The 72089-nt window shown below is 36.8% G+C and overlaps 1 protein-coding gene across 1 annotated transcript; it reads right to left on the reverse strand.

Annotated features, from left to right (window-relative positions):
* Positions 1-16348: 16348 nt before the first annotated feature.
* Positions 16349-37114, reverse strand: LOC140236205 (uncharacterized). Its single transcript, XM_072316173.1, has 4 exons — positions 37041-37114; positions 34485-34586; positions 18827-18952; positions 16349-17374 (listed from the first exon to the last, which is right to left on the reverse strand). The coding sequence occupies exons 1-4, from the start codon at positions 37112-37114 to the stop codon at positions 17254-17256; spliced, it is 423 nt and encodes a 140-aa protein (XP_072172274.1). The 3' UTR covers positions 16349-17253.
* Between the last annotated feature and the right edge of the window lie 34975 nt (positions 37115-72089).

Here is a 72089-nt window from a genome sequence, read left to right on the forward strand (position 1 = left end):
ATTTTTCACTTATTCTTGCATCAGTGGTTCAGGGGATGTTTTAAGCTCCTACTTCATTTTTCTTCATTCTTGTTATTCTACGTCACGTCCAAGATCGCCACTACCCCTCCCCTTTTAATCATCCTTAGGCATGACCGATGGTCTTCGCGTCGTGTTGTGTGTGTGTGTGTTGTGTATTTGTCTTGTGTGTGTGCGTTTTCGTGTGCGTGTGTCCGCGCGCACGCGTTATTTTTTTTTCCAACTCCCTCTCATTATTGCACCCACTAAAACACTATCCCTAAATTAAGATCTAAAATCACCAATGAACCTGTCACGGATAATTCACCTCATACAGGACAGGACAGGACGCCGCGCACATGGTGTTATTGTCGCCAGCGTGTAATTGACCAGTAGCTGGCGGTGTAAATAGATGCGGAGTTTAAACAGTGATGACACCCTCCTCTGATCTTTATTGCAAATTTCGGAGAGCCAGCGATGTGCTAATGAAATCAAAATGAAGTTTGACCGTTGGTGTTTTTTTTTTCCATATCTATTTTTGAGGGTGATGAAGCGGAGTTACCATGCTACTGCCTGGCCGTGATGGATAACAGAAAAGAAAGTAATGATTGTTGTTTCCATCCCTGAAGATAGCGAAAATTGTTTCAAGCAAGCGACAACAGTCCCGGCGACAGAGAGTTTAGACAATCCTATTACATTAACTGAACCCCGGACTGAAGCATTACAAGTTATGGAAAGCGGATGGTAATTTATGCGTAACATCAATGGGTATTTACTTCATCTAAGATGGGAAAGGATTTGATTGGTTCGAAAACAAAATCGCATCAACATTCAAATCCACCAAAGCGACACTCATACGCGCATAAAAAGCGCTCTCTCAAATATCTGTCGGAAGAACATCATCATGTGAAAAACACTTTATCAATGTTTTTGCAAGTTTTGCCCGTTCCCAATTATCTTACTTACAACCTCTTTTTATGTTTTGTTCAGTGCAATTCACACTAGAGTCACTTTTTTAATTTGTTTGATAAAATCCTCGTTCGCAGAAAGAGAGAAAAAGGGGTATGGAAAAGTATGACCTAGTATAAAATCCATGAAAGATCGCAAGACCACTGTTAATCTAATTTTCACTTCCAAAATATTGGATAGCCAATGTTTTACAGTATAAACTTATGTCAGTTAAGTAGCCTTACTATAATATAAATATTATATAAATATTATATTTACAGTATATATATATATATATAATATTTGACAGAAAACAAATTGACATACCAGGGAAAGTTGATCAATCATTGTAAAGACGGGAGACGGAGAGGGATATGACGTCATTCGGATGTCTTTCGAGAGATGTCGCTGTTGCAAAAACCTCTAATGGAAAACTGACTCCACTTACGAATATCAGCGTATCTCTTGGATGTGTGGATGTGGGTGTCTGTGATGGGTAATTCCTTCGGTACGTGTTGCAATGCTGCTTTTGAAGCTAGTTAAGCCGACGTTTTAGTTTATATAAATAGTATTATCTATGTGTGCTTGCAAGGCACGACATTGCCGGTGGCATGATTGCTCGGGACCTTTAAGTTTAATGATGTCGAATCACCAAACTTCCACAAAACAAAGAAAGAAAATCTCACTATAACATTCAAAATAATTGACTTCTATGTTTCCTTTATTTCGAGCCACCAGTATTTCACATCCACCCATTTTAGTAGTCCCAAAAAGAAAAATGTTAATATCATCATGTTATAGACATGCATGTTTTATTTATGGGTGTAAGAATGTATGTATATATATGTATATATATATATATATATATATATATATATATATATATATATCAATCACATATGAAGAGTTTGTTTGCAAAAACCGATATTACAGTCCATATTTGCCAAATGGAGATATTCGCGATTAAAGGTCAAGAAAAATAAAGAGAGTAATAAGAAAAATTTGGCTTCTTTTAACCATAACTTCAAAAATGTACCTCTATATATAGTGACCAATATATCATTTAAAAGGTATTATTTTGTACTTTATGACAGAGACCGTAGTTCAAAATCTTCAAAAATGGACTTATCGGTTTTTCCAAACAAACTCTTCATTGTAATATATATATATATATATATATATATATATATATATATATATATATATATATATATATATATATATATGTATGAGCGTTTATATACGTATGTATGATACATGGTCTAACAAAATATGTATGGTACATTGTACCTACTTAAATATACAATCGATGTAATCATACCTCTCCTAGACACAGACACACTTTCTCTATTTTTCCCCCTTAAAGTGAATGCATGAGGTATTTAAGCTTGCTTGTTTGTTTGTTCGTTTATTTACTTGTTTGTTTGTCTTTCTTTCCATTCTTTGTTTTTGTTTTTGTTTTTGTTTTGTTCGTTTGTTTACTTGTTTGTTTGTCTTTCTTTCTATTCTTTGGTTCTGTTTTTTGTTTTTGTTTTTTGTTTTTGTTTTGTTCGTTTTGTTTTTGTTTTTGTTTTTGTTTTTGTGTTTGTTTGTTTGTTTTGTTTTGTTTTGTTTTGTTTTGTTGTTTTTGTTTTTTTTTGGGGGGGGGGGGCTTTGATATAAAACATTGCCTAAATGTTGTTACAAGAGGGTGGGGTAGGGCAGCTAAAGTGAAGCTTGAAGGATTTGTGACCAAATGAAATGTGACCACTGGTACCGCTAGAGGGCGGAGTAGGGATAGTAAATGGATACTTGGAAGCAGAGTAACCGTTGATTCATGTCGAAAATCATACCGACAAGACTTTATCTACTAGTATGTAGTCAATTCCATAAAGTTTTGTTGAACCCATGACTGTAGATTCACCTTTTATCTTAAAGGTTACACATAGAATTTCTGGTCTTCTGCTTTTCAGCTCTTGTTATGGCAATCGTGGCCATGAATATTGCATGGGCTAAGAAAGATTTCAATCAGTCTTTTCCCTCTACACAAATGCATTTATGAGATCGCAACTGCTGATCTATATTATTTTCTAAAAGACATGTCGGAAAAAAAAAAACACAAACAAGTTGGAGTCGACCCTGTCATTCACTTTCAGGGTTGACATGTTTGATTCCCACTTGTTCCTTTTTTGATATGTTTGTTAAGATATAGATCAGCAGTTGCGATCTTACAAATACATTTGGGAGACAACTACTGATTGAAATCTTTTCAGAGTACATCTACATCCTTTTCTTTAGTAATCTCTTGTTATCATGAATATTGGAATTTTAGAAGATAATAATTATGGAATGATAGGGTGACACGCCTTTGGCGTAATCATGACCACTGTATTGATTTGTTTGTTTATTCTGAATGCGGGAAATCTTACAGGGTAAACCGTTTTTATAGAAAAAAAGGTACATAACTGGATTTCAAGCTTACATTTTCAGAGTAAACTTGTGTCCTTGAAACAAATCATTTTGCATGAATTATGCAAATTAGGGGTTATATGCATATATACAGATTGTCTCTTTAGATGGAAAAAATTCCTGTTGTACCAAGGAACATGTGTGCCAAATGGGACATTAATACAAATTTTGTACACGTTATAAAATGCAGCAATCGCCCCCCCCCCTTTTTTTACCCTTAGCAAGCCTGCTATGAGTCAAGGAAATGGATGATGCATACACCTTTTTATTATCGCTAAAACATTTTTGCTGTTGTTGTTGTTCAATTCAATTCAATTCAAATCAATCATAGTTATTTCCAATCAACGAAAATCAAAACATAGTAAAAAGTATATATTATGTCATGAAATGATATTGTTCAACCTTTGCAAAAGATTCATGTAGTATACCAGATAAATTATATAACAATATATATATATATAAACAATGGAATGCATATATACTTTGTGGGCGTGTGGAAAGTAAATTCGATTATGGAAAATAGTGATCCACTATAAAGCAAAGCTTGTGGGACGTGGATCACTAGATAAATAATGACTAAACAATATATTATTCATTTTTTTTTTTTTTATAGCTAATGTATAATAATATACTAGTAGATTATTTAAGTCATTTGTAGAGATATGTAGTTATTTTGAGATACGCAGGTCGGAAAAATATAAAAAATAAAAATAGAGTATCAATGCTAATGCCTAGACACTGTTCACTGAACCGCGTGTACCGGGAAAATATGACAAGGACAACACACTCATACTCACATTGTTGTTGTATTGTTTATACTGATCTGATGACGTAAACATGTCATGGGTCAACAAGTCTTAAATTTCTCTGCTCTCCCGATGTTGACATTCCATAGATGTCTGCGTCAGCAAACAAACGGCTACACATTACACCGAATCACTGACACATACACACACGCACACACTCACACACACGCCGCATGCACACACAACGCAATTTATCGTCCAGACATGCACACAACTCGGACCCCGTTTACAGTGCGAGGCTCGGCCGCGGCCGAGCCGCGGCCGAGCCCAGCCCCGCTTCAGTGTAAACGCGCAAAAGGCCAAATGCGAGGCCAAAATTGGCCTCGCATTTGGCCTCGCTCTGGAGGTGGTCTCGGCCGTGGCCGAGCCGCGGCCGAGCCCTGCCTCTTCTTGGTGTAAACGCAAACTGGGCCAAATGCGCGGCCAATTGCGCGGCCAATTTTAGTCTGGCTTCCAAACCCTCTGCCTGTATCTTTCGCTATTCAGGATATTAACCCCCTCGACATCGAAAACTAGTATAGTTTAAGGTGGTTTTGCCTGCAAAGGATTTTTTCCTTCGGCAAAGGCCTTTGCCCGAACGGCGACTTCGTCGCCACGGAATTCATATGGCAAAGGGTCTGAAAACTAGACAATACCAAATTGCGTTTGTTTGCAAGCAGAGCGCCACTACGACAAAATATTGAAAGGTTTGAATCAAAAGCGCGGCCGAGCCCAGCAGTGTAAACGGACAAAATTGCGAGGCTCGGCCGCGCAATTGAGGCCGGACTCGGCCGCGGCCGAGCCGCGGCCGAGCCCGGCCCCGCACTGTAAACGGGGTCCGCATGTTCAACTGTAGCCTACAAGTGTTTTTTTTTTTTTTTTTTTTTTATCGTCATGCATCAAGCACAACTTATGCTTTGATTAGTTAGACTGTACTATTATGGAAATGACCTGGAAAAATAACGTAAACACTTTTTTTAATGATTTTTTTTTTTTGGGGGGGGGGGGCGGAATTTTCTGCTTTGAATACATATTACAAATGAAATAAGTCATTTCTTATTGTTTTCAAGACAATAGAACATACAGTGTGTACATCCGAACATGACTGAGATATACGTGTACAGATAAAAGAAAAGAATAAGAGAACACATCAATTGGGAACCACTCGGGATATAGTGAATCAAGATCTGACTGAATTATGGCACATGTATTGGGAGCGTGAATGCAGAAGACTGTCGTCTGATAAGCATATAACTTGAAGATACGACAGCCTTGAAAGAGAGGGAAAAAAAGAAAATAGGCAAAACATACATCATGTATACTTATCGAAAAGAAAAGAAGAGAGAGAAAAAAGAGAGCCAGTCTGTCATCACACAGCGACAACCAAAATTGTACAGACATTATGTACAGAGAATGAGGTGAGGTGAGGTGAGGTGAGGTGAGGTGAGTGCTGGTGCAAGTGAAAGAGCCCAGCAGGCGCGCGGTATTAAGGGCCTTTTAAGATAAGAAAACTTAAATATGTTTATTGAATAGTGTGATGTAAGAAGACTGGGGAGGGGAGGTATCAAAACATAAAATTTAATTTATTTTGTTTTTGGTTACAATGGTCAGATATCAGCTAATTCCCACAATTTGATATAGTGTGCTTTTTCATGTTTGCTTTAAAGGAAGAAAGTGATGTCCATGCTTTAATTTGTTCGGGCAGAGAATTCTATACATCCGGTTCGTGGTGTCGAATAGATCTCAGAGCGACAAGTAGCTTCGTGTTATTGAGATGAATGTCATTGCAATGACGAGTGGGATAGTAATGTACTTTGCTATTTGAGATGAAAGTATTATGGAAGAACAGTAGTAAATTGTGATGTATTTGAACATAAAATTAGCAGATTGATAAATATGAAAATCATTTACTTTTGATATTTTCAGTCGTTTAAATAGAAGATAGGTATGGACTAAATAAGGTGATTGTGTACAAATTCGGACGGCCTTTTTTCTGCAAATGAAATAACAAAGCAATTTTGGATTTATTACAGTTGCCCCATACAATATTACAATAATTGATATGCGGTAGAACAAATGAATTGTACAAAATTAAAAGAACGTTCTTTGTCAAAATTGGTTTCAACCTAGTATACCAATCGCTTTCGAAATCGAAGTACATATCTTTTTAATATGTTCAATCCAAGTCAAAGTTGAATCCAGAATAACACCTAAGAATTTGGTGGATTTCTTTTCACTAATAAGTACACTGTCAATAAAAATAATAACCTAGTTTGTGATTGATATGGGATTGAGGGCTCTTAAAGTGCATAAAACAGGTCTTGTCCACATTCAATGACAACTTATTGCACTTGGACACAAAAAGAAAGAAAAAGTATGTGCCGATAGATTCTGAAGAAAAAGACAGTACGAATGACATAGTAGGCTTATAATGTCTCTTTGCATATTGCTACAGTTGTATTGTCTTTTTTTTTTTCATATGGAGAGGCACTCTTCATGTGTTTTTCATGTGTAATTGAATGTTTAAATGCAAGAATAGCCCAGATAGGTCAATGATTTTTCGAAAATATAGATAATCATTGAAATTACGTCTTTGCATTTCAGTTTGTTAATATAACCTTCCGATAACAGAGAAATCGGAAATATTGGGATGTTATTAATTTGTTTTTTTTTTTCTTTTCATTCATTCTTTCCTATGGAATTATATTCAGGGTTTGACATTCTGTACCGCCTTGTATGAAAATGAATTAAGTGCAGCAATGAAACACTGACAGAGATCTTCCTTTGCCCCCCCCCCCCCCCCCCCACACACACACACACATGCACGCATAGAAAGAAAATTGTTAGGCATAAACCCAGCCAGAAATTCTCTAAGTAAAGTTTCAAAATGTCGCCAGAGAGGGCGCTAATGTCATGCGTGCGTCGGGAGAATGGAAGTGTGACCACTGATTTATCTTAATAGAGAGAGATCAGTGAACGTGACCAATGCCTTACTTCATAAAATTTGAGATCAAAATTAAAAAATTTCACAATTTGAAATCAGACCTAAGTCGCTGATTGCATACTTCTGATCGCCTGATACCTGATTTAAATTTGATTTTTTTTTTATTTCAGTCATATTTGAGCGCATATTTTTTTTTTCTTTCAATGCAACGGGGCCAAGATGACATTGGCTACACAACACAGTGATGATAATCAAAATCAAACACAACATCATGGCGGTCAGATACACGAACGTGTGATCGCCCCCGGAAACGATGACGTGGTCTTTTACTGGGTTCGAACGATAAGTGTACTCCCCTGCGCAGACGACACCAAATCCAGTTATTTGTTAACCTCCTCATGTGCGCTGAGGACAGTCCAGGTGGTTTCGTAGTTGTCAACAGCTCAAATCTGATGTGTCCTGTAAGCAATTTATATGATTCTAAACGTCCACAGAGAGAGAGAGAACTAATGTAAGCAAAATATTCTTAAGATGATTATTATGTATTACTTTTGCTAACTGAAATAAAATAGAATAGAATAGAATTGAATTTTTAATTGAAATTTTACCGAATTTTCATAATGTCATGTTGTGATCAGAAGTAATCTTCCTTTTGACATTTAATCTTATCACCCTGTCAAGCATTTAAAGGCACATGATTTTTATTATAAGTTACTTTTAATATGCTACAAAAAGAAAATGATTATTTGGAAATCTGTTTGCAATTCCATTTCACTGTTGTGTCCTACTTAGTGTACTTGTATTCATTGAATCAACACATGATTATACTCACAAGTCACATAAACATCATTAATCTACACATTACGCTTATACTGCTAGTTTGTTTTCTACATTGTATATTCGTTTATATGGGACGTTTCAGAATTTTTTACGTTGGCAAAATGAGTTATTTAAAGACATACACCACTTCCAACATATCCCACGGTATACAAAATGCTCGTTATTCGATAGTGAAAGAATCACATTTAGACTGTTCAAAAGTCATGGAAAATCGACAATTTCAACATCTGACCTAATAATGTGCATTACGCGTTGTAGAAAGTGGTGACTTGACTTAAATTTCGCTGAAGGCATTTTGGATGATAACTAGAACCACACAAGCAAGTAATAAACTGCAATGGATGTAATATATACACAAGCAATATAGCTGGCTGCAGACGAGTAGATGTGCATAGTATGTAGTATCGGACACCAGTATACTAACGCCTGGTGAAAAGTGAATGCTGTCTTTCATTGTCCTTTCTATAGGCAAAATAAAAGACTGGTCATGTGGTCATTCTCAGCAAATCATTCGAGTGTGATCCATATCACAATTTTATGATATCAAAAACACAATCATCTCTATCGCTTTTTCTTTCTTTCTCTCTCTCTCTCCTCTCTGTATTAATGATAAAAAAAAATGTCATAAGTCTGAAACGCCTCTTCCCTTCAAACATTCGTAAGAGCATACATCTCTCACAGCTTATAGGGTATAATTCGATCATTTTGATATCGCTGTATTATGTAAAGGGTATCATCTTTTTTTTTTAAATAATGTGAATTTGTGTGTATATCATAAAAGACTTATTTCGCACTTAACACACAACATTGACATTGTTTTGATACAGCGATGTATAATGGGATGTCCTTGATTTGTTACTTGGTGTATGTTTGATTTATTATTGTACTTTGATATTCTGTTGCAGGGCCCACAATAATAACAGTAGGGAGTTTTCGCAAGTACGACGCAGCCGGTAGTTGAGCTTGCCGTGCGCAAAATTTCCTTTTGCGCATGATCAAATTCGAGAAACGTCCCGTCCTGGGGAAAACGAGTACGGTATTCGGCCAAAATAGCGTTCGATCTCGATGCTGGGCAGGAGTGAGCCAGCCAGCCAGCTAACCAATCAACGATCTTGTACCCACGCCTCCACCATAACAGGAAAGCGAAACTGCTTAGATATGGGGACGGGAGTCCGAGTACGGGGACTGTCACAGCTGATTGCTTCCGCGTATTCTCGGACGGTCTTCCCGTCGTGCAGCGAAAACTCCCTAGTGTATAAAAAATGACGGGGCTACCCTGTGTAAAGAATAGTAAATAAATGAACAAATATATAACAAAGAATGATTGCAGGGGCGGATCCAGGAATTCAGTAAAGGGGAGGCGCCTTTTCATTTTTTTCTTTTTTATTTCTTTTGTTTTAACGAAAGGTAAAGAGGGGGAGCGCGTTCGGTACGCCCCCCTGGATCCCCAATTGTGATTATAATGATCCCTCTTCCTCCACCCCCCCCCCCCCATGGCCAGCAACAACACAAACAACACAACCAAAGCAATACACACGTCTGTCGAGCAAGTGATTACACTCCACTATTACATGTTTATTAATTTCTGCTTGCAATGATTCACTTCTTCCACATAGTGTTATGTTCGACGTAGGCCCTATATGCCAACCATAATATTCATGCCAACAGAAACTATATCCTCCGTCGTTTTATGTTTTGTAATCGCCAATTTTGTTTAAAGACATATTATGTTAAAATCACGTCCAATCCAATATATATATGTATATATATATATATATATATATATATAATTATATATATATATATTGTACTGAAATTATGTCACTGCACAGGTGTATGTGTAATGAAAATTGTTGAAATTGTAGAAACCAGCAATAGTGAGTACGATATAATTATTATGTATATTTTTATGTTTTATTGTATTGCTAAAAAAAGAATTGTAAATGACGCCATACAGGGAATAATAATAATAATAATAGTCAGTTCTTAGAAACGCATAATACCATACAAATAGTCTCTAAGCGTGTACAAAATAATGAAACAAAATCTATCACATATTTCTCTAATTCAAACATGTAATCAACAATTGTCAAAAAGGTGAGTTTTTAACACAGATTTGAATTTATCATAATCTGTAATGCATCTAACACTGAGAGGGAGATTATTCCATAATGAGGGTGCCATTTTTCCAAAAGACCTATCACCATATGTCTTAGATTTGACACTTATTTCAGAGAGGAGATTTTTTGATTTTGAGCGCAGATTACGACCAGGATGATATGGCTTGATGAGTTCACTGAGATATGCAGGGGCATTTCCATGAAAACATTTGAATGCAAGGGTCAAAATCGTAAACCTGATACGAGCTCTTATAGGCAACCAATGAAGACTACGAAGTATGGGAGTTATATGATCAAATTTCCGCTTGCGTGTCACAAGCCTTGCGGCTGAATTTTGTATCCGTTGGAGTCCTTTCAGGTGAGAGTCTGGAACTCCAATGAGCAAACCATTATTATTATCCAAATGACTAAAAATAAACGCATGAACCAGTTTTTCTGTGGTTACTTTATCGAGAAAGTGTCTCAATTTTCCAATCCTGTGTAGACCTATGGCTGCAGATTTGCATATGTTATTGATGTGAGTTTTCATACTAAGATCATCTTGGATAATGACACCAAGGTCACGTGCCTTAGAAATCGGCAGCACAGGAGTATCGCAAACATTGACGGACAAAATTGTTGAGGACTTGTTACGAGATCTTACATGCACAACTTCAGTTTTCTCAAGATTCAATTTCAAACCATTTTGCAAAGACCAATCTTGAATTTTACCTAAGCATGATTCAATCTGACCAACTGCTACATCAGAATTAGTGCTTTTTGGCAATGAAAGATAAATCTGAGTATCATCAGCATATGTAATTTTACTTATGCCACACTTGTCAATTACATCCTCTAGGGGAGCTGTGTACATTATGAAACACAGTGGTCCTAAGACAGAACCCTGAGGAACCCCTTGTTTGAGAACATAAGGGGCAGATGCAATACCATTGATTGAGACACTCTGTGTTCGGTTGCTAAAATAAGACTGAAACCAATCAAATGCAGTACCAACAATTCCATAAGTCGATGACAGACGGCGGAGCATGATGTTATGGTCAATAGTGTCAAATGCAGACGAGTAGTCTAGCATCACCAACAGTGTCTCCTGGCCCCTGTCTGCGGCAAGAAGTAGGTCATTAAAAACACGTATCATAGCTGTCTCAACACTGTGATTTCTCCTGTATGCTGATTGTGCTCTTCCATACATTTCATTTGATTCCAGATATGCATGTATCTGATTAGCACATGCTCGCTCTACCAACTTTGCAACAAATTTAAGTTTTGCTATTGGTCTGTAATTTCCCAATACTTCTGAATCTAAACCTGGTTTCTTAATAAGAGGATCAACTTGTGCATGCTTGAAGGAATCTGGAAAACAGCCGCTCATCAGAGAAAGGTTGATAATGCGTGTGAGTACTGGAGTCAGCTCATTAACACATTTCTTCAACAGCCATGTGGGTATTGGATCCTGGTTGCAAGACGAAGATGGTGAAGCCAACACCAGTTTCCTTACCGCTGTCTCGGTGACGGGTTGAAATTCTGCAAAGGTTGGTCCATAGGCTGTCGCATGGATGCTATTTGGACGTGGTGATATACAAGGAAATGAAAGTGATGACTGGTTGTTTGACACTTTTGCCAATTCATTCCTTATGTTTTGAATTTTCTCAGAGAAGAATTGCACAAACTGGTTAGCCAAGTGAAGTAAATCACCACCATACTTGGATGGAAGAACCTTGTCGGACGATGACGAGGAAAGTTTGCTGAACTTTTGAAACATTTGCCGAGTGTTGCAATCCTCGAAGGATTTCTTGTGATATTCACGTCTTCTCTTGTTCAACAAAGCCTTGTATCTAGCTCGCTGATCTCGAAAAACTTGTTTGTATACTTCAAGATTCTGAGAATTTCTAAGCCTTTCCCAGCGCCGAAGTTCCTTCTTTGCTGCACGGAGAGAATCATCATACCAAGGAGCATGTGGACGAGCTGTGATTGTTTGTATTATCTCAGGTGAATGCTTGTTCAGCAGATCACTAAGGACATCCTCATACTGTTTTACTAATTCGGCTAGATCAGAGGATGGAGCAAGAAACAGTGCAGATTTTGCAATGTCGCAGCGAAATGCCTCCAAATCTATGTCACGGAGCTTACGCGTCTTATGACAATCTTCCCTGCCGGAGGCCTGGATATGTTCAGCTTACATTCAACCAAAGCATGATCTGAAGGCAAGGGATTAGAGACGGTGACACTGTCATCCACAACAAAATCATCCAAAGAACGTATCGGGATCAGATCCAATGTATGGCCTGCATCATGGGTTGGAGATCTAACAAGTTGGTTGAGGTTGAATGACGTAGCAAGATCATCAAGAAGTATAGTGCTGCGACTTGTGACGTCATCAACATGAATGTTAAAATCCCCACACACCATAACGTGACCAGGTAAGTAGCCAGCTCTTCAAGGAGTGTTGAAAACTCATGAAAAAAGTTAGTAATTGTGGAGCATTTGTTTGCTGTCATTTGCGGCCTATAAATCACTACCAGACGCACAGATGAACACTTTAACGAACAGGTAAATGTCAAATCCATAATTTCAAAAGACTCAAATACTTTGGATTTGTTAAAAACAACTTTGAAGGACTTACGGAGGCAAATACCAAGGCCACCTCCTTTCCTGGTTTTTCTTGGCACTTGGTGCAGCCTATAATCGGGTAGTGCATTCAGTATTCCTGCAATGGTGTGGTCATCTCGATGATCCCCTGACATCCATGTTTCTGTGATGACAATAATATCAAGTTTTCTCTCCATCACCACATCACAGAACATGTCCACTTTGTTGTTCAGCGACCGTGCATTCCACAAGCCAAAGTGACAGGGATTTTGGGCTGACATGCAAGTTGAGGGTGTCATGGATGCTGGGGGTGGTTTTACCTTGTGGCAGCATGGCAAATATGGTAGAGGCATAGATTGTGTAGTTGAAATGCTGCTCTCTTCAGACGCTACATGTACGACAGAAGATTGAGTAATGGGTGTTGCTGCTTTCCGCTTTTTTTTTTTAGGGAATAAATCAAATCAAATCAAATCAAATCAATTCAAATCAAATCAAAATTCAAATAGTTCATTATTTCTTCTCATGTTCATTACCAGTCCCATGTGTGCACGTCAATGTACATTTATTTCTTTATCACTGCATGTTTCATACCTTCAAACCTAAACTAAAGATTTATCTTTTCCAGCAACTTTGTGAATAGTGAGTTTCATTATGTGCCAGCCGAGCACCTTGGGATGTTTTTTTTACAGACAAAATGGCGCTAAATGAATGCTGTTCTTCATCATCCTACAGACATTCAAACCGAGGAAGACTAAGAAATTTGAAAGCTTCTACCAACCTGGCATCATGCGACATCTCTTTTCATTATTTATATATCTTTTTTTTAATGTTAATAAAATATAACATATTATACATAGAATATGATATTATATTCATTTCGTAAACATATATATATATATATATATATATATATATATATATATATATTATATATATATTGCGTATAATTTATTTTGTTAGTGAGTACGCAAAGGCAAATCAATTCGAATTTTCACGTACAGTGTGCAGGTATTATGAAGAGAGAGAAAAAAATGTTATCATTGCAGGTGAGTGCCAGACATCTCGAGATGTGAAAATTCAATCGTGTTGCAACAACAAATTTATATATATTTTTTTTTTTTTGCCTTGTGTGTGTGTTTGTGTGTGGTAGTGTGTACGTATAAAATCTTCGAGTTGATGTCCTTGTGCCGAGTATTATGTGTATGGTCCAGCATTAATATTAATTATGATGTAATTAGTTCGACGTGGTACCTTAATAACGACACACAACGTATGGATGAGCCCCTGAAGTTAAAAAAAAAATGCTATCAACTGCAATCAAACACACAAACTCTTACACGCACACACACACACACACACACGAACAAGGACAAGTCAGACAGGCAGAATAGCACGCACATTCACATCCACACACTACACAACACACAGATTGCAAATGACCCTCTTCGTAAAATTCTGCTACACACTCTGATGGCCCTCACGTTTGTTTGTTTGGGTTTTTTTTTTATCAAACTAGATTGACTTAGGCCGCATATAAAGGTAGTTCTTTTTTTTCCTTCTAGCATTCTACCGTCCAGGTGTTTTTCATAAAGCGGTTGCTATATCATAGACATGTACAAAGTATTATCATTTACACACACGTATCAATGGGCGAGGCTGATAAATGTATTTCAGAAACACATGTATAAACAGGAGATAAATGACAACCAACAGAGAAAATCTTTGTCTGCTCAATCGATTTTTTTTCCAGTAATTACAAAATATTTTCAAAACATTGTTTTCGAAGGATTAAGTTGTCTTTATTCAATAGATTTAACACAATCAAGTAAACAGAGACACATTAGAATTTACAAATTAAAACGTAAGAACAATTACGACCTCAAAAACCTTTTATACCTTTGATCCGATCCAAATATTATTCGCAGCAATTACATGTTTTTATGAATAGAATTGATATATTGAAAACATCGAGTTTGATAGAGTTTTTTGTTTTTTATTATGAATCATAATAGCATAAAAAAGGTCCAAGGAAGCAAACAGCGAGAAAAGATTCTAACTGATGAATGAAAAGAAAAGACTAGCAATAGAAGAAATGTAGAAAAAAGAAAAACGCTAAAAACATATGTCTACTTCTACATTGGAGTCTATGACGCCTGTCATAAAAATAGGGCTTATCTATTAGTATTCGCGAAAAAGTCTACTGATCTTCTGCCTAATTGCCTGATTATCAATAAATAACATAGAAACGTCTTCAGTATTCTGCGTTGATTTTTACAAAGAAGGGACGTGATTATGCTTACGACTGCTCTCAAACATTTCTGCCGGAACATGCATAAAATATTTCATAGTGGACCTTACTGAAATGTTATGATGCCATTTTGAGAGTATTGGAAAATGATACAAGTTAGATATATCTTCAAATTTTGGAATACTAAATCTTGAAGGACTAACAGCAGGGCTTTTACAACGATACACGTATTTGAGGGCCTGGTAACACAAAATTAATGGATAATTAATTGGATATAAACTAATTAACTCCAAGCAGGTTAGATGAAAATATAATTATCATGGCATGTTTATACAAGTAAAAGAGAAATCTCAACTACTATGAAAGTAACTATTGTTTACTACCTCAACTCATATTGCCAACACTGAGCAACTAACAGATAAAGATAATGATTATTTAATTAAGAAGGACGGTATATCAAATGCAGCGAACGGTCGATGAAAGGAAAGGGAGAAGAAAGATGAAAAATATAACTAAATAAGACAACAGGGAAAAAATGCAATCGTATGTACCCCAACCTATGGAGAGTCACCATCCAACTCAAGTATTTTGTCATAATAAACTAGAGATATACATTACGTAGAAGCAAACGAATAACCTACACGGTTCCGCGATTCGCTTCATTTTGGGCCATCTGTGAAAATCATAACCAAGCTAATACAAGAACCACAGCGGAACTCACTCACGTCTAGAAGCCGTAGCCAGAGGCATGATGGGGTGTAGGTCGGGGGGCGGGGGGGGGGGGGGGCGCGAAGGGTTAAGTGGATATTGCCTTTTCGAAAATTTCTACAGTATTTGTTTTCTTTTTCTTTTTTCTTTTTAACAGGAAACAACTGAGATGGAATAGTTAGACCATCTTTTTGGTCGAGAAATATTGGCCATAACCTTTGTGCCATATGTTTTTAATGCGGAAGTGCAATAGCAGCAGCAAGAACGTTTATTCCATGAGCTTTTATAAACTATAATGGACCCTGGACCCCGCCCTTGCTAAGAGGGTACGCTTTTATACTCTATTTTTGATTTGTTGTTTTCTGCTTTTTCTTCTTTTTTGTGTGTGAAAACAATAGCTCGTACTTATGCTGAAATTGGGCGACAACAGGCAAACATTTGGGGTTATGGTCAGTCATGGTGAACCCCAAAATCATAAATCTGTTCCGTGCTTGCTAACTACACTTGTCTCGCACTCCTAAACATCGGCCCTCTTTCGTTCTCAGATAATTTTGACATAGTATTATAAATGCACAGATATATGATTGTTTTCACAGCGCTGCGATTCATATTTCAAATTCTCCCAATAAAAATAGGCAATCATGAATCAGACCGTGACATAATAACGACACCAATCTTTGGTGATTTCTTGATATACATACGTGGATATATTTCATTTGCTGTGGTAAGGTTTTCACTTCAAGGTTCAAAATGTATTGAAAAATATAACTTCAGCTGTGGCCAGATAAAGACATTGTTTGTACCCGAATAACAAAAACAAAGAGTGTCTTCAACATTACGATTTTGTCGATAGAAATATGTTTAAAGAAGTTTAAAGAATAATTTCAGAGCGCTCTTTAACTGAGAACTTTAGCATTATCATGGAAGAAGCTACCTCCCTCCCTGTCCTGCTTCTGTTTCTGTAGTATAATTGATTGTGACACAAAAGGTAGCATATTCGCTTGAGTATGACACACTTTATTCACAGAAATATCATGAAGACATGATATATTGTTTTCTTTACAAAAAGAAAGCCACGACGAAAGTAATGCATGTTTGAGTCCACCCTATACCGTTTAAAAGGAACCAACAAACAAAAACACCAGAAAGCTAAAAAGGAAATCAGGCAGACAGCACACTGGGGTTGGAAATAGAGAAATTTAACAATCTAGATATTGAAAATCTTGCTTTGAATATTCATTAACTACGAAGATCCTTAATTATGCAAAATATCGACGACTATTCTAAAATCAGCTAGACTTGTATGAAATAACATTTTCTCTTTGAGCAATGGGTTTCAGACAGGGAAGTTTGTTGTTTTAAGAACTTTGTGTGTGTGTGCGTGTTTGTGTGTCATGAGTGTATGTGTGTTCCCTCTTTCTCCGTCTGTTTTTTTTTTTCTTAATAGGAGGGACGTGTTGAAAGGCGCATAAATGTTTTGTTGCTGCTGCTGTTGTTGTTGTTGTGGTAACTGAAATTATTATTATTATTATTATGACTATTTTTGCTGTCATTTCCCCTGCTGCTGTGGCTGTGTTGCTGCTGATACTGCTGCTGGCATTGGGTACGGGGTTCCCAGTTCTCATGCGATTAGCGCGTGCTCTCTCCGCCTAGCAGCTGGTCTAGGAGGGCCCTGTACAGGCGACCGCTTTCAAGCTCCTGTCTCAATGCTGCGTAGTCGTGGTGTGTGAAAGATCGTTTTTGTGCCGGGCTATAAAGACAGAAATCAACAAACCCAAGCAAAATAAGATTGTTAAGGATATATACTCTTTAAAAAAACTGAAGGAGTGAATAACAGAAAAGAGTGGATTTAGAGTGAAACTGAAGTGAATTTTGAGTGAAAATGTTCATTTCCACTAATTTTGGAGTGACCTCAGGGGTGACTCCAAAATCTTCGAGTGATCCCTGAGGTCACTCTAAAGTGAGTGGAAATGAACATTTTCACTCAAAATTAACTCAAATTTCACTCTAAATTCACTATTTTCTGTCATTCACTCCTTCAAGTTGAAAATTTTCACTCATTTTTTTAGAGAGTATAATATTATATATTACATCATCTTTACAGGCTGAAAAACATTTTAAATGATACTTCTCAGAAATTCGTAGACTGTAAGTTCAATATAGGTATTTGTTTGTTTATTTGTTTTTTCATTATTTTTCGTATGATGAAGATGGGCTTTCTAGATGTACTTTCTACAACTTCACTCCATTATCAAATGTATTTTATTACTAGAGTACAATCAAAGCTTTTAGAATCATGGGGATTTAAGTGAAAAGGGGAGAAACGTTTATAAACTTATGTAATGCCACATTTCCTGTTTAAGCCGTATTACAGTGGCGTCCAGGATCCAATATACTTTAACAGGCCTAAGTGATTGATCGCGTTCTTGTGTGGTATTATCTAGCAAAACCGATTTTCACAAAAGTATGCTATGTGGGCACCATTTAGTTTCTTAGGTATAAGTGGTTATATTTTTATGAACACAAATATGAAAATAATAATATATACGAATATAATTATTGCAAAAATTGACAGTCATGTATTTGTAAGGATCACATTCTTATATATATCTGCTTAGCGCATCTGCCGGATTTTATGATTACATAAATACATTCTTTTTCTCTCTCTCTTTCTAAAATGGGCACACCCACAAACCCCTATTAGGAATATAAACAAAAAAATATGAATAAAAACATAGATCTGAATACAAATGTATTTATATATTCATGAACTGTGTTTGCATATACTTCTGTGTATTTGCCGGATTTTATGTTTACAATCAATATTTTCTACACTCTCTTTCCTGATGAAAAGGGCACACCCACAAACCCCCTTCTTATCTTCCACTTGCTCTCTAAATCCTTGGACTATCATATTTAAATCTCCCCTCCATCTATACACCTCTATTTGTCTGTAAGTATCTCTCTTTCTCTCTCTCTCTCTCTCTCTCTCTCTCTCTCCTCTTTGTCATCTGCGTGGCCCCATTTCATTAAAAAAAATGATAATAATTATGATAGCAACACATAATTTGTAAGGACAAGAATCCAACATCCTGATTGGCTGTTGCGATAAAGCGAAGTTGCCATTCCAGCAAGACTTGCTATCTTACAACATCTTGTATGAAATGAAGCCTGGGAGTATCAGTAGTCATATTATACGTACGATGATCGTTTTCCCGCCCTGGCCATCATGTCGTTCATAGCCTGGAGGAGGAGACTACGTCGGAGACTGTCTTCCCTCTCCTGATGTCTGAGGGCGGCAAAATCGTTGTCTGCTATTCTCTTGGCGCTGGTCATAAATAAGAAAGAAGAAACAACAACAAAAAAAGTGGAATAAGCCAGATCGGGGTTCTACTTTGCGCATGAGCAGAAAATGTCTTTTGTAGCAACTGGGGATGTTGATTTTTTTTTATTATTGAGATAAACATCTGTGATGTAATGATAATTTAAATAGTGCACAATAAACTCCGAACTGACTTATTACTAGTTATAATAGCAGACCAGAGATTCAACATAAAATTTGCCAACTATATTGCAATATCCATTTTCGTTTTAAAGGACAATAATAATGATGACGAAATAAAAAGTAACAACTGTGATAATTTCGATGTTTCTGTTGATAACAGCATGATTTTTATCATTATTGTGATATAAATATTACGATAATGTGATTTCAGAAATTAAAAAAAAAAATGTTTGGGACCATACTGATTACCTTAATCACTGTTGTCTTTATTATTTACACTCCCTCATAATTTCGCTTGTAGGTTTTTCTTTTTTATATCACTTTTTATCAAAACCAGCGTGATTCCCCTCAAAGTCCATGTAGTCAGTATTTCAACACACAAACAAAATTACCAAACATAACGAACAAAGCGATTTCGTAGAATTGTAGTGACATTTCATTGATAAGAGATTAAAAAGAAAAGCCGGAGAACGAGAATAAACCTTTAACACGCATTTATGCCGACCCCTTGTGAATGCCAATTGTACTGAAAATTCTATCGCTGAGGGGCATCGTACAAACTAAATGAGTGATTAATGAATAAAAGAAAAAAAAAATAAAAAGATCGCACACATTTCAAATCACAACCGTCCATCTAGCGTAATGACATTATTAAGTTACAGACTCCGGGTATAGAGTTCGCCAATTTGTTCAAGTCTGACCATGAACACTGACCTTCATTAACAGTAACAAGACACGCGGTGGAGGCGCGACTGAGCGCAGACCTTGTCACGATTAATCACAGATCAGATGGCTGCTTCGAAGAAAAAATGATACCCAGGAAAACGTTTTCGCAAATAAATTGTTAAATTGTGGTCCATAAAAGCTAAACGTGGATGATATGTGTGACATTAACGACTGCTAATGAGTCCAATTAGTAATACAGGTGTCTGGGTGTAAGTTGAGTAATCAGTGTTATTGCGCCAGAGTAATGGTGCAAGAAGAATAACGGATGGTTGCATGTAACGTCTTATTGACCGCCCAAAGGTTGGCGCTCAAAGTAAAACGATACCCTTTTCGACCCGAACAAAACAGCGGAGTGGCGCGAGTCCGGTTCCCCCCTCGTTTCTGTTCATTTATTATACTGTACACTAACATCCAATTATTTCGTGGAGGTCGTAATGAGTAACATTGGTTTTTCCCAGCATTATTCCTAGAAAGTCGCGTCTGTTCTTACATTTAAGTGGTTATGACTCATTACCGGTGAAACTGATAATAGATCAAGGTTTCGCTTGATAAAATAACCCAAGTGATAGATACTAATGGACGGAGCGAATGAGGGAGATAAGGATAGTAACGTCACAGTTACGCATAATGCAGCTGTCATTTGTATGACGCACCTCTTGACCCCCGGGATAGGTGCGTCAAAGTACCAATGTGCGTCATACCTTTTAGGTACCATGACGTACCCTCCGTCACAAAAAGTGACCCACCTCTATGAGACATTGACGCATTAACCAGTCAAAATGGTGACGCACCTCTTCGTGAAAATGACTGACCCTTGACGCACATGTTATTCGCAGTACGTGCCAGACTGGAATGCTATGCTGCAGAGCTCTGTGTGCGCTCACGCAATTCGCTGCCTGCGAACTGTGTACACCGAACGGAACTTCGCCCGCGTGAATCCCTGTCGCCTACGGACCCTGGATGTTTACTTCGATCGCCGTGGTACTGTATCCCCATGTTGTGGGCGGCTGGGGAGCGTTAGTATAGTAGCTTAGCTGCACACTGTAGCCAGCTGCCACTGCACTCCAGTACCTTTTTTCGATTCGAATCGGGGTAGAAGCGTTCCGTTGTGCAATGTCTGCTTCTTTTTCTCTTCTTCTTCATCCGCTTGTCCCTTGCCTCCCAAGTATGAAATGATTTTTAGAGTGTTGTGTGTGTTTTTTGTAACGTTATTGCATCATTTTTCTGCAAGGAAGAGGTGAGTTTCTGTTCGTGTATTGATGTGCACTGCAGTATGTGCAGGTGAAAAGCGTTCGAACTGTCTTTCCCGAGTATCATGGAAGCTCGATGTATTTCTCGGCCTATCAAAGGAGATCTCATACAACAGAATACTTATAACAAACTACTTTCCGGTCAAAATGAATCGATTTCCTTTGTTTTGTATCGTTTATTGACTTGATCCTAAGGATCTTGTCGCAATACCGAGTTTCCAATGTGTATTTATTTTCACCTTATTTTCGCGTAGCTTTCGGTGCTGTAAACTGTTGCTAGGGCCTAAGCCTACTACCAAGCTTACCGTTCTCCACTGTCGTTTCTCACACATCGTTTGGTACGATTTCTTCCATTTTATATCACTTTATCCGTTCCCTTTATACTTTGAAGTATTTGACGTAATTCTTTCAAGTGTCTCGCACTGCTATTTTCGTAACGGCGATTTCTCCGCTTTGCTGCAATATTTTTTCGAATCGAAGCGACGAAGTTTGATACCAGCCGCTGTAGTGTGCCGTGTGTTGTCTTTTCTAAATATTTGTGTTGTTGGGAGGTGTTGATACTTTGTATTTGTTATATATTTTTCTTAATGTTGATAGGAAAAGGCTAAAATGGTCTGAGTGATGTCTGATGGTGATGATGATAACTATGCTGGTGTAAAAAGACGGCTTACTGTGAATGCTGAGCGTACGTGCCGTTCGTTCCATTTTACTTTCCCTCTTAATATTCTTCTTTCCCCCTTACTGTTCTTTTCCTTTCCAAGAATGATAAAAAAAAAGAAATTACATACACCTCACAACAAAATAGAACCACGTGCTACCAACCTTCGTAAAGTTAAATCTAAATGTTCAATATCAGCAAAGAATAAGGGGAAAGCACGAATGACAATAAATTATAGCGAAGAGATTGTTTTACATGCAGTCTCTTCGGCTCGAAGAAACTTGACACCCCACCCCTCTCCCCTTGTGGAAATTTCCACAAAAGCAGGTGCCACACCCAGATGCGTGCCAGACGGAAGAATGCGCGCACTGGAATAAACAGCGTGTAAATATCATGGAAATATCGATCGAAGAACCAGCTCATTAGTTGAATTAAAGGAATCATTGCAAAGATATCGTGATTCTATAGCCTTTCTTTTGGCGCATAGTAGGAAACATCAAACAGTCGAATATAATGTACTTGATCGAATATCTTATGTTCCCTGAACAATAAAAAAAAAGATCGATTAATCAGTCAATTAAAAATGCAACTGAGCCAGAAATACTTAAAAGGTCTCGTATGCCCAGAGAAATTCACTACGAGTAGGTTCAATGAGATGCAGTCATCACCTGGTTAGACAACAAAATCATGACAATTAATTTCAGTTCACGCTCATGATAACTGCTTATTACTTATCAAAGTTTTGGCTATCAACATTCGTTCGTAGGTGTTTTTTGTTTGTTTTGTATGTTTTTCCTCGTGAAAGACGTAATGATTTCTTCGTATCGAACGTAGACTGCATGTTTACCGTTTATCCAAACAGTAGGCGCCTAGGCGTACTTTCTGAATATATTCAGAAATTTCTATCAACATTTTAAATATATTACAAGACTCCCAAATACCAGTTGAAAAAAATTAAGAAATCGAATTTTTTAGATATGAACAACAACAACAACAACAACAACAAAAAATGCGTAGGAAAAAACCACTTCAACCTCGAATGACTTCGAATTTCTCTAAACCGTTCCCTAGTTCATGGACATCCCATAGAAACGCGTGTTTTGATATACACGTTGCTATGGCAAACTATCTAGTTTCGCGAAACTACGGCCTGGCCACAGTAATTTTTTCCGTAACCTCCCGCCTCCCCTTCCCCGATTCGAAAACAGCTTGATTGAAGCCCCTGCCTATTTAAACACGAACCTTATTAAACCCAAGTTAGGTACATGGTTTATATGGCTAGTGTTTAAATAGAATTTACTATTTTAAGTTAATGCAGGTTTTAATAGACTCTCAGTAATGTTAGTTCCATAATCGTTTGTATGTGTTCTGGGGCCTGGCCTCTGCCATGCCTCGCCTTCTGTATACGTATGTACGCGTGTACTGGATGTATACATGTACCACATGGTCGACATCACGCACGTGGTTTTGCTGCAGGTTCCACGGTCGACGGTCGATGCTACACTACAGTGAATGCGATTGAAGGATAGCGAGCTTCGCGATGCCGCGGGCTGTATGTGATGATTTTAATCACAAATCGTGTTTGGTAGTGTGGTTTTGGAGCAAATTTGTACTCAAACTTTCTGAAAAGACCTTTAGTCTGACATCAGATAGAAAAAGAAGACATACGAGAATGAAGTGAGTATCAGTATGTTATAATAAAACTGATTGAAAATTGTGTCATTTTCGCGTTTCCAGGAGCCGGTGAATTCGGCCGACTCGCGATCGCGAGTTTGTTTTATTCTGTTACGGAGGGATACCATGCCCCATGCAAGAAGCCTCGCAAAATTACATGACGGTCCCATTAACGAACCTTTTGACACACTCTGGTTAAATGACCGACTATGACGCACATAATGGGTCAGTATTGTGACGGACATTTTGCTCCCGTGACGGCACCACGCGTCATCAAATTGGTGGTACTTGACGCGACCATGACGCACATTTCCCGGGGGTCAAGAGGTGCGTCATACAAATGACAGCTGCATAACAGGGGTGACAATTAAGCTAACGATGACTACGAATCTAATATCAAACTATCTCTTACGTAGATCTAAGTAAACATGTTATCGACACTGTTATGAAGACAATGTCCTATAGTCGGCCCATCTCAATAAATCAAGAGAAAGCCCAATCAACTGTATATTATACATGAATAATGAAGGGCTCCTGTCTCATATTTGCTCACAAAACTAAAAAAGTGACCTCCGTAAAAAAAAAAACAAAAAAAAAACGTCCTGTCGTTTATTAACATGAACAATGGAATAAGTTTAATGACTACATTAACTAAAGGAAACGTGATAAAGGACTTACACCCTATCAGTCCGCTTGTCTTTATCTGTTTTCATCAAGATTGTATGCTATACTTTCGGCTATGAAACACTATGTTAACAGCCGACCAAATCTTCGAAAACACAATTATGTGATTCGAATTTGCATCTTTTTGTCCTCATGAAATTTCCCATTAATTTTTAGTAGGGCCTATAGTTGATACGAAAAGCATACAAAATAAATAGATACTATTGAAGAAATAAATGTTAGCACGTTTAGAATATTAGCTTTTATGCTTATGTGTATAAGGTTGGCAATTCTTTTTCCTCTGAAGTTGAGTAGATATACATTCAAATTTATTTAATGAATTCCGTCCAATCTTTCTCCAGTACTGCGTAAGCACTATTTCACTGTTGCCAAGCCAATGAATGCAAGTTGATAACATCAATAGCCATGATAGCAAGTTTCAAGTTTCAAGTTTTATCAAACCAATTCATTAAACATTTGACATTTTACAAAAGGATACAGCATTAAGAATAATGAATGGTTTGGGACCCCAAAAGAATCAGAGCTTGTAAAAAAGGGGTCCCGGATAAACATATAAAACAAAACATACTAAAGTTTAAGCATATTAACAAGAAGAATCACCCCAGGACGAGAAGAGTTAAAGGGATAGCATAGTTTTGGTTGAGATGGGGATTCTGGTTTTAACTTTGTGTGAGATAATTAGAAACCACATCAGGAAATATCAAAGAGCATACAACTCTGAGAGAAATTACAAGTTTATTTGACTGCAAAATCGGGTTTGAAATGGCTGAGATATTCAACACAAAACGAAACAAAACAAAACAAAACAGAGTGGTCCTATAATAAAAGGTGCTGGGACCCACCTTTTATTTGGACCTCTTTATCTATTTATTTTTTGGATATTTCTGTCATTTCAAAACCGATTTTTATCAAATAAACTTTGAATAGTATGCTCTTTAATAGTTTATATCATTAGTTTCTAATTATCTCGCAAAAAGTTTCAACCTGAACCTCCATCTCAGCCAAAACTATACCATCCCTTTAAGCGCTCAGCAGTGAACCCTTTCGATAAAGTTGAGAAGAAAGTCGGTGCCTAGATGCATCCATTATTCATGGCTCCTACTCAAGCTTATTCATGAGATTGGGTTGAGTACCAAGTGAAATCCATGTCGATATCTGCTGCGCCCGTAAGTTAGGACAAACGCTTTTATAAACTTTTTTGATTAGAACAAATGGGGGGGGGGGGTGGAAACTTTATGAACATGAGCCTCCCTATGGAATATTTACCTACACAATATACATGAAAAGAAATAAACGTCTCCAGCTTATTTCTTATAAATTTGTTTTATTTTTCGCTGGTAGGAAGGGCCAGAGCCTAATTTTCTCTACTAATAATATTTACCCCCACTTTAGAGGGTATAGAGTGGTGTTGTATGCTATAATACAACTATTCAAAATTCAAACTATTTGTGACCCTGCATCACAGAACCAATAAAAAGTCGCCAGACATGGATTTTAGTGAAGGGCAGATATTGAAAGAGCAGATTCTAAGCTTTAAAATGATGTATAACTCAATTCAGATGGACTCTCCTAACCTATCCTAATGTTGGAAAGAAAGCATACCACACTCTGGGAAGCGTGAACTGAGAAAAGAGCCTTTGAAGTACAGGGTCTATTCAAGCACTTAATCTTCACCAAGCCGCGGCGCTAGCTGCGCGATGAATGGAACACAAAACAGGATGTTAACCACCAGAGCAAGAATAATGAAGGGATTATCAGAATAAGCTGAAATTGAGCATGCTTTATTAACACATTCTGTAAATGATTAATGATAACTTTGAATACAGTTGCATCAATCTTTTCAAAGTTACTGGAGTTGAAAGTAAAGGATGAGCAAAGGGTTTTTAAGAAATGAAAAGGGACCTCTAAAGACGTTACCTAATCGCACTATTCTACACAAAAAAAGGGTTATGGAAAAACTGCTGAAAACACACTTTCCACTTCGTTTTATGACCCCAAACTTAAGAATAATGTAGACGAAGAATAGCTCTCTCAGAAAGTATGAAAAACTCAAGATTGACTCGGTTGACCTGTTTCACCTTTTTAAGGTTCTCACACAAAATCAAGGGCTGCGACTTTTTGTTCGTTTTGTGATGCACGGTCACTTAATGACAGACATTGTAATATCAAACGTGATTGTGGACGTGATTGTAATCACGTGCATGATGAACAAAACTCATGAGTGTTTGCAAGAGTTGCTATGCAACGTGACATGACTCCACGGCTTATGTTATCAACCGCTCAGTTTCCATTAATGAGAAATTTCGCCCTATTCATATTTCATATTTTGTATCAGTCGCAATTCATTTTCTGTGCTTGAAAAATCCCTTTGTCTACTAGTAACTTGCAAAGGAAAAGGGAAACAAAAAGACAAAAAAAATATGCGTTCACTAAAGAGAGGGGGTGGGGAGAGGAAGAGAGAGAGAGAGAGAGGGGGGGGGGGGGAGGAAGGAAGAGGTGCACTCATATTAGTTTGATCTTGTATGAAGCTTAAACAACTACATGTCGGCAGATTAGACTTTTGAGTGAAGGTCAAATTCTGGAAGGAGACGCGAATCCAAGCCTTGTCTATAACTCGGCATAATTTGAATTTCCCTACCAAAATAGATCATCGCGGTTGAAACGTGGAAGCAATCTTTTATGATGTCCGTCGGCAGACCATCACTAAATTTAGAGCGCATTAAATATACATATTGATATTATTTCAAGCATTCCTTTCTTTTTTGAAGCGCCATGATCACCAAAATTTGGGCCTGTAAGAGCCATACAAGTAGTCATTATTGTTATTATCATTATTATTATTGGTATAATTATTATTACTATTATGATTATGATTGTTATTGTTATTATGATCATGATCATGATGATTATCATTATTACTATTATTATCATCATTATCATTAATACTTTTATTATGCGGTTGTGAGACAATTCTATTTTGAGATTTCAGACATTTCTCTGAGAGTATAATTGAATCATTAAAAATTCGGTTCATTGATGCAAACATATAAAGCATTAATGGCTATGCCGTATTATGAAAGCTACTACTGATTTAATGCTCTATTTCAATGCTCATTATCTATCTGTTTTCCTTTCAAATTCACTTCAAAAGAAATTATACAAACTCGTACAGATATTCGGATATTCTTATTAATCCCTGCGACGCTACATGGGTTAAAAGAAAATAAAGATGATGGGAAATTATCGAGTTCAAGCCAGTGGTTATGCAGATCTTGGATTCAACTTAAACATTCCAGCTTCTTTCTGTCGTTTTTTATTTTGAAAAGTTTTCTTTCCACTTAAGTCATTATTAATGGTAATTGTCTTAAAAAGAAGTATTTCTTTGATTAAAGAAACTGTTTGCCACTAAATTGCATTGGAAAAATAAAAACCTGAGCGATTAATGCTGCCTTGAGTGAAGTGTCACTATAAATGAAGATGCATCAAACCGGGGCTTGCTGAGCGTAGATGATAAACGGACACTCATATCGTCGTATCAAGAAAAAGATCAAGAAAATGGGACGATTTCCGAACCGAAACTGCATGAAAGGGAACGACAAATGACTCTCGACAACTGGAATTAGGTGCCGTATAAAAGTGTCATCGAATGGGGGATATTAGGCGTCATTCGCCGGGCTGAGATTGGAATTGAATCATTGATGACAGGGAATTGACGAAAAAGAATCAACCCTCGCATAGAACGTGCACGGCCGTTGAACCGAGAGATTCAAACTGTTTTGCGAATTTGAATAGCGGCGCACATTGCTCCTCTTCTGTTTCTCTATAGTATGCTTAACGTTTGCGTGGGAGGCAATCGACTGCCCTCCTTATTGATGATATTCAGTCATCGTCAAATTTTGAATTAGTCAAATGGATGCTTGAATTCGTGACATCTATAGTGGGGACAAAATACGAAAAAGCCGGGATAAAAAGATAAGCTACTACACTTCGCAAGTTTAACAACTTTTCTTTTTCCAAGATAAGGTAAACTTTTTTATATAATTGGAGGTGGGGGTATTTCATAGGAAAGATAAAATCTGAAAGAGGTTGGATTGATATGAAAATGTTTTACTTCTTTACTTCTTTTTCGTTAGCTACTTCAAATTTTATTTTATTGGTTGCATACAGAGGGACGAGAAAGAAAATAAAAGATAAAAACGAATGAGGCAAAGAATCCATATATATATATATATATATATATATATATATATATATATATATTATACAAATAGTGAATGGTCACGAGTGCAATGGTACAAAATTTCGCACGAGGTGAAAGATAGAGGCGCTCTATTCAACGAGGCGAAGCCGAGTTGAATAGTGCGCCTCATCTTTCACCGAGTGCGAAATCTTCTTCTTCTTCTTCTTCCAATTAAGTCTGCCTCCTTCAATGGACTGAAGATTCTTGCAGACTGTGCTATTTACATTATAATACAATTTATTTACAGATATTTACAACCTCATATAAAATTTGACGAAAATAACTAGCTACGGTGATCAACCGTTAGACGGTTTCGAAATGATCCCACAGATGGCGCTGAAGCATTTTCTGACGACAGGGAATTCCAGTTCCTTACAGTTCTTGGAAAGAACGAATGGCGATGCGATTCAGTTCTCGAGTATGGTACCTCTTCTTCTTCTTCTTCCGATAAAGTGCTGCCCTCAAATGGTAGAGGATGAACGCACTGCGAGAACATGCGCATACGCTGCACCGGGGCAACAGAAATTTGAAATCAGGTGAAAAATATTTACAGGTGCGAGTAAAAATCTCTGGATGAAGAGTTACATCCTACAGAGTTCCCTCAGCGCAGTTTTGAAGGCGATGAGGGATGGGTATGTGGCAGGATCAACAGGCAGGCTGTTCCAGTCCCGGATGGTGCGTGGGAAGAATGAGTTGGCATACGCTGTAGTACTGGTGTGGGGGATAGTGAATCGGGAACAGTGTCCTCTGGTAGATGTTGAGAGCTGGGTCAAGTTTAATAGTCTGCCAATGAATGTCAACCAAGTGATGTCTGATCTTATACATCATCAACAGACGATTTTGATAGGAGTGTGGTTGTGAGGCTCTCGTCAACTGAGTAGCCTATTTAATAATATACTGTAGTCCTGTGCTGAAAGAGGAGTAAGATTATTGTGTATTTTGTACATCATAATTAGCCTGTCATTTTTCTGCGTTGTTCCAGAGTGGTCCAATCAAGTTCTTGTAGCATTTTGGCGACACTTGAGGTGTTATGGTAGCAATTTAAAGTGAATCGCGCAGCTCTTCTCTGGACCATTTCCACTTGGTGGATTAGGTTCTTGAAAGATGGGTCCCAAACTGTGGAAGCATACTCAACAATTGGTCGAACCAACGTTTTGTAAGCTCTGGCTTTAACATCAGAAGATTTTATGCGAAGATTGCGTCTTAGAAATGCAAGGACGTTATTGGCTTCATTGACATTAGTGTTGATGTGTTGGGTCCAATTCAAATCAGAAGTGATGGTTACACCCAAGTACTTCACGGATTCAACAGATTCAAGAGGGGCGTTATGTAGATGATACACGTGTTGCACCTTTCTTCTTTTCCTGGATATTGTCAAAACCTAAACACTTATTCTGTGTTCAGAACCGTCATCCATTTCTTCGCCCAGTCACCAATTTTGTTTAAGTCCTCTTGAAGATTTTGCGTATGATGTTGATTGTCAATGGTCATGTAGGAAATTGCATCATCGGCAAAAAGGCGAACCTTTGACGCTAGACCATCAGGCAGGTCATCAATGTAAAGCAGAAAGAGGCAAGGCCCAAGAACCGACCCTTGAGGCACTCCAGATCCTACCGCTATTGGAGAAGATTTAATACCATCTAAAACGACCCTCTGACTTCTTCCACTGAGAAAGCTTTGAATCCATCTCAGATTTTTCCCCCTGATACCGTAATCTGGTTCCATTGCACGAGTAAAGACCATACACTATTTGTTTTATACAACACCTCGAACGTCAACAGATTTGATACTCACAGATTCTTGAATTTAGCACAGAAATGGCAACCATTTTCCGTGAAAGACGAATGAGTAGCCTCACAGTTGCAGCTGCAGCTGCTGCAGTCACCGTGTATGTACGTATGAGAAACGAAGTTGTTTACAAAAATGAGTGACAAAAGTACGCGCTTGTAAGCGCGCTTGTAATTGTTGAGTGCGCGCGGCACGTGTTTGTTTATTGTGACATCAGATTGCGTGCAATGGAACATTTTGGTCGAACAAAATTGCACTGCTGACAGCCAGAGAGCGTGCAACGGAACTTTTTACTAAATGCCACGTGATGGGCAATCGACCAATCGGATAGCTACATTCTAAATAGGTGTTATGTATATCATGCGGAAACACCACCAAAGGTATAACTGTGTGGAAGACAATAGCAGTACGATTTTGACTGTTGTTTTGCAGAGCTATTGTGCACAAGGTGGAATGTTGTCTTACACTTACTGTATCATATTATGTGACCTTGCACCACAAAACCAACAAAAAGTCGCCAAACATGGCTATGAGGAGACTGTAAGCTTTAAAATGATATATAACTCAATTCAAGTGGACTCCCCTAACAAATACTGGAAAGAAAGCACATACTCTGGAAAAGTGTGAACTAAGAAAAAAAAAAAGGCTCTGAAGTATAGCGCCTATTCAAGCGCTTAATCCTTACCAAGCCGTCTAGCTGTGCAATGAAAGGGACAAAACACAGGATGTAAACCACCGGAGCAACTACAATGAATGGATTATCAGATTAAGCTGAAATTGAGCATTTTCTATTACCATGTTCTGTTAACACATTCTGTCCATGATTAATGCCAACTTTTAAAGCTGTAGCGTTATCCTTTCAACAATGTAGACTTGAAAGTTAAGAGTGTGCAAACTATTTCAAGAAATTAAAAGGGGCCTCTAAGACATACCTGATCATTCTACTCCCCTCCCCCCCCCCCCCAAAAAAAAGGGTTTTAGAAAAACTGTTGAAAGTACACTTTCCCATTCATGTTATGATCCCAAACTACAGAATAGTGTAGAAGAAGGAAAGTTCTTTCAGAAGATATGAAAAACTCAAGATGGATTTTTTTTTTTTGTCAGTCCTGACGTAAAATCAATGGGTGCGACTTTTTGTTCATTTTGTGATGCACGGTCACATACTCTATGAAAGAAGGTGAAACAAAAACTAATAGTAATCCTTATACCACTGTTACCATTTATTTCAAAAAGCTATTGAATGGTTAATCATTCCCCATACCTCCCTGTCATACAGCAATACAACAATATCAAACTTATCTCTATTCATATTTCTGTGATCAGAACCATGATATGCTTTCCACAAAGCTCAGAAGAATACACTTTTTTTCATACTGAATTTTGCCGTCCGTATGGTAAATTATGTATGGAAAACTGCCTCCCGGTGTCACTTTCATTGAGGACACAAAGTATTCAATTTAGGATTAAAATGTTGAGATTCATTGTAGAGGATAAGACTTCATTTTCTAAAGCTTTAGACATCAGCTGAGAGGTTTGAACATTCGAGCACAGGAACGCATGTCACTGTTCGATGCGTGATACGCACTTGAATTGAAGGAGAGGTATAGAAGAAATTTGCTTTGCCCACGTATTCTAACTCTTCCATATATTGATAAAATAAAGTTCAGTAGATGAGGTTTCTCAGACTTTTGCATTGATTTCAACATAACTCTCAGCTGAAGAATATATTCCTTGCACACAGTGTCAGAGACACATGCTAATATTGAAAAACAGGCAAGAAGAATACGCTAAACAAGGAAAAAAAAAGTTGTTTAATCCACGGGGGATGATAATATCCTACATAATTTTCAAACTGCTTTTCGATGAATCGTCGTACTTAATTGCATTTGCATTTTCTGCAAACAAGATTTTGAGAAAAGCTCTTGTCTTCAACAATTCCAGCCCACATTTGCCACCCTACTTTCACATCTCAAGCTTTCCTTGTTACCAAGCAGCCAGTGGGCTTACCTTGGAATAATTGTGAAGCGAATATTACCTCTTTGTTTTGTCATGGAACAGTTATAAACTGTGTCAGTGTGCGTTTGTTCGAAGGATTCTTTTACTCCCTATGATCTAAAATTCTCAAAAAAATGTATTCAGTTTCATAAGGCTACGAGTTAGCGCTTGAAATACAATGTTATTATAATTTCCTCAGTTGAGCTATCAATATCAATGTAATTTCAGTCGTTTTGTCAAGAGCAAAGGGCCGTGATAACATTTTGTCAAGCAAATGCTATGTCTGTTTTCTTCTTTGTTCTTGGAGACGGCCCTTGCAACATGGAACATTTCACTAAGGAGAAAATGAAAATTTGTAAGTATAGGTCCTAATTGAAATCGTTTGTGTTTACAAATTTAATTTAATTGATTTTTCCTTGTTGTTGTTGTTGTTGTTGTTGTTGTTCATTTTCCATCTGTGAAGATGGCTGGAGAGCCCATATTCAGCTACACTAAGCTGGTCTTCCATGGGGTCCAGTTGGATGTGAGGTGGGACCACTTCACCGGGTTAAACACCCTGCTCTTTGCGATGAATGAATGAAGCGGGATCTTTTACGTGCATGAGCTGTGACTCTCTCATACACGGGACCTCTATTTTATGTCCTATCCGAGGGACAGAGTGTTTTGCCTCTTGCTAGAGGGGGCGGTATGTTTGCACACAACATTGCTCAGTCCAGACTCGGGTTGGAACCCGCGCCGCGTGATTGTGAGGCAGACGCGCTATATAGCGACTGGGCCAACAGTCACCGCCCTGTTGAAAACTTCATTTCTGTTTTGATGTGGGTGGGATCCAATTTTGGCAATATTTCTGTTATCGTTGTATTTTCGTTTGTACATTGAATTCCTGGAAGAAAACGTTGCAGTAATATAATATTACTAATTCTAACATTATTAGAATTGAAATTGAAATTGAAATACAGTTTTCTTATCTTACAAGCCTTGTTTACAGAGTTGGTTTATAAAACTTACTTGCTGCCTAAAAAGTGTGGGTAACGACGGGATTTAGACTCTTCCACTTTGTAAAAAAAGGAATTCGGGAATATCAAATTTCTTTCAATCCCTCCCCCCCCCCCCCAAAAAAAAATAAAAATAAAATAAAGCTATTTGTATTAATCTTCATGTTCAGTATATTAGGTTTACTGCAATTATTTTTTGTTTCAACTTATAGTCTGAATCTATTGTGCTCTGTTTCAAACGTGATATTTTATGCACGGACTTGAAGTTCCTTTTATAACCGTGTTGAAATAAAATCACAATGAAGTGACATGAAATGAAATGAAATGAAATGAAATGAAATGAAATGAAATGAAATGAAATGAAATGAAATGAAATGAAATGAAATGAAATGAAGTGAAGTGAAATGAAATGAAATGAAATGATATGATATGAAGCTGTCTGGCTTTTGTAAAGCGCGTTTCAGAGTGGTAGCTTTGTTGCCAGTGTTTTATATTTACCTCGTTATACGTAACCTTTATTTGTAAGCGCTCGTGTAATACTGTTTGGTCTTATTTAACAGTGCCTCTTAATCTCATTCATTCGCTCGTTATCACTTGGCAGCAGTTGTTCTTGCCGGGAAACAACATTCAAACATGAAACAAAACATTACAGGATGACTAATCGTAAAGAGTAAAAGGGTAGTATCATTAGACTTATTCAGACGAAAGAGCACACCTGAGTTTGCATAGCGGATTTTATTTTTTTTTTCCACTGCTTATAAAACGTGTACCAAGAAACACGGTTTTGAAACATGGTTTTTGAAACACTGTAAAGATAGAGGAGCGCGTATAAGAGTTTAGCCCGAGCGTTATCATGCTCGTGCGGACTGTGCTAAATTAACAAGCTTTAGATCTGCGACGAGGGTGCTATTAAAGACGACACTAGTAAGGCACAAAAAAGGTGGAAAAAGTGGTGTTCTACTCGTGCACGAGACAGCTGTTTCCATTGTCCAACCCGGGATGCTGCGTTGTCTTGGCGTTCGCGTCGCAGATCTAAAGCTCACTATTGTGCATGTTATTACGCTCAGCTTGTCCCTTGGTAATTACATTGGTCAAGAAGAACGCGCGCAACCAGAAACCCTATTTGAATTTGTTTTCAGTGAAACACTGTTTTGAATCGCACCTCCACTAAACCATGAAGAACGTGATTTTAATCTCGACTTCCATAGATAGCAAAATTTAACCCACAAAACACGTTGTTATCCAAAAATACCTTGCTATATAATACACCCCTCAGTCCCTGATGACCCATGAAACTAAAAAAGTATAAACTAATCAGCTGCTACTGGTTGACCTTTGAACTCACATGCCGTCCGCTCTGAATCCATTTCCCATTCCTGCTTCGTCTCCGTTGTCCCACGTGGCTGGCTCAAAACCTTCGGAGGGCGCCCTTCTCTCTCGGTTTTGTCTGTTCACAATCAATTCAACAGTAAACAAGAAATAGCAAAAAAAAAAAAGATTTTTGTTTTTTGAATTTATTTGCAATCATAAGAGGGCATTTGCTTTCAAGTAACAAATGTCACTGCTTATATTATGAGAGAGAGAGAGAGAAAGAGAGAGAGAGAAAAAAAAGAGAGAAATTCAGCGAAAGTCGAACAAACCCAAGCCAAGCCAATTATTCATGCTATGATTAAGGGGTATTTGTTTTCCCCGACTATGATTACATTCATTTTAGTTCAGTCTCCTTCGATACATGCCATGCAATCTTGAAAGACAAAAGCCTCTCTAATTCTTTAGGAGATATTTAACTAAATTGTAAAGTGAAAGACACCGTGTATGGGGACAACACTGTCAATCAGTTGGTGGATGTATTTTGATTTACCAACATATTCTTATGTAATTGCTAGAGACAATAATCTTGTGTGTTAGCTTAAAGGCATAATTTACCATTTGCAGATGAAAGCATTAGTGCTATAAAATAGTTCTAAAATGTGAGTTGGGGATAGAAACAACCACTGTCAAATTTTGAATCCGTATAATCGATGTTAAGTGTTGTTAAATACACAAAATGTGAACAATAGTTATAATAAAAATTTTTCCAGACTAAACCGTATACAGTTACGGTTTATTGAGAAAAACCCTGATATCTCCTTATATTTAAGGTTTTATTGCAAATATTTCATATGGTAGGATGTTTTATGATACAACAGACCTACACATATGCATCAAATATGATAGCTTGAAAATTTTTGAAATCACTGCTCCCAAAGGTAAACTGGACCTTTAAGTAATATATCAAACTGTATACTAAAGCCTCAACTGAATTTTCCCGTGTTTTCAGCCCGTGCATTGCAGATGAAATTTCAAAATTATGACACAAAAATCATGAAATTTTGGGGATTTCAAGTGGCCTCATTCGAGAGAAGAAGAGGGAGAGGAAGATCGATGAAAACAAATGCTCATCTTTTGTAAAATCAGGTAAAGGCGAATCAAGGGCAGCATTTACACCTAAGATAGTGATATTATCCACCCATATTCTTTTGTGTCGTGAAGCTGTGGAGTTTTCAGTGCCAATCAACACTCACATGTTGACAATTTTGACTTTAGGGTAGGCTGTTCAGGTTACACGTTTACGTCAAAACTAACCCATGCATTATCAATACAATTGATATTCAAGGTAGGGGATACCTTTTACAGACCTCCCAAAATGCAGCAAAACATTAAATATGAACCTCAGGGGACTTGTTTAGGCTACTGCTGAGAAATTTGGAAGTCAACAGTTATCTACAATTTGAATAATGCACAAAACTCAACTACTCAGTAGTTCTGTGTGTCAGCCACACTTAAGCCTTTTTCTTGCAGTCTTCTGTATCTTTTATCTATAAACACAAATCCAAAAGTATAAGAGCTGATGTAATAACATATAGAGTGTGTGACAAGAATGTATATAGAAATGTTTGTAAGTTTTGATGAACTTTCTTCACAAAATATACATGATGGACACACATTCAGTGCATGGGTCTGCAAAGGTAGCCTAGTAATGTACTGGAATTTACGGTGAGCCCCGAAAAAAATTCAATTCAAAATCTAACGGTCAATAAAAATGAACTTAATGTTACCTTCCACTTTCAATACTTTATGGGAGTTTCTAAAATGATACTCTCTTCAACATACCACTGTATTTATACAACTCTTCATTTAAGGCATGCAAATGGGATTCCCTACCTTTAACCGAACGTTATTGACATTAAAGTCAAACAGTTAGCCTACTACGATTCTATAATATAAACCGATGTTTTCCTTATCAATACATGATGAGAATGAGGCGCATTCATTTTGTATGGTAGGCAAATTTAATAAACTCTACTTGTACTTCTGTTAGAATGAAATGAAATGAAATCATAATTATAAAAGCTTGATATAGATATATACAATATGTAACCAAGACGGGTCAATATGGTTTTTGATGGCTGATTATCCTGGTATAGGGTGTGGCACATGGTGGTCATGACGATCTTTTATAATTTGCAATGGTTACCATTAATTATACTGATTAACATTTTTGTGTTGGTTATGTTTATCCGACACCAACACTTTGGAATTATTTTGAAGCACTAAAGCTGTTTTATTTTTCCATCTGCAAATAAAATATTAGACAGAACTCAAAGACAAAGATAACGCACATGGGGGAATATGAAATTAGAAATGATAATTCCACTCTACTCCATGTCATTTTGTTTATAACATTCCCCCCCCCAAAAAAAAAAAAAAAAATGCAATAAATACAGATAAATTGATATGGTGGCACAGACTTAGCACAACGAAGTATGAAGGAATGACATCATAAATATAGCAATGATGTTATGAACATCAACAAACAACATACTCAACTAATCGACGATAAACGAATCTCTAAACTTACGGAAGATCTGTTGCAGCAGCGAATCCCAGAAGAGCGGCAAAAGCCACAGAAAAGACGATGACCGTTGATTGCATGGTGGTGAATGTGTGTGTGTGTGTCTATCTGTGTGTGTTTTAGCCTTTTGTTTGAAAAGAAGGAAAGAGAGGAGGGGAGAAATCACAATCATTGATACATCAGCATTTTTAAATATTTCTTGCATGGTACTTCATGAAAAAAAGATTGAGTGGCCGAATCTGCTCAACAATTATACTTTAAGATATATGATTAGTTTTATGAAACTTTAATTTATTGGTTTCTAAAAGAAGCCTATGCCTTTACATACACACATATAAACATACAAAATATGGTATATTACATTATATTATATATATATAAGAACATATCATAAAAATTGCAACATTATATTCATAAACTGTTCAGTACAGTGTATATGATAAAATATCTAAACTGTTTTGACATGGTGATAGGATTTTGCGGGACGCCTGATTACACTCACGAGGTGTGACACACTGTCGGAACAATCATATGGGATACAATCAAGGCAAGACGTTGGATTCAAAAGGAAAGGTAGAACATTTTAATTTATTAGATTAAGAGTACTGAGTAGTTGTTGAAGGCTGAACCAGTATTATCACCTTGCCTCATCTGCTCTTAACGGGTTCAATAGCAAAGCTATACCTCCAACTCTGGTTTGAATATTAGGAGAGGTTTCTATCTTTAACACACTGAACTCAAAAAACCTCAATTCTTTCCTGGTCATGACTGAAAAAGAAAATAGTTTACGTTTCCGAACAAACACAGGGTGAATGGAAGAGTGAACGTCATTAACAAGCAGTCTCCTGAAATCTTGTAAGATTACTGCTTAGCTAGCCTATGATATAAATTTGATACAAATGACGTGTTTGTTCCTCCCCCTGAGGTAAATATAATCTACTACTGGATTCCAAACTAAAATTGATGATCAAATCAGCACAAACATGTTGTCGTCTTTTAAATTGTCGCCTCCTGCGCAGGAAAGAGATTATAACAACCGTGAACTAAAACGAAAAAAAAAAAAAACTCACACACACATACGCACACGCACACACACACACACACACACACACACACACAAAAGAACTAAAACGAGGGAAGTACAAAGATAAAAAAGGAAGAAGTAAAGGAGAGTGGAAGATTTGGTGAAGGATAAGAGAATGTAATACTTACAGATGGTCAAGAAGGAGTAACAATAAGAGGATGGTGAAGGAAAGAGAACACAACCGATTGAGAAAGAAGAGGCAGGAAAGATAAAGTTAAACAAAGGCAGAGAGAGGGAGTGAGGGAGAGAGAAAAGGCAAAACGATCAATCACCCGCACAGATGAAACATTTCACGTCCTTCATTGTATATCCTCCCCTCAGGCTGCCATGACGCGTATATAGAGGGAGGTATCTTCTCAGCGGAAAGCTAAATCCGCGAGATTTAAGATGAGTGTCTGTCGTTCAAGGCAGGAAAGAAGACTAAATGCTTTAATTTTGGAAGTTTATAAAGTGATACACCTCCTTGTCGCGCAGTCTTGACGTGCTTGTGTTGTCTCAGATCACATGGAGATATGAATTATGCATCGTTCACACTATATATTTCAATAATGTCAGTCTGTATGGTGAACCCGAACTAAATTTAGGTAGCCCTACCCTATGTGCAAACTCGAATGAGGCCTATAGCCAGCTGATAGCAAGATAAGCAAAAGACTCTCAAGAGTTAGGAGTGAAATTGTGGAATGCTTTGCCAAAAAAATTAAGGAGTATTAATACCAGGAAAAATTTCCGAAGTAATTTAGCAAAACACATTAAATCTGTATAGACAATGGTACTACAAATCAATAATGTTATAACAGTATTTTTTTAGTGTATTTCAATAGTTCATTATGTAATACGTGTTTAAAAGGACCAACACCTACTAGCACCTGTGCTATCTCTTGGTTCTTTTAGCAACCTCATTGTGTACAACATTGCCACATTGTAGCTCTTTTTAGATTAATAGTTATTAGATTACATAATCATTTATCAATTATATATTATAGATTATATTCAATATGTTTTGTTTAGATCGGTTAGACAGTTACATATGCTATGTATTAATATTGATGTATAAACATGTATTCAAACTTTCCTGTACATAATTTGTTGTTATAGATAAACTCAAACTCAAACAAACTCAAACTTTCTTGTGTGTGTTTGTGAGGAATTGTTTGATTAATTGATTTGGATTTATTCGAATCAATTTGAATTTATTCAAATCAAGGAATGAAAAATGTGAATTTATTCAAATTAATCATTCAATTTGAATTTATTCAAATCGCGGGGTGAGATTTTTCTAATTTCTTCATTTTGGCAATTACCAACTTCATTTTTAGCAGCACAGACACATAAATATATTGGAACTAAGGGCAAATTTTCATTTCAATTTAAGGATTGCATGTACGGACATTCGGACTGATTAACCATTCAAAAGCTATAATGATTACAGATGTAACCTACACCGAGTATCTCCAATCATTTAAAAGTTATAATATCAATGCAACAATATTTTTCTATAAATATTGCTTTACTTCGTAAAAATTGTAAAATACACCTCCAAAACTCAGAGATATTAGCTGTTGCAGTAAGAGCAGGAAGAGATATTCGTTCGTTATAAACGAGTTCAACATGTTTTTTTCGTATTCTATTTTCATTAGGAAGTATACAGGTTGAAATCTTCATTTTGCTATTTGTTTTTCCTTTATACATTTTTTTTTGTCATTATAATGATTCTTTTTTGGTAAACTGAAAAAAAAGTCAACTTTGATGTAACTCTATAGTTTTTAAGCTTCCGCATTGGGAGGATAATTTTCTAAAGCTTGGATCTGGGGATCCAATGTGAAACACGACCAATCTTTTAGGATTACATGCAGCTCAAATGTTTCTTAAGTATACCTGACTTAATTTTGTACTCATCCATATAAACAAAATCCATTTAGGCTAGGCAAAAAAAAAAAATGCGTTTCAGTGGGTCAGAATGCGCAAGAGGCAATCAGGATCCCCCCCCCCCAAAAAAAAAAAAAACAAAAAAAAAAACACACAAACAAACAAACAAACAAACATAGTCAAGTCAAAAAGAATTACTTTGCTGGTTTTATTCATATCTTAAACCCATCAATTAAGTTCTCAGGTATCTTATTTTAGTCCGCCTGAAATCATAGAATATTTGTCACCAATTTGGACTGACTTGTAATTCTTTTAAAGGATGAAACCAAAGCTATCTAATTCTGGAATGTTTTACTTTGCTATCAGGATAGAAAGTGTTTCAAACAGATTTTGTATGCCATTTGTATGATAAACCTTTTTCCTTCGTTCTCTGCCCAGCGGAAGGAAAAACCCTAAAAGCACAGACTACCGTTGTTAACACGATTATTTGGTGAAGACGTACGCACCATATCAAAAGTAATGGCCGGATAACTGATTGTCTGTTCGTGGCGGTTGCTATGGAACTGTTGATATTTGGTGTGTGTGTGTGTGTGTGTGTGTTTGTGCGTGCGATTTTGTATGGGGGAGGCGGGGCGGGGAGTGGGAGAGGCGAATCGTCTCTTGTTCTGCAGCACCCCCCCCCCCCAAACACACACACACTCATCATGAGCTAACGACAAAAAGCAAGACAAGTTAAGAAAGAAAAATGCTTTCTGACATGCCAAAGACGTACCGGATTACTTGTGCAAAACATCCTTTAATCTCTCCATAAGTCTGTCAGTAACGACTTTATGTGATAAGACAATGCAAGTTGTCATAATTGCGTAGAAAAATGATACCAACAACAACAACAACAACAACAACAAAGTCAAACAAAGAGAAAGACGTACGTGACTACATTGTCAAGATTTCAAGTCATGACTATCACTCATTATGGCGCCTTGAAAGTGAGCGGAAAGATTAAAAGATCTCGCGTTCTTTCTCAAAATGACATGCTGGACTGGGAGTCTGATTTTTCTTTTCTTAGTTGTCATTATTAAATATATATATATATATATATATATATATATATATATATATATATATAAGCCAACGCTTTTTTCTCAAAATGACATCATGCACTTTTCTAGAATTATGAAAGAGCAATGGACCAACTGCTTTCAGAAAGCAGAGGGAATAATTGCTACCCTTAACATATGTCAATATCAAGTTGATGGAATTTGTAATTTTCATGAAAAATGGATTTTTGCAGAATTTTCTTTATATTTTCTAGGTATTGTTGTCCACTCATACGTCATAACCTCTAGTAGTCTCATCATCCAGCGGTTCCAACATCAAAACTTTAAAAATTCATAACTTTTGCATCGATTGTCCGATTTTCTTCAAACTTTCACTGATGTGTTTTACTAATGTTGCTGCTTTCACTCAATCCACATTGCTCTGGGGTTTATCTTCCCTTTAACGCGAACGTTTGGTGCCAACCTGCAAGGTTCAAGGGGCAAGTTGAATTGTTATTATCCAAACAAGCGTGTATCTGTCTTCCTTTAATCTTCACCTCTCGAAGAGAGTTCAGTGACAGAGATCTCGCAGAATTAAGGAGGATAAATACATGTACAATAAAAAGAGATGTGACTAGGGTTGTGACACTGTTTTTAACGAATATAACAGATACACATACTTTTGGTTGAAGTATACATACGCGGCACACGTAATTGACATCGACTGCGCGTTACGTGTATAATGATATTATTCAATTTTTTTTTTTCAATTCATTTATTTTCATTCTTCTTCTTTTTTCTTTTTCAACAAAAACATAACACAAGATAAATCAGGTTTTACATCATAAACAAAGAACATTTGTCTTAATTAATAAATGGTATCAATAAACATAGGAGCGCATACTGGCAAAAAAAAAATATAATACAAAGTCATGCTTCAGTTGAAAAAAAGAAGAAGAAAGAATAGAGAGGTCCACTAAAAAGCAAAGCTTGTAGATTGTGAACCACTCATAAAACCTATAAATTACTTATTTACAAACACTTGTGACGAATATAATATACGACAGGACGGGACAAAACAGAAGAAACGCAACAACATGACACAACTTGCCAGAATAGATGAAAAGTATGGAAGGAAAGAAAGAAGAAAAGAGAGAATGAGAGAATACCTACACGCTGAATAAGGGAAATGGAGCAGAGGATGGTAGAGAATGTACTTCATAGAGTTGGTGCTGCATGCAGCTGAGCAAGGATTGTAATGGCTACTTCTTTACGTAATAATAAATTCAGTGTTTGAATGATTGGTGGGTGGATGATGAACTCTGAGGTTAACAAAAGCTATAGCTGTTAATGGAAAAAAAAAAAACATGTCAGGGAGGATTTAATAAAAAAAGTTTCAACTTGCGCTTAAAAGAATACAAAGATGGGGAATTTTTTATTTCACAGCTCAGTGAGTTCCAAAATCTAGGACCAGTGTATATAAATGTATTCTGAGCCAATAAAGTTCTCAGGAGGGGTAAATGAAACTCATTAGATTGTCTAGTGGGATAATCATGAAAAGACTGGTTCCGTGGGAACATTGAATTGAAAATACTGGGAAGTGCATTTACATTGTAATTAAACATAAACTGACCAAGTTGAAAAAAATACAAATCTTTAATTTTCAAAATCTCATGTTTAATAAATAATTATCTAACGATAATATATAATTATCTAACGATAATATTTCTGCTTGTGTGATGATGGAGGTCTTGGTGTCTGAAAATAATTATCTAACGATAATATTTCTGCTTGTGTGATGATGGAGGTCTTGGTGTCTGAAAGTTTTGAAAGCAATGTTTAGAAAGCTTTACCCCTACTGGGTTTTATATTTCGTGCTTCATTTTTTTTGTTTGTTTGTTTTTAGTTTTGTCTAACCATTAGACTCCGGTCATGTTCCAACTAAAAACTCCGTTGCAGATAAGAATGTCATGAACCTCCATTTCCATCCCCTTATTGTTTGCATTCCTCATTTCCCAAACATTTTGTCCAATTTCCAGGGGGTCGTTCTGTCCAAAAGCGTCATCACGCACCAAAGTCCTGTAAAGAGATGGGCTCTTGTGCTCATTTCACGCCCCAACACGCACCCAACAACGACAATATTTCTCCACTTCTCTCTCTCATATATTCTTCCCATCACCAGCTTGATAGACCGCTTGAATGGCACCCTTAAAATCGTGGCTTTACCCAGTAATTCATCATGCGAAGTCATGGACGCCAATCTTTCGCTCGCCATCGTGCATCTTTCCAAAGCGTTATCGCATACATGTGACATACGTAATTTGATCTCCGAAAGCACCCCTTTTCCAACCAAAGTAGAGATACCAAGCACGTTGTGTGTATTTGTGGATTTCGACAGTAGGAAGCGAAAAATGTGCACTCATCTGCTCATACCACTATAGTCAGTTTGACCATTATTGGAGTGTAGATTGAAGCCGACCTCTTAGCAAGTTTGTATTATGTATGTGCGTTTGTGTGTGGCCATGCGCGTGTGTGAATGCTTTCGAACTTGTGATATCGAACTGCTCACACTGACTGCATTTATTTCCAAATAGGTCATTTACGAGCTGTTTTTTTTTCTCTGTATTTTTTTTTTTGTTGTTGTTGAGGTGACAATTGTTTCAATCACGTCCTTACTCTAGCAGTATGCTCCTGTTTGCTCTTGAATTCAGCGTATTTCATGACCCCAATAATATGAATTGAATTGTGCACAAAACTGTAAATGCTAATTATCACAAACGGGTCAAAGATTGTATATTCTTATTAAAAATACAATAGCATTCAACAAGTTTGGCATGTTTTGTGATGAAAATTTATATATATTTCAACATATTTTTTAGATTACATAAGAAGAACAGACCTGAAAATAATTCAGGAGCATGGGATCTAAATTATTATCTTCCCTGGATAGACAAGATTTATAAAAAAGATTCGCTTTAAATTTAGTATAAAAAAAAAAAGAAAAGGGAAGTCTTCAAGGTTTTTGAACATAAGAAGCGTACAGTTTCTTGAGTGTTTGTTGAAATTTAGACAGTTTACACAGATTGCGATTGCTTTTGACGTTTCAATATATAACATAAATCACAGCATCGAAATTTAATTTTCCCTTAATCTGTCCTCCGGCATTTCCTGCGTGTACGTACAGTGACATGTGAGGTATTGGCCGAGTACGTAGATAAGTAAATGCAAGGGGAAATAATAAAATAAATCTCGTGTCCTGTTGAATTCAGAAGTGGAATCACGATGAGAATTTCGAGCTGGAGGAGTATTTCGGAATTCACAATTAGAATTTACTAGGGGATGGAAAATTTCAGATTTCAGATTGCAGCTGGATTTAGGAAACGAGGTAGGTAGGGGAATACTTAAACAAGCAAACACACAAAGAATTTGATTATTCTAATTGCGATTTGAAGCATCTAAAAGCATGGATCTTCGGGCAGCTTATGCCAAAATAATCTTTTCAAAACAAGCCAATATCTTAGAGATATATAATTTTTGTTCATTTGTTTCTTTTTCATTTGAATACCTTTATTCTCTAAAAAAAAAAAAAAAAAAAAAAGGCAATGATAAATTTTTGGTCGACCTTCATACTCATATTGGCGTTTGTAAATCAGCGACGTAGTCATTTGAGTTCTCAGTATTCAAAGTCCCCATCCCCCCCCCCCCCCAAAAAAAAGGTGGGGGAGGGTGCTTGCGCATCCCAATTTGCGTGGGATAAGGAAAGGGCTGTTGTTGATGTTTGCTGTTGTTGTTGTTGTTGTTGTTGTTTGTCTCGTCCACGCAGAGCAATGTACTTTCTATGTCTTTGAAATGTCAAAAACAAGTAATCCATGCACGGGGGTTCTTACTGAGACTGATCCACAGGAATCGTTTGACTCCTGGACCATTAGTTCGGAGGGATAATGACGTCATTGTTGTCGTAAGCAAGAGACTTGACACTGATAAGTGTAGTTTCTGCGACACTTCTATACACCTACGTCAGCCACCCCCGTGAGAAAACATAATTTCGTACTTCCATAAAATGGTCGTGTCGAACTTTTGGAAAAGTGAAAACAAACACAAAAACCAAACTAGAAACCGGAAATTTTGCGTGTGTATCAAGAGAACATCAACGCGAAAACAAGTTTTTGGCTTAATAACAATAAAAAACAAACAAACAAACAAACAAACAAACACAAATTATCAGGCAGTGCCAGGTGACAAACGATTTCAGGTTATCTTGGAAATTAGAAAGTAATTTGCAAATTGAGATTCGATGAAGGTCCCTCTATAAGGTATTGCATGTAATAGCTCAACGAAGACTGGAGATAGGACTGCAGTTAAGGAGGAATTAATTTCTCAATTGCAAGATAAACACGTCCGAAGTCATTTGGGCAGAAATAGCAAGGACACCGATTGCACTGGAAAGCATATTAAAGACACGTCGTCGTCAGTTACGCGTCGGCAACCGAACATGCTAACGACTTCGATTAGCTGACGTTAAAAAGTAAAAGAAAAAAAAAGAAGAAAATTTGCGTTCCAGTGTTATGACCCCCTTTCCCTCAGAGGTACCCACATGTTACAAGCTTAGTCTTTTGAGTGGGTACCTCCACTTTTTTTTTTTCTCAGAGTGTATATAGAGTGTATGTATCTTTATTGTACTGATCATGTAGACATCAACATGTTGTTAATCCTGTCTGGTTATGTATATTTTCAACGATTCGCATGACAAATTCATAATATTGTTTCTTGTACATTCTGTTGAAAAAAGAAAGTGAAAATAAAGTTTGAATTTGAATTTGAATGTGAATGATGGACTCTGCCAGAATCTTGAAATATCTCAAAATATACAACTCCTCGGGACTAACAACTCTTACTTCGACATTGTATAATCTGATTGTCATCTCAATTGGTTTTGCTACTTTCTTGTTGGCACCTCTTTTGTGTGTGTGTGTGTGTGTGTGCGCGCGCGCGTGTGTATGTATGTGTCCTTGTGTTTGTATGTATGTGTGAGTGTGTGTGTGTGTGTGCGCGCGTTTAGTTTACTTTACACCTAGGATCACAAGTGAAAAATTAATGTTCCAAGAGAGACAGTATACAAGCCCATTGTTTCTCTGAATGCTTAATAGCGCGCTGCTCAGTCACATGAAAGACTCTATTAAATATGATTGTGACAATGCCGCCGAAAATAATTAGCGCGAGTAATAAAGCTGCGTATACTACTGCAACAGGCACTGCAGTTAACAATATTTCAGAGTTGACTAACCGAAACAGGAGAGAAATGGGGGTGGATAAAATAGGGAAAAAATGACACTTGTAAATGACAATGAGGCAATGCATTGTTCTGCCAGTCAAGTACCACACATTATATTCTTTTGATCTGGCACGGTTTCTCTTTATATCTTAATTCTTCATTGTGCACTGTTATCCAATCATATAGAATAAGAAAGAAAGAAAGAAAGAAAGAAAGAAACATTCTTTCCAATGAGCACTCTATATTTACCATAGAGTATCACTAAATTCATTATAAATCCTAAAATTGGCAACCCATTTTATAAAGTGATTAAAAGATACCTTTCCCGAACTGATACATAAGCCCATAATGTTGCGCCGTTTCTTGATTTTGTGAATGTTTAATGAATGTAAATCATGTCATTAAGTCTTTCATTTCATTTCATTTTTTCATCTATATGAAGAGTTTGTTCGCAAAAACCGATAAGTCCATATTTGCCTAATGGAGATATTTGCAATTATAGGTCAAGAAAAGAAAAGAGAATAATAACAACATTTTTGCTTCTTTTGACCACAACTTCAAAAATGTACCTTTATATGTAGTTACTTATGTATCATTTAAAAGGTATTATTTTGTACTTTATGACAGAGACCGCGCTTCAAAATCTTCAAAAATGGACTTATCGGTTTTTGCGAACAAACTCTTCATATGAAGAGTTTGTTTGCAAAAACCGATAAGTCCATATTTTCCAAATGGAGATATTTGCGATTAAAGGTCAAGAAAAATAAAGAGAATAATAAGAAAAATTTTGCTATTTTTGACCATAACTTAAAAAATATACCTTTATTATGTAGTGACCAATATATCATTTCAAAGGTATTATTTTGTACTTTATGACAGAGATCGTACTTCAAAATCTTCAAAAATGGACTTATCGGTTTTTGCAAACAAATTCTTCATATATATATATATATATATATATATATATATATATGAAGAGTTTGTTTGCAAAAACCGATATATATATATATATAATATATATATGGGATTTGGAGAAAAATAATTTAAAATTGCCAATACAGTGTGGGAATGGTGACGGTTTCTGCAAGATAAGGATCCCGGATTTCATGGGTTAGGTAAGGTTTAGGCAAAAGCATTATTATGCTCTTGCCAATGGCAATAGTAATAGTTAACCACACATCCCTAGATGTGCTACTTCAACGCAGTCGCATAATCCCAAGAATTCGTCTTCTCGGCAGCAATTTGAGGCAATGAATCTTTTCATCCAAAACACCATCATAAGATTTCTCCTTCTCAGGGCCATGACAGAAACAGAATCCTAACACTATATAATTATGTACATTAGCTCTTCGAGACTGTTATCTGTACCAAACTAAAGCTTTTATCTTCCCAAAGGGTACGTAACACTATCATGAGAATTCTTGCAACATATGGATTCATATCAATAATAAGAAGCCCCCTCCCCCCCCACCCTCCACAAAAGGAAAACAACGTCAAGGTGAAAATATGGTTAATAATTCAATACGGATGATTATTGGATGGTTTTATTTACTATCAGGTGGTTTTTCTCTTTTTTATCTATTGTATTCTTACATTGGTTTTCAGCACTACTATAATTTGCACTCATATCCACAGTCAATATTGACAAGAAAAATCATAAACCTTTTATAGAAGACAAACTCTGTAATTTGTTTCTCACAAAATATGAGCTATAAGTTATAGCTTCTTACTCCTTTAAAACATAGATATTCATGCCTAACTGTTACAAATTATTTCTTTTATCCCAACCACTTCCCATATTATCTCTATTTCCTCTCCTTAATGCATTTAAAGAAAATGTATCAAAATGTGCTCTAGGCAAAGAATGAGTTATTCTTACAGACCAGATGAGTTTTGTAAACACGCTGATGGTGGGGGTGGGGAAGAGGATAGTGGTGGCTAACCTGTTTTTTTTTCTTTATACCTTTTTCGACGTTTTTAGGCCTCTGAACAAAATCCTCCGCGATAACAAGGGACAGAAAACAGCCATTTTGATCTTTCAGGAATTAAAATTTGCATTGGATGTCCTCATCGTTTGCCGACCATCGAACCTGACTGGAATACAGAACAATGACGGCAAAAAAAAAAAAAAACAAAACAAAAAAAACAAAAAAACGAGACTTCAACGGACCCTAGAAGACGAACTCGCACGTCCTCTACTCTGAAGTCATATAGAAAGTTTCGTCTGTCAGAGTATATTCCTAGAAAGTACACTAATTTAATAGATGATTCCATGTCTGTTGGGTGACTGCCCAAATACAATGTATTTAATATGCAGCATGACACACTCTAGAAAATAATGAAAATAAAGAAGATCGTCCAAGCGCACAGCCGCTTTCAATCAAATCTGCATGCTATATCGGCACACATATACAAGCACAGACGCACAGAGATACACAGAGAGACACAAACATACACATACACATACAACTAGATGAATATATGGTTGACAATATAACAGACAAAGAGAGAAGAAGCGTCAAGGTACTGGCGGTTGTGACTTGGTTTACCGCATGATTGCTCCCTTTTTGCTATTAAATTCGTATCTCATAATTGTCTTTCACCTTTTATTTTCCCTTTCCTTTGTGTTTGACTGATGATTCTTATCATACTGCAAGAACCAAATGTAATTTAATTTTATTCGTTTGCCTCAAGCCGTGTTTTCAACCGATTATTCTTGTCGCTGAACTCACCTTTTTTTCATGCATGCACCTAGAACTATGAATGGGACTACGGCGCTTTTTTTTTCTTCTTTTTTAAATACAAAGCAAAATTATTTAAGTAAAACTATAGATATCATGGAGTGTGTGAGAGCGAACATTTGTATGAGAGTTTAAGTGGTGTTTCTTCTTACCATGGTGTGTGTTTTTTCATGAATAATTCAAAGATTTTGATGTATGATGTTTGTATAATTGATGATTATTTTGATTTGTATAAAGACCATTAATTTGAATAAGAAGGTAATGTTGAAAATTATTATTGTTATTACAAGACGATGTTTTGTTTTCCTTTTTTTTTTTCTTTTCTTCTGGTCCCCATGGAAGACCAGTGACTCTATAATAGTGTCGTTGAATATGGGTTTTCCAGCCGTTTTCCTCTATCTCATCTATTACCCTGTCTTTGTTATTATTGTTTAGGTTCTCTGTCTGTAAACTCATACTCTTACTTTTTCAATGATGTTAATTTTCTTTTATTTGTATATGTTTGTATAATATTGCATTTCTGTAAACTCTGTATATAATAATGTAAAGTCATTTCATTTGTATGCCTTTTTTTATGACGGGAAATAAAACCAAGCCAAACCAAGTGTTGGTGGTTAAGATCAAGTTGGTTTCCTTTTTTTTTCTTATGTTTGACGTCCCTGCAAAAGTCTTCATGTCTTCTGCTACGGATTCTTACAAAGCTATAGAGCATCGCATGATCTCATAAACATACTCAGGTCTGCGCAGGTCCTTTTCCCGGATGTCCACGGGAATGATAATGTTCATTCTTTTTCTTCTTACACTGCAGATATCGATCTCATGGACATCTTCCTTTTTGCATCCGGGTGTTTTCTGATTTAATTAGTGGAATTTATAATAATGAAAGTTACTTACAAAACACAGACACACCATGTGACGATATACAATATATGAGGAATACTTGAGGAAGGCGGGAGTAGAGTTGAGGGTTTTTTGAGAGGAAGGGAAATATAAAGCGTTGTATCCTCATGTGCACCCAATATTTGTTTTGGTACCACTTGCTGACTATTTACTCACTATTAGTCCCGTTTGTAGTGCGAATGAGTGTACGTTTGTGTGTGGAGGAGGAGGGGGGAGGGGGCGGGGTGAGGAAGGGGGAGATGGGGGGGGGGGGGGGGTGGGCTCCGGTGACGATTATATCAAGATGTACAACGACATTTCAGCAACAAACCCGCAAGATCCCTCTTTGGATTTCAGGCGACTATAGTCCTTTCATGTTGACAAAGGAAAGGATGCAATGGAAACTAGTCGATGCATTAACATGGCTGCCTCTGCAACATACGAGGGGCGGCGCGGCGCGGAGCGGCGGGGGGGGGGGGGGGGGTGGCACTGTTGGGGATGATAAATCCACGGGGAAATCCTTTATGATCCTCGCGTTTTGCTGGCATTTCAATTCAAAATCCACTCTGAATTTGCAGCCAAATGTACAGCTAAAGATGTTAAAACAATAATTTTCTGAACAATTAATACAGATTTATTAATGCATCATTCTAAATATTATGTCAGAAAATTTGATAGCAGAAGACAAATGTTGGACGAACGAATGCTTTTTTAAAGCACTTGTCCCATCTTTGTATTCACCAGTTTGTGCTAGCCTCTAGCATAAATGAATACATTGGCCCATTTTTATTTCTATCGGGGAGGGTACACAGATCTTTTTTTTTTTCTTTCTTTCTTTGAATAAAGCAAGAGTCTGGGCAAAAGTATAATTCTTCTTCTTCTTCTTCTTCTTTAAATCAAGCTTTACAGAAATGGCCTTTGCTTCTTCAAGATTTAGGATTTTATTCTTTATTTTTCTTTTTTTTTTTTACTTGCCATGACCCATAGAGTCGCTGTTGTAAAATGAAAAAAAAAAAAGAAAGAAAGAAAGAAGAGAAACTGCGCATACAATACCAATAAGTGTCGGCCGCCTCCGCTTTGAAGCAATGTTTGATTTCTGATATGCCATGTTCTCTTGAAATTGTTCAGGATTTCTAGGTGGTTGGTCTCAATCCACACCACAATTTTAGAGATTACAACTCTACGTGACTGGTTTTATAGTCGAATCGGAAGGCCAAAAGCATCTATAACGTTGTGCGGGAGCGTGCATTCACTACTACCAATTTTCTGCATGGTATGCATGATGTGACTAGAATACACGAAATCAACGGGTGGAGGCACTATTCCACTCATAGGGGATCTCTCTGCGGGAGAGACAGTAATAATAGAAAGATGAGAGATAGAGCGATAAATGGATATAGATCAATAGATAAATAGACAGACAGACAGACAGACAGACAGACAGACAGACAGACAAACATACAGACAGAGAGCTTGCTTTCCGATAACCGATAAAATGTCTGACAAAAAATGAGTTGCATCGATGTAAAACGCTGTTACCACACTGGCTATCAATGTGGATGATGATTACGTTTGATAGTATTATCAAGATCATTCTTTTGTTGATTTTGTTTGCTACCATATTCGTCTCAAATGCAGTAGACTGAAAACATGTGTGTGTGTGTGTGTGTGTGTGTGTGTGTGTGTGTGTGTTCTTTTTTTTGGGAGGGGGTGTTTTGGTGTATGGATTCCTGCAGACAAGTATAATCATTCCAAATAATATTCACACTAAAACAACTGAGAAATAGCAAGTATACTGGAACAAAATATAGAATAATACGCAAAGTTCTACCAATAATATAATCAATCTAGTGTGTGCGAGCGGCACACCGTATGCATGTACCGTATAATCAACAAGATATATGTAATTCGACTTGATTCGACGCACATTTCGTGCGTGAAATAACAGGCCACTTTCAATCTCAAACAACAAATAGAAACAGTGCCAAAAAAAAAAAAAAAATAGATACTAACGATTATTCTCTCCTGAAAACACGCCGTCAAATTGTACAAGTCGAAACATGAGCATAGAGGCAAGACTATGAATTACTCTTAACCCCCCCCCCCCCAAAGAAAAACAAAAAACAAAAAACAAAAGAAAAAAACAAAGAGAGAGAGAGAGAGAGAGAGAGAGAGAGAGAGACGGGATATGTCGGCGTTGACGTTTATATCTCATGATAGATTCGATATTGCAGACCTAACAGCCAATAAGGCGAAAATAAATTATTAGCAGGTGAAATAGCAATGAAGACTTGAAATGACATTTGTGAAGAAGAGTACATCACAAAACTATTTTCGTCTCCTAAACCCACTCTCCTATCACAGCTCTCTTGTTAAGTTAACCAATATGTAAACGGCGCGATTCTCTCGGGAGGGCTTAGGGCATGCAGTGGTGTGTTTGTTGTCGATTATAATCCACATTTTCAAAACTCTAGGGGTGATTCAACTTTTTTTTTTCCTCGTCTGTGAATATTAGATAGACATATAGCGAAGAGAGGAAAATGCAGGAATCGCATAAATTGTTTATCGTGTTTACAGTCGACAAAAACAGCGACATATGAACCTACTTGCTACGCCTACATGACAAAAGTGAAACAGTGATGTCATTACAGATCCTTTTAACGGAAGAAAAAAGCAACATTGTGAAATAAAATAAAACATTCTTGATCATGCATATCTAACTTTCCCACGTTGGTGATGGAACGAAAATACAGTGATCAATATTTGCGAAAAAAAAAATGCACATACAACAGTGTTTGTCGTAATACATCTAATATTGTGGTACTAACGTACCAAAATTTTCTTGGATACGCAGTGAATGGAAAGATTCGTGTTAATCATGCGTCTATTATATAATCTACTTCATTTTCATAGTTGTTAATTAATATTGACCATTCTTTTGAAATCAATTCAAATTGAATAAAAAAATATATATCTTTGACGAGGTAACTTGGGCAAGTGCTCCAAAACAAAATGACGGGAAATTCGAGAAATTGAGAGTGCTAATTTATTTGCAATATATCATACCTGCCATCTATCATTATCTATCTATCTGTCTATTTATATATTTATTTATGTATGTATGTATGTATGTATGTATGTATGTATGTATGTATGTATGTATGTATCTATGTATCTATCTATCTATCTATCTATCTACCTATCTATCTATCTATCTATCTATCTATCTATCTATCTATCTATCTGTCTATCTATCTATTATGTCTTTCTCTCTTATTTCATTTATATCAGCATTGTGGTGTTATATTTTGACGAGAGCTGGACTTAGAGTTAATCCTTGTTTCCTCTTGTGTGCAACATAAGAAATACCGTCAACACGTATTTCCCCGCATATTACATACACAGGACTGTTATGTCGGAAGGCATTTCTTAGGAACAAACCTGTCAAACAAATTGCACACTCGGGTAAATCCAGATAGCCATGTTTATTAACATATCCTGGCATAACAGTCTAATCAACCGCATTATGTCTAGAAGGCGTTCACTGTGATTAACGCATTGTGAATTGCAAGAATTCTAACACATTCTAGAACTATAACTGTGGAAATAAGATATGATTTATATAATGTGATAAAGAGAGCTATACAATGCAAATGTGTGTTGACTTGTATTGATTATAAAGAATAATAGTTAGATTTCGGTTCGACTTTAATGAGCCCTTTACCGTTTGGATTTCATACATTTTTATTTTCCTTCTTCAACGTAAATTTGAGTATGGAATGTTACTACACCTAAATGAGTTCTCAGCATAACTAACTTGGTTAATAAGAATACAGAGACTTTTTAAGTCTTTTTTTCGCATTAAAACAGCCTCTGGATATGTTCTAAAAATAATTATTCATGCTGTTTCGCATCCATTCATCTGGTGGAATCGGCTGCAGAAGAACAAAAGAGAAGGTAAAAATAAGAAGAATACTTTCGATTAAGACAGCGTATATTCTTCACGTTGAGTCTTCCTGTTCCCACTTAACCCTATTATGTAGTTTACTGCAATACTCATATACTGCTATACAGTGATATGATGACCTGGCTAATGTCGCAGGATATAATGTGGAGATATGCTGGATTCTGTTTAAAGCTCGAAATGAACGGGTGCAGACTTTCAAATATTAGAGTTTGAGAGCTTTCATTTTTCAAAAATCTATAAAATATGACCTCCATGGTTAAATCAAAGAAAATTCAGGCCGTGAAGAAACATGCACTACGGGATTCCGGACAGACCAGGCGAGCACTCTAAATGCAAATCTTGGTGGATAAAATGAAATATTTAATTTCATCCGACAGGTATTATGCCACAACTCTTCTTTTTCCCTAGACAAAAATTGTTAAACAATTATTTCCTTTTTTCCAGTCAAAGTATCAATTCATAAACAGAGTGGGTGACACAATCCGAAACTTGTATCAGATGTTACGAGGTAACGCCTGTCTTGATCCAGCTGCTAAACAAGCCCTTTGCTGTCCCCTAGGAGCAGTTATTTTGGGTCCAGAAAATGCATCGAATATCTACCTCTATATAAAGCGCGTGCGAAACTCAAGCATGTTTGAACAGAATCCACCGACTGTAAGTAGAGTACGCAAGTCTTTTGGAATTCAACTGCAGGTTGGTAAACCTATTTGCATGAAATGATATTTGTAGCCTTACAAACTTCGCTACCAGATACAGGGGACTCACTCCCTGATCTATTTCTGCCCGACCTGATTCTTCGTGGTTAGCAGCTAATGCTACCAGATTTCATATGCATTGATCACCAGCTCCTAATCTGCATGTAACGGTATGCTGGTCTGCTATACAGACTCAATTTCGGAAATAAAGGCTCACATAATGAGGATTTGCTTGTCTCTCAGTAAATTGCGTAATGTAAGTCATTTTATAATATCTCACATTTTAAGGCCTTGGATTACAGTGCGGAAGTTTTTCTATAGCAGAAAGTTTGGCAAACCTGAAGGAGGCATCCGACCACGATTGATCATTGTGCATCTAGCACGACATTACGTGCGATACATCAAAAATAGACAAAGCCTGGGTGTATTACTTGCAGCTGCTCAATGCCAAACAAGCCAAACATGGTGAAAATACATCGATGTAATTCCACCCTCTCACTCTTCTGACAATACATCAAAAGCTGGAAAAAAACAAAAACAAAAAACGTATCGTATCTATAAACTGCAGCAAATGAGATCGGGGGGGGGGGGGGGAATAACCAGTTTCTCATATCCGCTTATACTTACTGCAGAACACACCTTGCTATTGTATCACTCCCCCCCCCCCCCTTTTTTTTGTGCCTCCGGGGGTTTACGTAAGTTGTATTTTTCTTTCCAGTCACTTCGATGTTAACATCCATGATTTGCGAAGAAATGAAGAGCTTCAAGAGATTGATTGCCACTGAATGTTGACTTCAGTAATGTCTGATAAAAAGTAATGGTCGCCAGGCTTTGTTCTCGGTATTTAAACATTTTCTGTGTCATGAACTTTTGACGATGTGTACAACGCTATTATGGGGTTTCCAGTGTCATTCGGCACTCACAGCACATACGTTTTGTTTTGGTTGTTAATGATGATGATGTTGTTGTTGTTGCTGCTGCTGCTGCTGTTGTTGTTGTTGTTGTTGTTGTTGTTGCTGCTGTTGTTGTTCCTGGATGTTTTTGTTTTGTTTTGTGTGTTTTTTTTTTTTTTTTTTTTTTTTACGTGGCTATGCTTGCCCCCTGGCGGAACTCGAGAAACGGTTTAAGGAACATTGAACACTTGCTGATGACGAAAAAAAAAAAAAAAAACTTTTTGAGTATCGTTAATTACCCGAGTTCGAAGCTAGCCGAAAGTAACGATCTCGGTTGTCTTCAATCATGCGTATATCTGAAGAAGGAACACGGCCATCCTCTTCTAGCCGAGCGCAAAAGATGGCCACGCTGAAGTCTTCTTAACGAGATTTTAATGTTACGGGTGATGTCCTGCACTAACACTTTACGCGGACAAATCGCCCTGCGAGCATCGGTTCTTATCTCTGATCTTTGCTCTGCAGCAGCCTTGGTAAAAATGAGTCTTTGAAATGGCTTCGGACTGTGGGAAGGTGAAGAAAATTACACTCAGTGTGATACAGGTCCCTTAATGATATCTTATACATCGTTATATCGCAAATTTCCTTTTTTCTGTCAGAGAACGAAAAACAACTACACCTTCGAAAAGATGAATACATGAACAGCTGCGGCATAGGTTTTCGTTGTTATTGATAATTATAGTGCTAGTTTGTTTGCTTCTAATGAGTTGTCGTCTAACAAGTTGATTACAGGATGAAGACATGTGTGCTCTTAAAGCATACACGTGACATAATTGATTTATTATGAAAGTTTCCTCTTTTATACTCCGATGAAGATACACCAGACGGGAAAAAGAGGCTTACAGCTTTATCACTGTGTATAATAAGCTCACTTGTCTATTGTTAACTTTTTAAACGCGTGTAAATCCAAATATAGAAAGCATAATCATCGTGAAGTTGACTTGATGCATGTTTTAATTCCCCTTTGTTTTCCTTCTGGTTTGAAATGCACATATACTCTTCGACATGCTTGTAAATTGTCCAAATAGATTGGTTTTAATCGACATGTTGCCTTCTTGCTGGCTCATCAACGCCTCGTTCCTGAACGAGGCAGAATTGGGTGCGGCTCTGCCAGAGTAATTGCCTTACACATTTCTGAGTGTCCTTCCATGACGTCAGTATTTCATGGACAATTTACGCGTGGATTCGAGTTTATTACACCATTACTCATGTTTTAATTACTACAGATTCCTGACAGACACTAAGAGTCTTCGTTGATGATATAAACTGGAATGACGGAGTTAATGCGCGAGTCTCGTACGTAAGCTATTTCGAGCAACCTATAAACTCCGAAATGAAAACGTTTGATTTAAAAGATGGAATTGCATACCGTGTGACTCATTATACAGTGTTGACATATTTTTTTTTTTTTACGTATTAATTTGTCAACAGTTGGACCGCGTAGTAATGGTATAAAATGTCTCGACGCGTGAAAACTTCAAATGTGCAAATTGAGAAGCTGGAATGACAGTAAATGGGGGAATGCCTCGTTTTGCTTTTTTTTTTTCCTTGTCTGTCTGTTTGCTTGTTTGTTTGCCTCTAGTGATTGGGATTTCATTCTCTAGTTTATTTTCAATCGTGTACCTTTATAACCTAAGCAAAATAATAGACAACAAGACGGCTAAAGAAGAGTTCAGTGTGTTTGCGCTGAAATATGGGAGTCCGAAAGATGATGAAATTATGTGTGACTTGGTTTTGAAGGTATAGTCGAGGTGCAATATCACACCTCACGAACCACACCACCAACGGCCTTTACCTGTCACAAATAAGGCAGGGTACACTACACGGGGTGGGAGGTGGTATCGGAGTGTAAAAGTGTCGGTATGGGTCGCACAAAATCAATGAAGATACGTTCGGGTTGTAATTGCGTTGGCGACAGATGCACGTAGCATGATTATACAGAACTCTTTTGGTTACCATCAACTTGAATGAACTTTAATTGTATTAAAAGGAGTTTGTGTTTGTGCAATATCAAAACATACAACAACACAGCAGCAATTCATTCCATAATAGTTTATTCTCTTTTCCATCGCTAGAATTAAAATAAAGAATAACCATGCATGCAAGTATTATGTCTGCGAAACTTCAGTTAGAGAGAAAGAGAGACAGACAGAAAGATATATATATATATATATATATATATATATATATATAGAGAGAGAGAGAGAGAGAGAGAGAGAGAGAGAGAGAGGCTGCGTTCACATAATACAGGCTCGAGCACCATTTCGGCAAACCATATTTCGTGAGCGGGATGCAATTACACGCTTTCCTGCTTCGGCGCAACAAAGGCGCTGGAAAATCACAACGGCTTTTACACTTCGCTGTAGTTTCGCTGTATTTTATCGTGGTTTCATCATGGGTCTGTCACCGCCTTGAAGGTAGATAGAGGACGCTAGATTAAACGTCACGCAGAATTTAATTTCCATGCACACGATAATGGAACAAACAGACAAACATACCAAAAATTCGAGGTTTTAGAACACGCTCTTAAACCCTAAATTTCGAGGGAGGGGCACTCAAGATATTAGGATTTGTGTTACTGAATTGCATAGGCACTTTTTTTTGTTTTTTGTTTTCAGCATTTCTTGCCAATGTCTACTTTGCAGTGAAGTTATTTGCTTGTTTCTTCTTCTTCTTCTCCATTTTTTTAAATCCTACATTAAGGAGAACAAAAGAGTATACTCGCATATTTATGGTAGGCTCTCATGCGTAACAGACTCGAGACATAAAAAGTGCAGAAAATTGTATGTACATGTTACCGAAAAGATCTTTACATTTTAAATTCATTTTCTTTTTGTCTCTGCGACTACTTTGATATGGTCTATCACATACACTTCATCTTTTAGATGAAATATGCAACAAACAAAGACATTCAAACAAAACTTTTGCATAGTCCAATCTGTGCAAACCCTCGCCCTTCTAAAGGGATGGCACAGTATTGGTGGAGATGAGAATTTGGCTTTTTACTTTTTACAAATATACCAGATACTAAGAAAGCACTTATGAAACAATAGTACAGAGCATATCATTTTAAGAAGAATTCAAAGTTTATTTGATGAAAATCAGGTTTGGAATGACTGAATTATCCAAAAACGAAGTAAAACAAAGCGATCGTAATAAAAGGTGGATCCCACACTTTATTAGAATCGCTCTGTTTTGGATATCTCAGCCATTTCAAAACCAATTTTCATCAAATAAACGTTGAATTCCTCATGGAATCACCTGTTCTTTCATATTTCATAAGAGGTTTCTCATTATTTCACAAAAAAAAAAATGTTAGATACCTGAAATTAGGTCTCAACCACAACTATGCGATCCCTTTCATAGATAAGAAATTGGGAAAAGGAAAGAGATTGAAGAGTTTGTAAAGAAAAGGTGATATATTAATTTTCATAATCTTCAGATATTATTGACGCTGCTCAAAAACAAGGAAAATAATCAAAACCAAGAATGGGTTTGAACCCAAAACAAGTCAATATCAGTTTTGCTCGTTAGAGATAATTGCAACTATGTGCTGGAATAGACAGACAATAATTAGAAATAATATGAGATATTTTAATCATAAATTGATTGACTTCATTTGTAAGGTAACTTAATAATGAGATATCGATGGAAAGGTTTTACTTTGTTCCATCTCATGATGGACTTACTTTAAGACGATTAAAAGGAGAGGTCTTGAACTTAGACTTGGCAGTCATGTTTTTTAACATTTTTTTTTCAAAGTACATTTAAATATAATGCATATAGGCTTCTCAACTTATTTTGTTTATATCATATTTCGATATATGTATGATATCTATATTGCTTTTTTTGCATAATGTGATTTACATATTTATATTCTTTGTTGATATGTAAACGAATGAATGCAATGAATAGCATTATCCAAATAACCTGTTTTGCAAACAAGTTTTTAATATTGTCAATGAATATCTTTATGAAATATTCTCGTCATTTAATGAGTCAAGGACTGTATACATCTCTAGTCTTGTAGACTATGCTACTTTAATATAAAAAGAAAAGGCAAATTTATCTGTTTTGGGGGTTTCGTTTTGTTTTTTGCTTTCAAACTATTCGAATGTATATATTTGGAAAGTAAGAAGATGACTTGTGCGTTTGATTTCAAGTAAATTGGGTGAAGTCAATATAACTTGTTGCGTTTGAACGTTTGCTCAATGGTTTATTTTTGTCTGAATCTAGAGTGCAAATGTAAAGCACTTTATGCTAGAAATTCTTTCACCTGCGTGGACCTTGGGCAGCATTATGTCAGTAATACTGCAGCCCGCCTCATGTCCCGCCTGTGCATTTCTCTGAACTGAGCAGATCGATTGCGGTAAACACGCCGCCTATTTGGGTGGAAGTGGGGTGAAACGAGAGCAGCAGTAGACCCAATTCCATTGCCCTCTGAAATTGGTTTCTTTCAATATTGAATCAATTAGTTTTACTCTATTACACACTGCCGTGTGCGCAGGTGATTGAGAAAAAGAAGAAGAAGAAGAAGAAGGAAAAAAAAAGAAGAAGGAAAAATAAGAAGAAGAAGAAGAAGAGTGAAGTACACATACTACAAAATAGGGTGAGTTTGGCCCCACATATTTTTGGAATGTTTTCCTTGTTCTGCTTCAGGTAAGGGTTCAGAAACTTATTCAAAATCGAAGATACAAACTGGATTTTAAAAAATAAGATAAGTTTGTCCGTTTTACTGTCCCCTGATCGTGATCTTCCATTCGGGGATTTAGATTTTTTTTTTGTTTTGTTTAAACGTCACTGTTGACTATTTATTACCTTGATATACATTATTATATCTCCAAAGTTCTTTATATATCATTTCAAAAATAAACATATGGCATCTGCTTGCTTGATTCTTAATATTTTTTTGTGCAATAATTGTTGTATATATCCATTTTTCACTCATAAAGTTAGATAAAACCGGACATGTGAGTTATTGACAAAATTTTCCGGCCACGGTTCTGGTTATGGTCATGCCACTATGAGCTTTTGATGCACGAGATATTGTTAAAATATGTTCACATGATAATATATGGGAATGCAAATACAACTCGTAATACATGTGAAATATTCATCTCTCTCTCTCTCTGTCTGTCTCTGTCTCTCTCTCCCTCTGCATATAATATATATATATATATGTATATATATATATATATATATATAATATATATATATGTTGCGAATTCACGTATTGGCTCCAATATAGCGAAGAATCAAGAAATAAACTAGTAATGCATTATTTCGCCAATAAGAATGAGTTATTGAACAACTCAAATTTTCGGTGGCCTCCACCTTCTTCAGGAGTCTCGAGACTCCTGAAGAAGGTGGAGGCCACCGAAAATTTGAGTTGTTCAATAAACTCATTCTTATTGGCGAAATAATGCATTACTAGTTTATTTCTTGATTCTTCGCTATTATATATATATATATATATATATATATATATATAATACATTATAATAGTGCATAGACAGAAAGAACTTAGACTTAAGGCGGACGTTGCTCTCGATCTTGTTCTCGACTGATTAAAAGGGAGAACGAGATCGAGAGCAACGTCCTCTTCAGTCTAATTTCTTTCAGTATATACATAATATAAATATGTATATATATGAAGAGCTTGCAACCAAAAGGCGATAAATCCGTTGAAAATGATGGATTTAGCGCATTTTGGAAGCAAGCTCTTCATATACTACATAAGGAGTCCTAACAATTAAAAACTCTTATTTTCATAATGTATCAATCCCAATTTGGAATATCTGAGATATGTCTAAGTTGATATTACTGTAAAAGTACCCATGTTTTGTTGAAAGGTATGTGATTCAAAGTTCATTAAAATATTATGTACTCATGTAAGCGTTACGTATATTGTTTTGTATAATCATATGTGGAAATAAAATCACTTGAATGCATTCACATCGATAATCTGCTGAAAAATAATTGATATATTATTCAATAATTCTGAGAACATCTTCAGACACACTATTTTGTTATGTAGCGAGCGCAGTTGACAAGACTTTATATTTCCCTCTTTGATGACGACCTTACTTAGAAATTGAAAACGTCTGGCTCTGCATTAATATTCATCATAGAAAGGCGAAGAAAATCTGTATTAAGTGGGCCAGTAGAGTAATCATTCAGATACCAGCATTAGATATGCCATCACGAAGTAATTATTGCTCTCAGAATATGAATTAGAAACCTGTCCTTCTCTGCCTCCGGTAATGTCATTTGTCATTAAAAGAAAAAAAAAGCGTGTCCTATACAGTGAGTTTTAGAGGTATGGATTTCTGCAACGCCTTTATATTCTCCCACAGGAAAAAAAAAAAAGGGATTATGACCGATATCACTGAAATCTACAGAATGTTTCTCCTTCTTTTCTACAATGTTCCAGAAACAGACGCTGTTTTCCTGTCTTTTATTGAAAGGAATTGGAGGAAACGGAACGGAAGGAGAACAGTGGGCGTCTGCATAAGTTGGAAGATAGCAAATGAGATAGATTCATTCTCACGAACCGTTGTGAATGCAAATTAGCGAAGTTATTCGTCAGTCTCCATTAAAACATGTCTCCGAATTGAGATAAATGATCGGATATTTTTGAAATAAAGAGGATGGCTGTTAAAGGCCATTTCATATGAAGCTAAAGCGATCTCTTTTAAAGCCATCACCCCCACCTCCACCCCGTCCCAGTTGAGAAGATATTAATGGATCCCGACGTATATTAAGGGCCGTCAGTTCTGATAATCAAAATTTAGATGAATCTTTCGAGAAGTGGACTAATTATCTCGCGGTAGGGTGCAAATTTGCACGCAGAGAAGTTACGATGCCCAGTGTAAGATCCGTGTATTATACGAGTGAACACTATCATGGGACGTTTATTGCCCGGTGAAAAGGCCTTCACCTGCAGAGGAAACAGTTCAGCATCGTTTATAGCTTCATATTCTATGAAGTAGGGACTATAATTTTGTTTGCGACTAAGAAATGTATTAGAAAAAATGATGAACTTCTTCCTTTTCTTTTCTGTCTTTGCTTATATTTTTCTTTATACTGACACCCCGATTTAATGACTTCTGCTATGGTATGGCTGCCATATCGATTGTTCGTCACCATTGACATGCTACCACTTCTGTCAATTCTTTTTCGTACTCCTTTGTTTCCCTCATTTTACTGTCTGGATCTCTGGATCTCATTCCTCTTCTCCTTGCATGTCATTTGCTCTCAAACCCATAATGATCATTGTAATCGCAGAAGGCTTGATGGTCGCATGCTCATTAAACGATCGCGACATAACTAAAAATAAGACCTCGCAGACTGTCCTTGATGAAGGAAAAGAAGAGATCTTACACTGATGTTGCGAACAGGTATAGTACCTATGGCAGCTAACATTGCTGAAATAAGCTAGATGAACAGAGTCGACATGTTGCAAGAGCATTAAAAAAAAAATAATTGTCTTCTTGAGTCTCACGGCATGTCTAATCTTTTCTGTGCCCAGAACCTTGAACAGTGTTCATAAAGCTATGGGGGTTTCTCTTTCAATTTGCTTTCAACCCACACTATAGACAATGATCAATAAGGGTTCAGTACAGAGGAGGCAGGATTCGCTAAATACCACTGTAGTTCTTTATAACAATTTGTAAATATAGAAAAACGATAGATTATACGAAGAACAATTCTTGCATCGGAATGTGCCCATATAAAAATCCCAACACTTATATCACAAACGATATAAAATTGAATAAAATGAAGTGAAAGAAGGAAAGAACAAACAAAATCATAATACAACTACAATCTTCCCCCGCAAAACAAAACAAAACAAAACAAAACGAACAAAGTCGGAAACGACGAAAATTGAATGATTGGTTTGCTTTGAAATGTCTCTACATCAGGTTCGGGGAAGGGATTGGGATGATTGAAACCTGGACTTAACACAGAGAAAAAATCATTCTATTCAACAAGGTCTTGAGAGAGATTGCTTGCTTAATGACGTCATCAAAGTCACAGACACACACAAAAAAATACGAAACAGCAACATGTCCATCGTTTGTCATTATCCTGCAAAATGGACTCGTTTAATAACCTGTGTTCTATTCTATTGAATAAGGAAGAAAGCAAAACAACAACTGACAAACTTGGTTTTTCTGGGGGGGGGGGAGTGGTCAGGATGGCTGAAGGTTTTGGGAGCAGGTTGTATGCAGCCACTGAAAACAATTTTTTGAAACCCATTTTAATTTAAAACACACCCTGTATGCCTGCAATTCACAGCTATAGTCTACAGCTTGCAAGGACAAATAGCACAGTAATCTTTTGTGGACTGTGCAGATTCAAAATAACCCAGACATTATCACCCCCCCCCCCCACAAAAAAGGAGTAATTACTACTGTCACGTAAAGGATGACACCCTTTTACATTTTGTAAGTCATCCGACGACCTCCGAATCATTTGGCTTCCTTTACTGTGTGAACTTTCCCTGCTGGAAAGAATATTATTAACACAGCGTGAAACACACTGTGATCACATTGTGAACACAGTGTGAATTCTTCACACTGTTACATTTAAACGTTTTAACAATGTGAATACATTATGAATCATCCAGTCACAGTGTGAAGAAGAACATCACTATGTAAACTCTTTGTGAAAGCCACACCACAGTGAGAGATCATCTTCACAACTGTTAAATACGAGTGTTTTCACATAGTCAACGATGTGTACCCATTGTGAACACACTGTGAGACCGGGGTTACTACACGAGATCTAACAGTGTTCATCTGAGGTAGAATAGTTCATGTTCTATAATGTACACTCTTGTCTATTGTGGAGCCTGCTTTGTGTGTGATTACTTTCTTTTGATGTTTTGTGTATTTAGGAATGAGGGTGTTTGGGAGGGCAATTACGTCAGTCCTTGTTAACTGAAGAATTAGAAGAATATTAATTGCAGTATGAACTTGAATATTGCAAAATAATCACTTGTTGTGAGTTAATCAATGTGGAAAAGAAGATACTTAGAAGTGGGGAAACTTTATCCCCCCCCCCAAAAAAAAAAAAAAACAACAAAAAAAAACAACAAAACAACTAAAATCTACGCTCAAAGCATAAAGCACCATGCAGTGGAATGCCATTTCCCTGTAACTATTACCCTTTTATTAAAGTATACAGACGGAATATCAACTCATTACTATCAACCTACAAACAAAACACATATACGTATTATGTAATCATAAAGTCGTATATGTATATGATCTGAGCATATTATTGAGCTCAAATCAAAATCACCTTCAGTTTGGAAGGTACCAAAAGATAAAGAGAGTGAACATAAGTCTTTGTCTTGTCCGATGAATATTATTTCATACATCACTATCAATTCACACAAACGCAAAAACACGCAGATATATACACGTACGAACATAAACTATCTTACTATAGTGTACTAGCATCGAAATCACCTTCAAATTGGGAGGTACAAACAAAAATGATTCAAAGAAAGTAAAGGCAATTCTTCCGATTGTCCTGCAAGAACAAGTCGAGGAATCCGGTTAACACAAGAGCGAGACGAACGCAACGTGCATTGTCTGCGCTCATCTTACTCACGACGCAAATGGAGTACATAAAACAGAGATGAAGAGTAGGAAGTGAATTCCCACACGGACTCACCCGACGTGGACTCCAACTTTGCCGGCGGGGGAAGTAAGAAAAAAACAAGAATCGAGCCACCAGGAGTGTTGCTCGCAGTTAAGATGTTTGGAAGCCGCGGAAAGCCCGGGTAGGCAGCCAATTTATTAGTAACTTTTGCTTGTTCCTCCTTTTGTCAATTCTTTTGTCCAGTCTTCTTTCCGACTCTCTGTGCCTCCGTCGGGAACCCCGCGTTACATTCGCCTCTCAGTTGAAAATGGACGATTGGCGCCAGTAAGAGAACCTTTTAAAGGAATCATATTAGTGTCACGTGACGCGTGTGTTCGGGCATGCGCACTATACGCACCCACTTCAGTTTTACACGGAATTTACACAGTGAACGGGAAGGAAGGAGACAGCTTACGACCATGAGGTGAAAGTTTTAGGTCTTCACCATTTCTCAATCAAGGGAGTTCATCGTCCATCCCCCTCCACTTCCTTTGTGGTTGAATCTTTCAATGTCATGAATGTTATCAATTATCCTGAGGGGACGCAATATACGGCATCCGCTGAGCTTACGGAATCGCTTTCTGCGAAAGACTCGTGTTTTTAATTTTGACTCACTGATCTAATACCTTCATGACGCCGGTGGATTTCTAGACAACACATGTATTCTTATTCCGTTGACAAAATCACTTTTGTGCGAGTTTTATTCTGTACCGTTTTAATGGGTATTTCGTCGTAATCACAGCTGCTCTATGTGTTTCCAGTGATTTTCGACGTGTTGTGACTACGTTGGTGATTGCAGCGGAACACCTTGGTTTCTGTATCTCCCCTTTTTACTCAATTGTCTCCGATTGCCACACATTTTTTTTTCTCCTGTAAATTGTTTTCACTGCATCAAATGACAATGTGCAGAGATGACGCAAACGTTTTGACGGGTAGCACTCGTAATTATAATATACTTTTCGTTCGGTCTCTATTCCGTTCTGCCAGGCAGCGAAGTATTGTTCATCACGTACGTGAAATTGCTTACAACTGTAATGGCTCATAGCAAACAGTTAACAAATTAATACCTGTGTTAATTTCTAGATATTTACAGATACACTTAAGGGAGGGGGAGGGGAGGGGGTGAGGGTATTATAATTTGCAGATATCCTAGCTCAACGGGAAAATACAGAGACGAACACTGCTGCTAGCGGACGGGACGTGTCTCGCGGTATTCCTTGGATTCCCATCTTTTTAACAGCTACATATCTGATCGGATACACACGTCATATTTGAATAGATCGAAGTTAAAAGGGGATGGAAAATATGAATATCTTGTGCTACGAATATCTTGTGTATTAGTTGTTGTTTTTTTATCTGATGGTTATGCAGAATATTAAGAGTATTTTCTTCCATTTGTGGCTTTGTGTCTAAACAAAGATTTTGATTTTGTGCGTGTGTGTGTGTGTGTGTGTATTCAAATCGTTAGTGCTTTAACATAAAAGAAACTCGTTTGATTGTTACTTTGATAGCGCACCACTTCATAAAGCTGTGCCCATTATTAGCCATGATTAGTCATAATTGTTATGCAAGTATAACGGCGTCTACCTCGTGAACAATCACGCTTGAGAGAAGACTTGCAAACATCCTGCGATATACTTTAAGGAGTTTTATAGGCCTAGCTCCTATTTTGCGAAAAGCCATTATCTGATGAATGCGGGGTGAGATTAACGCAGGAAATTTCATGTGAGGGACAGAGTTACTCTCTCTCATTAACCATTTGACCAAAGATTTCCCTATGTCGCATTTTTTTATTCAAAGTGCCACAATTTTGATTGTTTACGATGTTTATAGTATAGTTATACATGTAACCTATATTGACATTTAAATTTTGAGACTGTACAATCTTTGAATCAGAAACAGCTATCATCTGAGAAAGAGAGTCTTATGAATAAAGGAAAGGAAGTGAAGATAATTATCTGGTGCATTGCTAAATTCCTCACTAAAATACATGAAAATTATTTTTGACATGTCTATGGTATCTGATTAAGACGCTTCGAGACATACTGACTGGAGATTCTGACTTAGATACAGATGAAATATATCAATAAAGTCACTTAAAAAAATACACGGAGCTGAATCCACAGTTCACTTAAGAATTCAGGCATGATTTAAATATACTTTTTTTTTTTATAAAACGGGCTTTAAAATATCTGCAATCTGATTGGTCAATATTGCCACGCATTGATTTTTACTGATCCACACTGAGCCATGCGTCCGGTAGAATCCGAACGCACATGCGCTCGTAGGTTTAAACAGTTCCAAAGTTAAATTCGCGCATCCAATATTCTCACCGATCCACTCTGTCTCTCTTTGGTGGCAGGTGTCTTTATCTTATTTTCAATTATGAAATGAAGGTAATGATAGTAGATGGAACTATTGATGTTTAAAGAATATCTGCTAAACTAAAATGAGTGAAAATTTCATTAGGAATTATCTTAAACACTGAGAAATAATTAATTGCAAAGGACAACAAAATTGTATCTTCTCTTATTTTCAATAAACAGTATTAACCTAGAAAAAAAAATGCTTGAACAGAAACAGTCTAGTCTGGGGCATAATAACGTCATATAATGAGGTTTAATTTAATTTTTTTAAATGCCAGTTTAAATCTCCAGCAAACAATTTTGTGTAACATAGCCAACATTAAGCCCTTTTCCTTTTCCTTTTTTAGGTTCTTTTATTTCTAAATCTGCTCATTTACTTTTATCAACATTTTCGCAGACCACGCTCATTCTTATCATTTAAAGTTTTTATCAATCATTATGATTTTGTTAGACATACGTGTATGAAAATTTAAACAAAACCAGTTACATGCGTGAAATTCATAGATGCATATTCACTTCTTTATTATTTTGTTATTATAGAGTGGAGTTTGGTACATCGTTTCTTTCATCTTGTTTAACATCTTTTTTTTTTTCTTATCTTACATAGTCTCTTCTTCCGTTAAAGTCTTACAGTAGCGTATACTAGGCATCTTGGGAGTAATTTTTATATAATTTTGTTTGGGATTGGTTGAACCTTTGCACGTACGTTCATTACCCATACCAAGTATCAGACTTTTTTCTAATGAACGTTCTCAATTGCACTTTCGCATGAAATCGCTTGGCTGTGTGTGTGTGTGTGTGTGTGTGTGTGTGTGTGTGTTTGATGTTGTTAGTCATCCAAATTCGCTTGAAAGTGAATTAAATGAAATAACTCCCGAAATTGACGGGATAACCAATGTTATGTCCACGTAATCTCACTATATAAGTTATGACTTCCGTAGATAGTTAAAAAGTGCCCAGCACTGCCATGCATCTATAGCCATGTCCTAAGTTTCCTCTTGGAAAGTAATAGTGGTTGCTATGTACAGGTTTAATTTTGTTAACTGTATAGTTCGCATAATCATGAATACTGATTTGCAGGAGCTAGTGTACATAATCTGCCGTTAGTAATTACAAAATCAATACCCAAACACAATTCCAAAGCATTGAGAATTTCAGTGGTTTATAATGAGTATGTGAAAAAAAAGAGAGAAGCACTGCGTATACTCCACTTTGACCGAAAGCTTAGGCATGACTAAGCGGATGAACATAGGCTGAGAAAGCCATGGGGGAATGCAGAACGCTGACTCCTCGTGACCGACCTTCCCACGTGCTATCTGCCCGAGCGAAAGCCGGCTGATGCGCTCCGAGGTTCTGCATGGAAAAGTCGTTGGCCTCACACTATTGTAGGTTCATGTACACGTGAAATTCAAGTATTGGCGAAGTACGCCGGTGCTCGATATCCACAATTCCATGGCAAGCCAACTGGGAAATTACCGCCTGATCAGGCACTGCCCTGGAGCATATCGCGACCAACGTATCTTAAAGACTGTCAAGGTTTCCCCACAGCTTACAGTAAACTCGCTGCATTGATAACGGGAGGGAAGTAATAAGTGGATCATCCGAGCATGGCATTCGCTTATCTTTACGAACTTTAGTAATATCTTTCTTTCGTGTCTGCAACAAATCCTTAGGTACTCGCAAATGACAAGTGCTTATTTTTCCACCTTATTGTTACCCTGGAATTTGTTTTTCCTATTCGTCAGCTTCTGGGAGAAGGTGATATGCTTTTCTTACCATTGTTCATTGATCCAGCAAATAATTACATCCTGATCCTACCTTCATCTAGATGTACTGTCTTCTTAATTGAAGTTTTTGCGATAAAAAAAAAAACAATCTTCACCACGTCTGCGAAATCTGATTTAATTCAGCGCTCGCGTGTGAACCATTTGCAATATCTTCAGAAAATTGCAATTCCATATCTAATCTGCCTGTTAAAGGCAATATTTACCATTTGCAAATGGAACAAAAACCAAGCTTTAGGTCTTCAAAATAGTTCTAAAGTGTAAGATGTATAGGGATAGAAACAACCAATGTAAAAACGTTTATCAGTATAATCAATGCCAATAAGTATTGTTGAATTAAAAAAAAAAATGTGAACAATAGTCATACAAATAGAATTGTCTCCAGAATAAACCATCTTCAGTTATGGTTTAGTGAGAAAAATAGTAATATCTCCATATTTTAGGCTTTATTGCGAATTATTTATATGGCAGGATGTTTTGTGATGCAACTGACTTACACATATGCGAATGTGATAACTCGATTTTGTTTTTGTAATCACTGCTCAAAGTTGTAAAAAAAAATGGCTTTAAAACGGGGAAAAATGAGGAACAATATAAGCGTTTGCGTGTATTTTGCACACGCAAACGATACCATCATCACTTCCCATAAAAAATAGGTTGACTGAAATGATCGCACTGTCAAAACTGCTTCTGTAACCACAAAGCCAACTGAGACCTCTTGATTGGCTAGTTATTTCCCTAAGCGCATTTTACACGCTAATTATCCTGTCGATAATAATTATAATAAGGACTAACTGCCCTTGAATAATTATCTCTTTATTTGTTTCTTTCTCCCTTCTTCGTTTTTCAAAGAAACACACACACTGACACGCACACACACACACAATGACTGATGCAGATATTCTATTCATAAACTTGTTTGTTTGTTTGTTTGCTTGCTTGCTTTTTCTTCTATATTTCCATACATAGATCAAGATTCTTTTTCAGTAATATCACTTAAAATATCAGAATACAGATTACTATATACATGTATATGAATCGAGGAAGAAAAATAAATGTGTAAATTAATTCCATTTAAAATATATATCGTATTACCACATTTCGGGTGTTTCTTACAAGCGAAACCATGCATAAAAGCTGTCATGTGACGTTAGAAGTCATAATGGCATTCATGATGAGTGTTTAACTTTTGAGTGTTCCGTAATCAATATACGTATGATGGAGTTAACTCGTTGACCATTGTTGACTTTGAACTCAAAGTCTTATATATAATCATCTCTCTCTCTCTCCCCCCCCCCCCCTCTCTCTCTTTCTCCCTCTCTCTCTATATACATAATATATGTATATAATATATATGTATATATATATAATTTGTATATATGATATATATATATATATATGTATATAATATTACAATAATACATACATACATAATTTGATACATAACATTAATACGTAATATACATAATACACGTTATAACCTCTCAACGCCCAATTTCGTGAATAAGAATTCTTTGATACACTGAAACTTTCTCCTTGATATTCCCACCTATGCGACGTCGTGCCTCGTTACCGAAATAGACCGTCGTCGCCTTAGTCGACGAGATGAGGATAGTTAAGTAGTCAGCAGCTGTTAATAGGCATTCCAAATACCTCCCACGAATTGAATAAGACTAATCTTAAAATGTTTTTAGACTTGCCCCCGTTGGAAAGAAACGATATCTCTTTCGGTATCTCCGTAAGAAGTGGCGACCGATTGCATTATGACCTGAGGTAATAAAGTTTTTATCTTTTAGGAGGGACCAAGCTCACCCACTGCCACGCGCGGCGGGTTGTGGACACCATTGTGGACACGGCAGTGGTTGGGATTCGATGGCATTCCCCTGATCAATTACCGACTTTTCGAGTAAACGAGGGCGATTAAGACAACGATATTTGACCGTATGTGACCCGGTTTCCATCTCGAACGCTCGATGAGAAGGAGATATTTAACTCGCCACACCGCTGCTCAGGTCTACATACTTTCATTTCATAGGCAGGCAAACAACCCATTTTGTCCCTGTGTTTAAGGGTGTTTTTTCTAACCTTTTAGGCTCTTTCCAGGGCGAGACAAGGGGGATGGAGAGATCTGGGGGTGAGGATGATGATGGAGAGGGGGAGGGGTAGGGGTGTCCATTCAATCACCTGTCAAGCAGCTACGTATTGATGATACCCTCATGAACAACCGATATAACTTTGGGAGAGAAACATTATAGTAATTCAGTTGAATAACATACCTTAACGTGGAAAGAAAAATAATAAGAAAACACATCTATTTTCATTTTTTTTTTTTGGGGGGGGGGAATGCGGATTGCTAAGTAAAAGAAGAAAAACACAATTAGACGAAATGGTGACGTTATCACAGAGGTCACGGCAAAATATCTTGAAATCGACAATATTGCACTGATGTAATAACAGGTCCAGTTAAATAAATCAATCACAAACATTGACAAATGTGTAATCATCTCCAATTCTATATCAAGTTAGAAATTACCACCTGAAATTAACCCTTGACAAACTTCAAAAGATTCAACATGCAATCTTTCCCTAATAATCGCTAATAGTGCATGGTGGATACTTCCGAAATTTGAGCTTTTTCCACACTTTGTTCTCTTTTTTTTTATTACGTACAGTGTAATACATTATCTCTTCTGTCGACGGTCTAGGTGATTTTCTTCTTTCAATTACCGTCCTAGTGCAATTATTATGTTTGTCAAAGAA

This window comes from Diadema setosum, chromosome 12 (assembly GCF_964275005.1).
Source record: "Diadema setosum chromosome 12, eeDiaSeto1, whole genome shotgun sequence".
Taxonomy (NCBI): Eukaryota; Metazoa; Echinodermata; class Echinoidea; order Diadematoida; family Diadematidae; genus Diadema; species Diadema setosum.

What these genes read in the sequence shown, in the direction of transcription:
- LOC140236205 (XM_072316173.1), bottom strand. Translation starts at nt 37,114, where the DNA reads ATGCAATCAACGGTCATCGTCTTTTCTGTGGCTTTTGCCGCTCTTCTG. An exon ending in GCTGCTGCAACAGATCTTCC is followed by an intron (nt 34,587 to 37,040) that starts GTAAGTTTAGAG and finishes GATTGTGAACAG; the next exon opens with ACAAAACCGAGAGAGAAGGG. An exon ending in AGGGCGGGAAAACGATCATC is followed by an intron (nt 17,375 to 18,826) that starts GTACGTATAATA and finishes CTGTCTTTATAG; the next exon opens with CCCGGCACAAAAACGATCTT.